The sequence below is a fragment of the Meriones unguiculatus genome, chromosome 2 (genome assembly GCF_030254825.1).
Source record: "Meriones unguiculatus strain TT.TT164.6M chromosome 2, Bangor_MerUng_6.1, whole genome shotgun sequence".
NCBI lineage: Eukaryota > Metazoa > Chordata > Mammalia > Rodentia > Muridae > Meriones > Meriones unguiculatus.
The window spans coordinates 188,586,439-188,658,328 of NC_083350.1; the positions used below are offsets into that span (position 1 = coordinate 188,586,439).

At 47.1% G+C, this 71,890-nt stretch overlaps 2 long non-coding RNA genes and 1 pseudogene across 2 annotated transcripts; 1 reads left to right on the forward strand and 2 right to left on the reverse strand.

Moving 5' to 3' along the window:
- Positions 1–22,757: 22,757 nt before the first annotated feature.
- On the reverse strand, positions 22,758–36,479 carry LOC110552504 (glyceraldehyde-3-phosphate dehydrogenase-like; annotated as a pseudogene).
- A 4,190-nt stretch (positions 36,480–40,669) lies between these two features.
- Positions 40,670–43,402, forward strand: LOC132652236 (uncharacterized). Its single transcript, XR_009589718.1, has 3 exons — positions 40,670–41,142; positions 41,778–41,988; positions 42,628–43,402. It is a non-coding gene; the product is annotated as an uncharacterized LOC132652236 (long non-coding RNA).
- A 9,608-nt stretch (positions 43,403–53,010) lies between these two features.
- On the reverse strand, positions 53,011–55,381 carry LOC132652237 (uncharacterized). The gene is made up of 3 exons (XR_009589719.1): positions 54,899–55,381; positions 54,372–54,541; positions 53,011–53,125 (listed from the first exon to the last, which is right to left on the reverse strand). It is a non-coding gene; the product is annotated as an uncharacterized LOC132652237 (long non-coding RNA).
- Between the last annotated feature and the right edge of the window lie 16,509 nt (positions 55,382–71,890).

Genomic DNA, 71,890 nt, shown 5'->3' on the forward strand with positions numbered 1-71,890 from the left:
GGCCCAGCCACTGTAGGCAGTGCCGCCTGTGGGGACGAGGTTTCCAGGTGTGTAAGAAAGCAGAGCAGCCTCAAAGAGTGAGCAGTGAGCAGCACCCCTCCATGATCTTTGCTTCAGTTTGCTCCAGTTTCTTCCCCTGCTTGAGTTCCTACCTTGGGTTCCCTAAATGATGAACTGTGATCTGGGCACGTGAGCTCCCCGGGTTGCTTCTGGTATGGCCTTTTATCAGAGCCAAAAAGTGCAGGGAAAGAATAAGGCACACCCGGGATTCTGAGTGTGGCCTCCTCAAAGAAGTGCTCTTCAATGTGTCAAACGTGCCATTTTGAGGGATCTCACGTTACAGCCGAGAGTACCCAAGACATTTCCCTCCCTCTTTTTGACAAGAGAGAGCATTGTATGGGATTACAGTTGGGCCAGATAAAACTGGGGGCCACCAGGCTTGCACAAGAGGGGACTGCCCTGTTATCCACAACACAGGTTGTTAGTGACAGTCCTGGAAAGGTAATAGGGCCACTACTGGGAAAGGAAGAGGCCCAATCAAGTGTTAGCTGTGATAGAATTCGATTCTCAGCTGGCACGAGCCTTCAGTCAGACTCACTGACAGTAAGGGGGTCCATTCCTCTCCTTTGGCCCCATGAGTTTCTGTCTTTCTGTTTTGCCTCATTTATTGTGAAGTGTGTAGTATTTATTTTGGGACCTGTATGATCGATTCACATGGTATTATCAATGTTAGTATTGGTCAATATACTATTATTAACTATCATCTTTAGTGTGTCTAGAACATCTTATTTAAAAATGAAGGAGCTTGGTGGGGAGAACTTGGACTTGGTGTGGGAGAACAGTTTCTTGAGGATGAGTTGAAGATGGTAGGAAAGTCTTAGGACAGGATTGTGCAGGCGTTGGGGTTGAAGGTGTCTTCTAGAGGCTTTGCTGTTGACGGTGGCATGTTGGGGCGATGGTGAATGTTAAGAGATGGGGCCTCATGGAAGAAAGTCGGGTCTCTTTTATTTCTAGTCACAGGGTTGCAGCTTGTGCTAGGTGTGCTGCCTTCCACGAGTGTTCCTCATTGCCTTGAACCCCCAAACCAGCTGTGCCTGACCATCGTGGGCTGCTATCTCTGAAACCTGTGAATCACACTCCCTCCAAAGCCTTTCCTCTTTTTAAGCCGACACCTCAAGCATGCAGCTACAGTAGGCAAGAGTGGACTGATACAGGAGCCTGTGCCTTTTGTCCTGACTCGGTGAGTGCAGCTTTGGGTCCCTGAGGAAATGCTGGATGGGCCCCGCAGTCCGAAGTCCAGCTGGTACCAGCGGGAAATTCAGCAGGAACCTCTGCCGCTGGCTTACAGCTCAGTGCATCCTCCATCACCAGGCTCTGATCTCAGCACTTTCAGTTGCCTGGGTGAGGAAAGATGTCTATTTCCTTCACACGCTCTCTCACTCTGAGTAAGAACCCCATCTGAAAAGCTCCTTCACAGCAGCCTCCTGTCTGCTGTTTGACCAACTGGCCAGGCACTGCAGCCTAACGGCCGAGCACAAACTGTATTATTAGTAACTCAAATAACACATCTAAAATATGGACAACAAACAACATAGAAGTGTACAAAACCTTGAAAAACAAAATTAATTAACTGATTTAAAATAAAAGGATTATTTTTCAAACAACTTTAACATTGTCACACTTAGCAAATTAATGTTTATCCTTGATATAACCATTTATCAAGTAAAATTAACACTTAATATTTTGTTTCTCTCATATGTTACAATTTTACAATCTGTTAATTTTAGTTGGGCTCTAACTGTGGTCCATACCTTGTAATTAGTTAAATAAATGTTTTCTATGTTTTAATGCACAGATTTCGCCTAATATTTCTCTCTGTCATTCTTCTACAGTTGATTTTAGGACCATCATAGGTCCTCTGGATGGCCTGACACTGGGTTATACTGGCTACATTCCTTTGGTGCCATCCATTGTGTTGCTCTGTCCTGTTTCCCGCAAATTCACTGTTTGGTGTAGAGGCCCAGCTGATAGTTTACACACGTGAGAGCGCCTAGGGTGTGGGGCCTTGTGGCTGCCCTCCCCACCCGTCACTGGAGGACTCTCTTGAGAGGGCTGACTGCAGCTGGAAGAGGGCCTGGATCCTGGTCTGGAAGAAAGGACAAAGGAAGCTGAGCGGTACTCAGTGGTGTCCGCTGCCTCGCTGCTCCTTAGTATGACTAGCCACGTGCGCTTGCACGCTCCCGTGTCCCCCACCGTGATGGACTGTGCCCTCAACTGTAAGCCAAAATAAATCTTTCCTCCTGTAGTTACACGCCACACCCCCCCTCTCTCACACACACATACATACGTTACAGCAAACAATCAACTAATAAACCCAGCTAGTCATTTTAAAAAGAAAATAACTCGTATTTGTACGATTTTAAGGCCCACTGAAGGATTCCTTGTTGGCAAATAAACAAAACAAACAAAATCCACACGCCTCCCTTATTAGCTGAGCAAAACCTAAAATTGCACTGCTGGAGTCATTTTGTTTGAATTCCCAATTAAAATGCAAATACCTCTAGGAAAGGAAAGACTTAGGCACCCATTCCTCAGTATGAAAGCTTCAGTAGGGGAGAAAGCCACGTCTTTTCCTCACACATCACAAAGGCGGTGCTGGCACTCTGATAGCACAGACTGACACGTTTGTTTAGTGCAGTTTTAGGAGACAGTGGGCCTTCGAGGTGAAGATCAAAGAGCCAAGGGAAGTGGGACAACAGAATGCCTCCCGCTTAGACATCACTCCTCTGTCACACACGTGTTGGGAGACCTAGGTTCAGGGGCCATAGTCAAGAGGTGGCAAATGGTCAGAAAGCGACCTTCAGGGTGCCACACTTTAGGCCTCACGACCTTTACCTTGCCCCTTCTGTCCTAGAGAGGGCTTCTATTGCTGTGATGAGACAGCATGGCCAGAAGCAAGCTGGAGAGGAAGGGGCTTATCTGGCTCACGCTTCCACATTGCTGTCCACCATTAAAGACAGTCAGGGCAGGAGCTCAAGCAGGGTGGGAACCTGGAGGCAGGAGCTGTGGCAGAGGCCATGGAGGGGGCTGCTGACTGGCCTGCTCTCTATGATTTGCTCAGCCTCCTTTCTTACAGAACCCAAGAGGAACCCAGGACTACCAGCCCAGGGATGTCCATGCCGCCATGACCTGGGCCCTCCCCCACCAGTCACTAATTAAGAAGATGCTCCACAGGCTTGCTTGCAGCCCAGTCTTCTGGAGGCATGTTCTTAGCTGCAGTTCCCTCCTCAGATGACCCTAGCCTGTGTCAAGTTGACATAAAACTATCCAGTGTTGCAGAAGTGGAGGAAGGCAAAGAAATGATGGGGAGAGTGCAGAGGTGATTGATGGGCGGCCGTGACACCAGAAGGCACCAACAGAGCATCATGGGAAGAGCAGACTCATTGGGCTGGCTTGCTGGAGAGCCTCTTAGTGATGGGCCTTTAGTGCATGCTGACTGCAGTAACCCATTTAGTTGTCTAAGATGAGACAGGTGCATTCATTTGAGGTATCACGGCTGTGGACCCAAACATCTAATAACCCTAGAAAAAATCATATTTACAGGCTTTTAAAAGGTGGGACACAGAGGCTCAGCCAGGCTGACGTCATCATTACCGGTACCAATAAGCAGCTGTGCCATTTCTCAATCTAGTCTCTCGATCATTCCACCAACAGCTGCCACTTCCCACACTGCTCTGTGACCTTTGCTTGGCAGGGGTGATGAGGGGTGACACCCTCTGTGGGTGATTTCCAACTGTCAATGTAGCTGCATCCTGGGCACATTCTAGTGCCCCAAATCTGGCTTCTCAGGGCCAGCTGGAATCTCTCTGTGCCCACAGGGTAGCAAGTCCTCTCTGCTCAGTTTTATTTTTCTCTTTGCCCTTTTCTGGGAAAGATGGGAACGTTATCTTTGGGAACTCTGCCTGCTGATTAAATGAAAATGCTTCGATAACCTCTATTGAACTCCCCACAATCAGCAGTCTCTCTCTCCCTCTCTCTCTCTCTCTCTCTCTCTCTCTCTCTCTCTCTCTCTCTATATATATATATATATATATATATATATATATATATATATATAAACTATGTATTTGTTTCACAGCTGTAAACTGAAGGATGTGGGGTGTCATCTTTCCCAAGAATCCTGCCGTCTCAACTCTTTGGTCATTGACTCATCCCTTTCTGTGTTATTTGGCTGAAGCCTTCCAGAGTTTTCCACAGCAGAGTCAGGTGTTTCCATTTCTCATTGTTCTTTGCCCTTCTGGCGGGATACATTAACCATCTCAGTTCTATCCGTTTCTCCCCTGAGCTGCTGAAGCAGGGAAGGACTCTGCTCCTTGAATTCCAGGCCATTTTGAAGTTGTTCCATTTGAATGTTTATCCAGCAGGACCCCACAACTCGGAGCCTACAAGAGGGGCACCATTTTCTTCTGCTGGCTTCTTAGAGAACTCGGCCACAGACTGAGAAATCAGGGGGTTGCAAACTGGCAAGGATAACAGTGAGAGGAAAGCATGTCAGCAATTCTGAGTCTGATGGAGACCACACCCAAACACTGCTACTTAACCCTCTCTGGCTCTTAACTCTGGGTAACTAAAGCCTCAGTATTTAGGGGAAAAAACATACTTTGTAGTCAATTTCAACATAGAAGACAATTTCTAAGAAAAAATGCATGAAACTCGTTGTACCATGGTTAATCAGGAGCTGTTTATTCTCTGTCCATCTGCTCAATGCACACCAGACCTGGGGCACTGCTTACCTTAAGCAATCTCATGCAGAATTAAGGGGTTAAGTTAAGCCAGGCACCAGCCCCAGCAATAGCAGCCCAAGAGAAAGGTGGAGTGCACTTGCTGCTGCTACTTACAATAAAACCTTTGAGGCGTTCCTTAAGAAGAATTCAACAAGGAAGAAAAGGGTAGGCCTTAGAAGGAAGTCATTTGTCTTTAGCCGAATTCATTGGTGTATGATACAGATTGCTGCAGACATAAAACTGTCTGGAGTCTGGCTTCAGGGTTTAGGGTGGTAAAATATTCATGAGGTATAATTTTGCATAATTTGTTTAGCTACCAAGTTATAATTTAGTTATTTGGTGCATGAATCCTTCAGAAGGTCTAAAGAAGAGAAAAACAGACTTCACAAAGCTAACTCCAGCTTAGATGCAGATCCAGGTTGAAAGAAGGACATCTGGAGTGCCTTGGATAGTCACTGCACAGAAACACATCCTGGAGAACACACACACACATCTCTTTGCATACAATTAATTTGCAATTGTAACTTAATTAATACTGTAATTAATTTATTATAAGAGCATTATTTCCATTTCCTACTGCCCCCTTGTGCTGGGCGTTTTATATAGACTAGATACCTAGTTTTGCTTGGCATGTGAGGTCACAGAAGCCCGAAGGAATGAACTCAAGACAGTCTTGATTTCAGCAAGATGTGTTTAGATTATAGAACTCCTTGATATGAGGGGTTTGGAAGGGAGCGAATGTGTTCACTTTTTCATTCAGAGCACAGGCATAGCTCATCTGTGTTCAGTACCAAGGACTAACAGGTACATTTGTCAAAAGGATTCTTGCCCCCAAAGGAGAGCCAGTCTAGTTGAGAGGAAGATCAGCTAGCAGACAAAACGCCCTGAGGTGTCGTGAAGGTAGGACAAGCTGGCATGGCGGAGCTCTTGCCAAGCTGCAGACAAATTACAAGCAGGAGAAACTGGGCCCAGCCTGGTGCAGCTGCCCCATGACACTGCATCACTGTGACATAGGATGCCCACAGTTCTTCTGAGTATCTGTAGGTGCGACTCTTCCTCTTCTGACCCATTGTCCACACAGACACAGTAGAGGGTGGTCAGAAAGTCATCATTCCTCTGGGTTACTCTGGGGTTCTTTTTTTTTTTTTTTTTTTTTTTTTTCAATGCAGTTTATTCAGGAACATTGAACAATCCTCGGACCCCGGGGAAAGCCAGCCCACAGCTTAAATAGCCTCTGGGTAGCCAACCCCAGCATGCCACGTGGGCAATGCAGATAGGTCCACATACATGGAAGCAAGCCAGATCCTCGGCCTTAGCCAAATGTGGAGTTGTTCCTGACAGAGAGCACTCACCATCGGGAAGGTGGAAGGCGGAAACCAGCTCCATCTTTAAGGCATAGCATTCCGCAGTTCTCTACAGTTCCCCCTTTTTGTTTTAGACGCATCAGGCAAGAGTAGAGGTCTGATCTCTGATATTAGAAATAAATTGGGACTTTGTACAGATGTTCATTTAGGTGTCATCCACCCAAAGAGCATCGGACCCGTCCGATACCTTTTTCTCAGAGGCGGGACCTGGGGCATCAACCCGCATGCAATCAGACATGCTCTTCTCTGGGTCCAAAGCGGCTGACCCTGAGTGCAGTGCTTAGCCTCGCATCCTGAGCGTATCATTTTAGCTTTTTATGGTATCCAACCATGCTTGGGGAGAATGTCTTGCTTCAATGGCTGTAAAGGCCTGAATGATCATGGCTGCATCACACTGTTGTGAGACTCTAATCTTGCATATATACCACAGGCAAACCAAGGAGACCAACACCAGAAGGCCTGCTAACACTCCCATGCCCGCCCATTCCTTCAGATGATTCATGGCTGCAGCAATCCATGTTGATAATCCTGTGGCTAGTCCTGCGTCCACTCCGGTAGAATTTACTGTGACAATGGTCACTCTCAGCTGCTCCATCGTAGTATCGAATTCTCCAGTCCAATTACCTATAATATAGCTCGACAATTGTTTAGACAGATTTGCAGTGCAGGAAAAATTCTCATGTTGTATGCTAGTGACACAAAGTCCAACATACTTTCATTGACAGCCAGGTTGAGTGATTTGCCATAGGGTATCAATTTGCTCCTGCAAGAGGTCAATCCTCTGATTGAACACCATCAAGCTTCCTTTTAGTTGAGCATTAATTCCTTTATGTACAACTAAGGCATGAGCTACATTGGCTAAATGATTATTCAGGGTCTGAGCAGTCTGCCCAGTATGACTCATGGCTAATGCCCTGGTGGTAGCTCCAACAGCCGTCAATGAGATGGTAGTAACAATGGTGGCTGTAGTTCCAAGATCCCTTTTCTGTCTGAAGAGAGTCATAGCGTGAGGGGCATCAATGGGCATAGGCACCCAGTGAGGCATGCGAGTAACCAGGGCATACCTAACTTTACTAGCATTGGGGTTTAAAAAAAAAGCGAGTATCATTACCACAATTACTTGGCTCTATCTGGCTAATAATGAATAAAAATGGGGGATATAGACAAACAGGCGTGGGCTTATAGGAAATATTATTACTCTGGGGTTCTTAAGAGCACTGAAAGCAGCGAGGTTGGTTGTGTGCTCAGTGCTCCAGCTTGTGCCTCAGAAGAAAAAGCAAAGCCTTCAGCAGCTTCCCATTGACCTCAACAAAAGGCCCATTAGTGTCACAGAAGACAAGGCCTTTGCTCTCACAGCAAGAGCAAGGCTCTTGCTCTTTCCCCAAGGTTCTGCTTCTCAGATCCCTACAGCTGGATTTCACTCCAAGCAACACATTCTCATCGCCTTTCAGCTTCACCCACTCTAGTCCTCTGACTCCCGGGGGCCAGGCCAGTGCCCCATGCACCCCTGTTGCTGTGGAACTTTCTTCTCTCACCCTCATTTAAGGCAGAACCTTCTCAGTGTGAATGAGTAGTCAGGAGCCCACAGTTAGTACTGCTCTAAACCGGGTGAGTTTTGAAACACAGTCCCATCATTTGCTGGTTCTCTGGCCTCAAGGAAAATTCATAACTGTCACTGTGTCACTATTTTTCTCATCTGTAACAGGAGGATAATGGCAGAACCAATGAATGACCTTGGACCTCTGTGAGGAATGAATGCGATTAAATGCGGAAAAGCATTTAGACTGAGGTGGAGCACATTCTCAGTGAATGTTAGCTACTGTTGGGATAATGCTTGCCTGTGATATAATCAGAACAATTTATCATCCACACGCACACACACATGCACACACACACTAGGTAACCCTAGCAGCATGCCAGTGTTAGCTACTGCTGTCACAGCTGCTGGCTAACATCATCCTGAAACACCCTGTTCCCCTGATCAAGCCCAGGTCACGGGCCCCCAAAGGGTGGAGATCTGGTGGTATGCAAGTGGAGTGCACTGTTGCTGGTCCCAGGCTGGCATGTGAGGAGGGGCAGGGCAGCAGCCTGTTCCTGCTGTGATCAGAACTCAGTGTGAAGATGATGTTAAGCAGATACTGTGTAAGCTTCCTGACAGGAATGGAAGGCTGCACAGAGCATGGGAGGAAAGGCTGGGTGAGTCAGTGACAAGAGACGGAAGGAGGACACCTGGGGACAGGGACAAGCACTGGCTTGAGGCCTGTGCACCTCTAACTGGTAAGAATGGCCTCCTGCAAACACTGGTCACCCATATGTCCAACAGCCCCTGGCTGGAGGGGACAGCTGGCCTAGCGAGCCATTACGCCAGAGCTGTAAAAATAGCGATGGGGACGAACAGGAAGGAATTCTTGTTCATAAACATAAGAATCCTACATGTAAGCAAAATAGATTTGATTGCAAAATGACTACCCTAAAACTGTAATTTTGTATGAATTTTAAAACCAACCTTTTACAGATTACAACGGCAATGCATATTCATTGAGATATGCAGAAAAGCAGACAAAACATGAAAAGCACCAGAATAACTACACTGATGTGTCTCTGCCTGTCCTGCTTTTCCGACTGTGCACGTGCACACCACGGAAGCCGAACCTGAACCTTGCTATCCCTCCCTTGTCTGGGCAGCCCAGTCCAAGCTCCACCAGGCCTGGAGTCCCCGTCAGATTATTACACGAGAGGCCAGAGATAGGAGTTGTATTTTGTTCAGTGCCTTTAGTGCCTGGCAACGGGCATGTCCCTGCCAGGGCTATCTGAGACCTGACTCTAAGCCAGAGCCTATTGGCTACCACCAGCCTCACAACTATTTCTTGGCAGCTCCTGGCTGGCCTCTTCCATGGTCCCAGATGACATTGCTCCTACAGCCGAGCCATCCTGGGACTCTGATGGCTGATTGGTGTTTCTGTGTCCTAGCCTTTTGGTCACTGGGCTCAATGGTTTTTCTGGGACTTGCAGGCCCTCCTCTAGATGTTGGAAATCCAGAGCCTAGATATGGAGGTATAAGCGCACACGCGCGAGTGTGTGTGTGTGCACATGTGGGCCCAGTTTTAGCTCTTAAGTCTTGGCTGGTTTCTGGGGATGGGTGGGCCCTCGCCTCGCCTCCATAGCTCTACTGCAGAAGATCTAATAGGAATGAGACCAGGATCCTAGGCCTGGGACAGGAGTTTATAAGGTGACATGATTTTAGAAACACGGGGGCATCCCAGGTGACACAGCTGGGTCGTAAAGTCTGCCCCAGGCTCCCTTGATCTCCCTTGGCTGAAGTCATCATCCATCTAGAGCCTGGGTGACGACCAAGCCCGGAGTGGAAGCCACAGCCTGAGTCAGACTGCAGAACTGAGAGGACAGGGTGGAGGGCTTGGGAACAGAAGCCCGTCATCCTTAGGAAGAAAAGGTTTCTAAGTCTGGGGTGTAGCTGGGTGGCTGCTTGTCTCCATCGCACAAAGCCCCATGTTCAATACCCGGTACCTCCTAAACTGAGTATGGTGGCATAAGCCTGTGAGCCCAGCATCCAGGAGGTGGGGGAAGGAGGTCATCCTTGACTACATAGTAAGTGCTCGGGCAGCCTGGGCTACATGGGATCCTGTTTCAAAACAACTACCATATCTGTTTTCTCATCCCAAGCAAGAACAGCACATGCAAATCTCTTGGCAGACGAGCGGGCAGCTGCCACTGGACATGGCCAGGGATGAGCGCTCACCCACCCCCCTCAGCACTTGGCAGCTCAGCGTGCTAGCGGAGAGGTGTTTCCTAGCTGTGTCGCCAAGGTGCTCCATGGCAGAGGCAGGGCTGTGCGCTGCAGCCCCTGCTAGCACACACCTGTCTTCATGCAGGGCCCCTTCTCTCTTCTCCCCCACTTTCCCTCCTCAGCCCCCAGGCAGCTTTATGGCAGCTTGGTAGAGGGAGGAAGGCCTGAGAAGCGAGACTGAGACGGGTTCTAGCAGTGGTCTATCATTTGAGGACCCCAGGGACTAAGCCTCTCTTAGCAAATTCCTGCAGCAGTAGGGCTGGGGTGAGGTGGAGTGGTGGGAAACAGGAGGCTGCTGTGGAATAAGGCCTGAGCTGAGACTCAGGCTGGCCGGCGAGACGGCGTGTGCTGTCTGCCTGGTCTGCTGCAGTCCTGCGGGATTAGGTAGTTGCTAAACCCAGGAGTGATTTTGTCTCTGCATCAGGCCTAGTAATTGGTGCTTTTTCTACTAAGTCATAATTATGAAATTTTAAGACTTCAGGAGACCTGTATAGGCAGACTCTGTCCCTTTATCTTCTAGCAAAACAAAATGATAACATTATTTAAATATTAGCATATTTGTCTCAACCTTCTATTTGTAAGTCAAAAAATTTCAACCAACTCTCAGCAAATTTTAACCCTTCTTTTTCTTTTGGGGATGTGGTCACAGTGGGAACTCGGCCCAAAGCATGTGACACCCCGCCTAACCTCTCATCTTTAAGGGCAAAATAATTGGCAGGTGTGGTATTCAATCAAAAGCCATTACCTCAGTTAAGGGTCTCCTGGGAAGACAGCTTTCGGATCTTTTGTAGCAAACACAGTAAACACAGGGCAATTTTCACACCGTGACTCTTCACATCCTCTTCCTAAGGCCTTATCTGCACTGTTCATTGCAGGAACACAGACTTAGAGCATCCACGAGGCTCGCACGGGATCAAGCCAGACAATAACTCCATGGATAGACAGATGTGGATGGGAGGGGCTCGTGAGGTGCCACCGGTAGCCTAGGGAGGAAAGGTCAGCCTTCTTCACGGCTATGGCTGCTCCTAGGTTGCCCATGCTCCTGCAGGTAGTGCTGACAGCTTCAGTGGGGGAAAAGGAGGAGGAGATGACAATGAGATGGATGAGAGGCGGGATAGACACATGTGCCTGGAGCCCGGAGGGAGTTGAGGGTACCTATGATCAAGACATGTGATCTACATGTGTGGAATTGTCAATCATACATTGAAATATTACATATAAAAATAGATGTATACAGATTTTGGTATGACTTCTGGGCAACTGATGAAAGCATCAGCAGTTACTTCAGTCGCCTTTTACATTTTACTGAGAGAGACTAAAAATGCCTGGTGTTAAAGACACTTGCTTTGGCCTGCACAAAACTGGATCTGGGTCCCTACCAGACCCTGACTGTGAGGGGACGGTCAGAAGCCACCACTCCTGCGTAAAGAAAGGCAGTTCTCACTAGGACAGAAAAGGAATGCACGAATGAAGAGTCCGGTGAGGGCAGTGAGGGGAAGGCTTCGGCCTTCAGCAGGACTGCAGATCACCCATCCTAACTGATGAGGAAGGTCTCAGAGGATTCACAGGGCTGGAGGCAGAGGGGCCAGCATGAGGCATGTTAGGTTTACAGGTTAAAATATGGTAACAAACAGCCCCCTACACACATCGGCTTGTGTGAAATTGGAGAGCCTTCTTTCCATTCCTTGTTTGGTGTGAGCGCTTGCCTTACGATTGTCAAGAATGCAACTGTCAAAACAGTGAAGGAAACATATAAGCTCTGTGCATTTGGGGGTGTTAATTACACCTTAAAACAGACAGTCATTGTTTTCCTTCTCACAAAATACTCCAAAGATGGGTCCATAGGTGACTCGGCTTCATGACCTGTCTGTTCATCAACTCCATCTCTGATGCCTGGGAGAGAGAAGAAGAGGAAGAGGATCCTGGAACCCCAGGAAAGAGGCCTGCTTGCAGGTTAAGGCTAAGTTGGATTTGACACCTCTCTTCCACTCTGTTGCTGCAGGCTGGCTGAGTCACAAAGCTACAGGTACACTGAGAAATACAAATCAGATCTGGAAGCCACGTGACCAGCTGGAGCTCTGTGGGTCTACTGTGGAAGTAAACAGAGGAGGAGGAATCTGGAGTGAGCTGCGGAGTCTCGCTGCCTGAGGTCGCCATGATGGCTCCTGATTCCTCAGAGCTTCGGAACTGCAGGGAAGGCCTGCAGAGTCATCAGGGGCAGGACGGGCCTGGCTGCATTGATGTTTGCTCCGAGGGAGGCAGATGGAGAGGGATGCAGTTTGGAGAGGGGTGGGAGGGTCAGAGGTGGTAAGATCACAGTAATGTTGGGGAACCTGGGAGAGACAGCTGGCATGCGGGTGGGGTGGAGGCAAAAGTGGCCCAGGAAGCCTCCAAGCCTCCAACCGGGGAGATGTTTAATAGAGGAGGCAGCTGTTGCTGTTGGTTAGGGCGTGGCTGTCTGCAGCCAGGGCCTTAGGAAACAGTTCTTCCTGAGTGGAAGGTGGATGAAGGTAAAACTGAACAAGAGTTGGAGGCTGAGAGTGATGAGAAGCAATCCAGCTTCTCTTGGTCCTAACAAATTGTGCCTACAACTCCCTCCACCGGACCCTGACACCTGTAGTGTCTGCTGCAGGCTTCTCCCTACCCCCCTTTTCAGTAGAACCTCCTCCCTTTCCCTTTCCTAAATTTCAACTGCTGGGCACACCCACTTTGTGACCTCTATTGACTTCTATCTTGCATTATAAAACATCTGCAAAACAGCAGATGGGAAGATCGGGAAGGTGTGGCTGACTTCTAGGCACGAGAGGAATGAGGGAGGAATGGACTATCTGAAGCCGAGCCCCTAGCAGTGTGGTAAGAGAGGAAGCTATGGTGGCTGTGGCTTGTGAATTCTGACCTGCCAACAGGTTCCTGCTGAGAGCAGTGCCCTAGCCATGAAGAGGGCCGGGACCTCTGAGCACAGTGTCAGTGCCACCCAGGTCAGGTTGCCCCAGCTGCCCACGTGACAGACACTTGTTTTGATTCTCCTCCCCTCCCCCTTGGCCCTAGAGATGGCACCCAAGGCCTTGCCCACACTAGGCAAGCGGTTTTCCACTAAGCCACACCCCAAGCCTGATACATGTTAAATTCTTAGACATCTAGGCCTAGTGCAATGAGCGTGAGTTGCATATTCATCCCTCAAGTGCAAAGGGGCCTTTATTATGCCCTTCAAGCATCTCCACACCCTGCCCCCCATCCATCAGGGTTCTTTCTGTAAGTCAAGATGGTAGGCTGGTGGTAGGCTGATGCAGAGGGTTGATTTGTCAAGGTGCAGGGCCTCCTTTGAGCCCTTTTAACTTCTTTGAGACTTAGTTTCATCATCTGACCATGGATGGAGTTGAACTACAAGATATTCAACATCTCATCACATGATGGCTCACGATGTTCACACAGGTCAAGGAGCTCATTCCCTAAAGCATCTGTCTGTCTTTCTATCATCTATTACCTATCTATCATCTGTCTATTACCTATCTATCTTCTATCTATCTATCTTCTCTCTGAGACATTTGAGTGTGCAATTTCTCTCTTCCTTCCTTTTGAGGCAGCAGCGGGTCATAGTTCTTGCTACTATAACAAAAGATGGGGTTTATAATTTCTGCATACCAGAAGGTGTTGTGTCCAAGATCAAGTAACCAGCAGACTGGTCTGGTGAAGGCTTCCTTTCTGGTTCACAGAGGGTAGCTATAGTTGAGTCCTCTGATAATGGAAAGTGTAAACCAGCTTCCTCAGGCCCCACCAGATGACAGTCAGTAGATCGTAGACTTCCCAGGCTCTGAGCAAGAAGTTCCTATTTATAAATCCCCGATGTAAGCTGTTCAGTAAAATGTATGGGTGCCCATTGTATGCAGGTTGGGCCCTTGCCCCAACAGATCACACCAGACCATAATGAGCCATTCGTGTGAAGTATGGGTGGAAATCAACCAGCCCCCAACAGATCAGACCAAACCATAATGAGCCATTCGTGTGAAGTGTAGGTAGAAATCAAACAAAACTTTAAAACACAAGAAAACTTCCCGACACTGTTTCCTCAGCTCAGCTCCAGGGACCCAACACTGCCCAATTGTGAATCACCAGAAACACCAGTCCTCGCAACCCAATCTGCTGGAGTTCTGTTCTTTGACAAGGTGGTTTGTTTTGGCAGCAGGAACAGGCTCCACCATCTCTGAGAGCTGGGCTGTGGCTCCAGCTTTCTGTCTGGCCTCAGGCTGTGGTCCCTCTCTTCAGAGTGCCCTCAGGTCCTAGCAAACGGCCCTTTCCTAGCAGGCAGCCTGCATCCTCCAGAGGCGGAGCACCTGCTGCTACTTCTGTCTCCTTCAGCGTCCCTGTGCTCAGGTCAGACTCAACAGAACAAAGTCAATTAACTCAGTGTCCATTGACTTGGAACCTTGATGACATCTGCCATAAATCAGAAAGAGACTCTTCTATTCACAGCTCTGGTCTGCTCCCAAGAGTAGAAGATATATAAGTGTGTATATCAGATAAAAGGAGCCTTGGGGTCGGGGTTTTAGGAGCCAACTCACCTTTGAAGGCAGGGGTCACACTCTCAATGCTCGAAATGATCAACAGACATAAAGACCCAGAAAAGGTCCAGACAGTGAACAGTAGGGAGCAGGGGACTTACGGTGACCTGTGGCAGATATCTGGTCTCTGATAGGGACAACCTTGACTGGGCACAGACTCAGTCAAGCTGGAGAACTGCCAATACAATCTGGAAGTTCTGGTTTTCACATGAGGGTAGCAGTTTCAATTTCCATAATTAAAACAGTGAATGCGGAGGATGCTTAGGACAGCGAAACTGTACCACGACAGTAAATACAGTGCCCCATGTGCCATGAGTGAATCTAAGGTAAGCTGTGGACCTTAGGTGGGAATGTTTGTTGAGTGTAGATGGGAGCCATATACAGCGCTCGAGCGAGGTTCTGCTATCGAGGGAAGCTGTGTACCTGCTGTGGCCGGGGTGCTGGCAACTATCTTCAACTCGTATCTGTTCTAAACCTGAAGTTTCTCTAGAGAAATTAGTGTTTTGACTTTGTCTTATTTAAACAATTAAGCCCCTACAATTATAGGTCAGAAACTAAATGAGCTTTGACCACCAGTGTGTGTGTGTGTGTGTGTGTGTGTGTGTGTGTGTGTGTGTGTGTGTGTTTAGATTTAGGGAAAGACAATCCAATTGGCTGCAGTAGTACACAAGTCCTTGCCTGAGGATCCCAGCTCCAAGGGCAAAGAAACTTCATTAAGAGTGTGACTCGATTACCAGACCAGGCCTCGTGTGTGGTGACACATCTGAGGAAGCAGCAGTCGGACATAAAGAGCAGACAGCAGAGAGGGGTGAGGCCAGCTGCAGGTGGGAAGGGGGATGGGTGATACCTCCTGAGGTCGCTGGGCTACACAGCACTTGCCCCTGAAGAAGGCCCTCAGCCCTCTCCTGTGCCTCTGTGAGCAGCGAGGGACCTCACCTCACACTTCCACCTCAGCACCCCCAATTATACATGCTTCTGCAGGGGTCCACGGTCGCAGGGCAGGGGCGTGTACTGCGAAGGGATAACTGACTAATGTACTGTTTCATGAATACCAGGATGAATGTTGTATTATTAAAACTCCAGTCACTTCAAAGAGTGACACTAAAATCACCATGAGCAGGCATTAAGATCTGAGAATAACAAATATTGAGTTTTTCCTCCAAGCTATGGCAGAGCGAAAAATCCTTCAATCTGTTTAAACTTTCAGAGAATAGACAGGCTTTTATAGGCAAGGCTGACTGGAGTGGGAAAGAAATCGCTTTGGCTCTCATTCAACACCGGAATGGTGAAAACATGGGTGTTCACCATCTCTGTAAGCAAGCTATGCAGGCTTAGCGAAGCGGGTTGCTGAGCAACTACCCAAGTAGTGGGATTGGTGCTGAGTGCCAGCCCGGGGTACTTGTGCTTTGAAATGCCCACCTCTTCTTGGCAGAGGCAGGCACGGGGCTAAAATGACAAAGCTCTCAGCTCCCTTAATGATGTTCCTTTGCTGGGGATCTGACTGGCGTCTGGGCGCCTTGAGAACTGCACAGGTCAAACCTGATTGCTTCAAATCTTCCCCCACCACCTCCACATCCCAGACCATTCTCATAGACTGATCTTTAGACTACTTTCCTTTCTTAGAAACAGTACTACCTATATCTTACCCGTGTTTTGGGTGTTAGCTAGCCAACCTGGTGCTTTCCTGGCCTACTAACAAAACTTCCTTGGTGTCCTTGCTAAAGCCGTTTGATGATTGAGGGCAAAGATAGCTACGAATGCTAGTTCAAAAAAAAGAGAGAAAATAAATGGAATGTCTTTGGGAGAGACATGAACAGTTGGGATTCATCTGTCCCTGAAACAGAGTAGGACCACTCCCCCCAAAGACACTAACTCTCATTCTCCCACCCTGCCACTTCTGGGCTGTTCTAGAGTGTTTGTGTTTAGCTGCAGGAAATGGGCAGGGTTTCATAAACATGTATTTGCTTTAGGCTCCTTTCTGCCATAGCAGAAAATGGCTGACGAAGCAGAGCACAGCTGTTGAGATGGGAAATGGGAACCCTAAGAGTATTTCTGCAAAACCCTTCAGCAACATGCCCCAATCCATGAGAGATCTAGATTCCAGTGCCATGAAAGACTCTAGTCTCCAAGTTCCAAGCTGCAGTGAAGTAAAGTAGGCTCAGCCAGTTCCAGTCCCAGCTGAAATCTTTATCCATGGCTCCTTTCCCTGTCAATCTCTTATTCATTAAACTTTTCACTGTCTCAATGCCGTGACCCCAGAGGGTGCAGTGGTAGAAGGGTTGGGAGCTGGCGCCAACTGAAACTGAAGACTCGAAGCCTCCGCATCTCCTGTATGACATCAGCCATCTGCTGCAGAGACAACTTGAAGTCGACTGCGGATAAGCTTAGGGAGTCTCCGCAGACTCACCACAAAGACCTCGCCTGAGCACAGTTTAATCTAAAGTAAATAGTAATCACTGAAACAGCATCAGATTTATCATAGAAATGAGTTTGTGCTCAACCTGGGATGTTAACATAAAAATGAGAAGTGTGTGTTGAGCAGTCATCTCTGGTCCTGTCTGAATGGGTGGGTATGTTGGCTGACTCCAGGGGTCCTCTGGCCTATTTGGCAGGGGCCACTCAGCAGGGCAGAGAATTGTTAAGGCTTGATGACACCAGCCATTAAAAATGTTCCTATGCCCTGCTCTGTGACCTTGCCTGGAGTCAGTAATTTGGCTTTTCAAAAAGACTTTGTGCTTTAGCAAAGAAATTTTGTTCAGCAGCTGCCAGTGTCTCAGGAGTTTGATTAGTCTGAACCAGTCACCCAGAACCTGGATGAGTTCACAAAAGTGAGCTCCCAGTGCCTGAGATCCGAAGACCTTGGTGCTCCTGTCGAGATGCCAGCCAGCCAGCTCTGGTCTCTCCCGAGGTATTCACAGCAAAGTCCTCTAGCCTAGCAGAAGCGTGGGAAGATGCTCATCCACCTCAGAGGGCATTCCTTCTCCAGTTCAACGGGAAGACTTCACCTTCAGCTAAGGGAGAAGTGGTCCTGACTCAACAGTGGAAGACAATGTATGATGGGCAGAATTCTCAGAGCCCTTTATGCGCCCAAGCAAAGGCGGCCACGTCTGTCTGTAGCTATGGCAAGCCTTTCCTGAAGAGGTGTTCCATGAAGGAGATCCCAGACCTTCACCACTGCCTGCGTCACGGGGCACAGCCCCTTCCCTCCATTCGTCATGTCTCTCTGGTTCTATATCCATCTTTTCAGGTGCCTATAAGACAATTCCGGAGACTGAGTCACCCACCACAAGGAGCGAATAATTTCAGCTCAAGACGTTGCTGAGTCTACAGTCAAGGTGCCAGGAGTTTGGGAGGATTTGTGAGGCTTTCCTGATGTGCAGATAGCTGCCTTCTCTCTGCCTTCTCACAGGAAGCAAGGGGTGGGGGGAAATGAACTCTGCTGTCTCTTCTCTTAGGACACCAATTCCATCAGACAAGGGTGTCCCGTCCAGTGGGAGTTCAACGAATTCCTAAGGAGGGGCGAAAAGAATGAAATAGAGACAAGGAGACACAAAGAATGAGAGCAAGTCTATAATCTGATCTTGCTCTCGTTTATTTGAAAAATTTCACACAACTTTATAGGGAGAAGGCAGGAAGGGAAAATGTGTCATCAATATAGTTTACAAAACATAACAGGGTGATTAATGATGATGCAGAACACCGCAAGAATGTTTACTAAAAGAGATACACAAGAATGTCAGCCAAGATATCTCAAAACGTCTAGCCTGATGCACAGATGTCTCATAGGTTCCAGAGATGTAACTCTCTCACCTACGACCTTGTTGCAGCTGTCTGTGACTTTCCACCAGCTGGCCTTGGCTCCCGGCACAAGGGCTGTATAATCATGATCTAATTCACCTCCGAAGCCCTGTCTCCTGGTGCTGTCACTCTAGGAAAGATGGGCATTTGGTCCCTAGAAGGTTCTTTTTTCTCCCCTGTTAGTAGCTTTTCCTCAAGCACCCAAGTCTCTTACCAGGTCCCAGGAGTTGCAAGAAGAACCCAGGTGGAGGCTCCATCTTCTCTTAGAGGCATAACAGGACAGTTTACGTACGCATGTTAGGTAGAGCTGGTCTCTTTGTCCCACGTCTGTCCCCAAAATGAAGAGGAGGTCAAGAGAGATGGCGCAGTGGTTCTGAGTGTCCAATTGTGAGGACCAGGGTTTGGAGCATGCGCACAACAAGCCACAAACATGCATAAATCTGGCTTCTAGGGATCTTGTCCTGTCTTCTGGCCTCCATGCTTGCACAAGTATGTGTACCCCCAGCACACAAATAAATTCTCAGTAAATAAATCTGTTGAAGGATTGAAAGCTCACAGCCATGACTGAAATTGAGAAGCCCCAGTCATTTGTGTGTGCAGAACCCTCCAGCTCCTCATAATCAGGGGTGGCCAGGGAGGGTCAATAGAAGCACCACTTTGCATTTACAGTCTATACTAGAGAACAGAGCCTGGGGCTGTTTCAGGGACACCTTCAGCACTGCCTCCTTCAATGCTATGCTCGCTGGATGTGGTCCTTCTAGGGAAGAAGGATCGTGCTAGTCAGTTCTCTGTTACGGCAAGTAGACAGCAGCCTGAGGCAGTCAGCTTATAAAGCTGGAAGGTTCCCCTACAGCCCACTTTCCTCATTCCTGTCAGGCTTGTGGTAAGGAAGGAGAGTGTGTGCTGAGCAAAGCAGTTTACCTCAGGAACTGAGAGAGTGAAGAAGTGGGGTTCCACTGCTCCCCTTCAAGAGCACACTCCCATGATTAGAAGACCTTCTACCAAGCTCCACCTTTTAAAGCCCTACCATCCTCCAATAGCCCAGGCTGGTGATCAGTCCTTTAACATTTGGATTTTGAGGAGATATTGCAGAGCCAAACTATAGCAAGAATGAGATTGTTTCTCTATCTGGAGTGAGACAACATTCCTTTCAGTGGGCCATTTAAGATTGGAAGCAGCAGCCAAGAGTATAGCTACAGACGTCATTGGGCTTTTAAGCCATTCACGTAAGGGTAGGGAAATGCTCCCAAGCATTTTGTCTGATGAGCATGCTTCTCCAGCTTTGGCATTGAATCTCTTTTCTCTCCTCTCTGGCTTTAGCATCCATTCCTTGTTCTTCATAGCTGCACTATAGTCAGGAATCCTCCAATGTCATTTCCTTTGCATCCATCCTGGCCCACTGCCCAGCCAACTCTGTCAGTTCTCTCTGTCCTTAAGTGGTGTCAAGAGGTGATGCTAGACTGGGCAGTGAAGAAATAGTCAAGGGAGGCAAAGCCACACAAACATGGCTGTGAGAGGTTCATCCTACTCTCTGATGACTTTGGAGAAGACACTTAACCCTTCTGTTTTCTCCACGGTAACATCTGCAAAGTCTCCAAGGCATCGAAATAAACACTAGCCTTCCCTTCTGTCGTTTCATGTGATTGGGGAGCAAAATGCAGCAACGGTAGCTCCAAGGCCTGGCAGGCAGCCTGTTTTCTTAGGGTACTCAGAGCTGAGCTCCAGGGTTCAGGAGGAGATGTTAGTCTCAGAAAGCAGGAAGGCAGAGTTGGAGCACTGGAGAAAAAGCAAGCTTAGCAGAAAGGATCCAAGATCAACTGAAACTTCTCAGAAACCCTTTTCAAATATTAGGCTGCAGGACCCTAGGTCTTGGCCCTCAGAAGCCTGTCTCTGACACAGACAGGCACAGTCTGGTCCACATGGACAGTCCTGGAACCCAGGACAATAGTTACCCTCAGGGTCAGGGTTGGTCACAGGGAGGACAAGTGTGAAGGAACCCGAGATGAGCCCCAACCACAGCAGCTCAGTGTGAGAAGCAACCTAGGATTTGCACCTTTGCTGAGGGTCATACGCAGCACGGTGTTCCCTTGGCTGAAGCCTGAGCAAACGTCCTTGGCCTCTGTCCCCAAGAGGAAACTCCCTCTGCACCCCAAATCGCTTGTTTATTAGCAAATGTGACTAATGTACAAACTGGGCCACCTGCTCCTGTTGAATTACTCTCGAGTACGCTGGGCTGGGCTGGAGTGGCTGATGGTTAGTTAACACAATCATGCAAATTAACACACGGCTGACTTCTAGGCAGATCCCCACTGTCCACAGCAGGGGCCCTAAGGGAAATCAGGCAGCAGACCTTAAAGAAAGCAATAATCGTTGCCTTATCTGTGCTGACAGTTTCTTGCTGCTTTCTGCCGCAGCCTTTGGGGGAGAATATCCAGCATCTGTATTTATTTATTCATTCATTTATTTATTTATATTTTTTATTGCCCGGTGATGCAGGAAACCACCACCACAACAACAACAAAAACAAAAACAAAAAACAAAAAATTGTGGAAAGGTTAACTTGAGGGCTGACGTCCAGCGCCAGCGTCCCTCTTCTGAGCAGATGCTTACTCGTGTCCCCTGGGACACCTCTCTGAGTGATTGAGCCACTCAGAATCAACAGAGTTATTCAGCGCTCCCAAGAACGCACCTGCCCAGATTCCCTTGGTGAACGGCTTTTTCCACATGCCAGGGACGGGGCAACTGGAATGTCGAATCTCAGATTCATAGCACTCAGCTCAGTCACAGCAGATGAGTGGAGAGAGGTAGAGTTGTGTGGGACACAGCTTGAACCGACATGCTAACACACACATGTGCAAGGATGGGCACCGGATGGAATCTGCTTTTCACTAGGCAGTGTTAGAGGGCTCTGTGGGGTGATCAGGTGCCAAAGTGGCTGGCTACCTCTGTATTATTGGTAGTGCAGCAATACTGAGTGTGATATGCTGTCACCCCATAGCCTGAAGACCCAATTAAATTGAGTCACAGATTGGAGACACAGACTATTTTGTTAGCAGTCTTCAGTAGCAGTCTGAAACATGGTAGCTCCTTGCTGTGTCATGAACATACATGTGCTCTTGTGACCACCAGGTGTTAGGGTGGGCAGGCTCTGTGAACACGTTCTTCTGACTGAGGGATGTCTAGCCTGTGTCTCCACTCCTCATACTCTGTGACTCTAAGTGACACGAGGGGGAGGGGTGCCTGACCCAGCAGACCTTGACGATGCCTCTGCATTCTTTTATGGACTAAAGACCATAAGGCCACTATGCTGTCAGCAGAAATAGGGGAAAGAATAAGGTAGGTCAAAGAATAAGATCCTATTACAGACAAAAAAATAAACTAAACAAAACCGAAAACCAGAGGTATAAAGATAACTACAAAATGTTAATCTCTTGGTTAAATATTCATTTGCAAAATTAAAAGTAATTCCTCACAAAACTATCATACAGAAAACATTACAGTAATAACAATTTTGTTTTAAAGTTTGCATCATATCTGGGCTTAGCGTCATATGCCTATAACCTCATCTTCTTGGAAGACTGAGACGTGAGGATCCCCAATTCAAAAGCAGTTGAGCAACTTGGTGAGATCTTGTTACAAAATTAAACTTTAGAAGGACAGGGAACATGCATGGCGAGATGGCTCAGGGGGTGAAGGCACTGGCTGCTGAGCCCAATGACCTGCAACTCCCCAGAACCCACATGGAAGAAGGTAAGAGGTGATTCTACAAGATGACCTCTGTCCTTCACGCCTATACAATAAACAAACAAACAAATGAAATTAACAAAAGAGGCCTGGAGATGTAGTTCAGTGGAATAGAGCTTATGTAGCATGCATGAGGCCCTAGGCTTGATTCTCAGCCACACACACGCATGTACACAGCCATACAACCACACACACAAACACACACACACACAGTTTACACATCCATCCTCTAGGTTTTTAATGTCACATCGCACATATAGGAGGCTGCGTGCAGTATTAATTAATTTTTGCTAAACACCTTGAAGAGAGCCGACTATACGTACAGCTGCTAAGTTGGTGAATTCTGTCCATGAGTGGCTCTACTCGGCGTGTGTACACAAACAAACAGATCTAATTTAAAGTTGACATCCCCCAACTGGTAATGGATGTCACTCCATCGTATCTGTGGAGGCAGAACGATTTTTTAAACAGTTTTTCTGAAACATTCTGTCCTTCCTCATGGGTAATTTGTCTGTCACTTTCTGACGTTCCTTTGCCCTGCTGGCTCTGTGAGCAGCTTCAAAGCCTGAATTTCCCTGCAGGCTAAGGCACAGAACAATAATTCTGCACAGAAACAGCTGCTTTGTTATGCTTGAGGAAGGAATTGTGAAGATGGGCAATGTAAACTAAACTCTCCCGCTGCATTTGAAGAGATCTTGACAGCTCAAGTCTCACAGGTCTCTGTTTTGTTCCTTGAAGAATCCACACTGCGAAGAACCCGTCCTGTGAACATATTGGTTCCCTGGGAAGGCGTCCGGGTCTGGGGACTGATGCAGTGGAAACATACTGCATCCTCGTTCTGAAGGCGAGGACGCCAAGATCATGGAGTCAGCAGGGCTGGACTCTTCAGGGGCCTCTCTCCAGGTGCTTCTCCAGATGCCTCTTATGGTTGTCCCTTGGCATGTGGCGGTGCATCTCCATCTCCTTTTACGGCCACAGAGTCACTCACGATTGGAGCTTACCTTGATGACCTTGTTCTACTCAATGGAACAAGTTTCAAAAACGCATCTTCAAATATAGTCACAGTCCGAAGTTCTGAGAATTAGGACCCCAAGATATGACTTTATGTTTGGATCTGAAATGTCCACGAAAGGCTTTTGTACTTGGTATTGTTTAAAAATGGAGAGATTTTTATTACTTGAAGTAATGATCTCTCTCTCTCTCTCTCTCTCTCTCTCTCTCTCTGTGTCTCACTAGGAGGCAAACAGCTTACTTTATCACAATCTTCCACTATAATAGGCTGATTTGCACTAAGCCTAAAATCCATGACCTCCTAACTAAACCTTGTGTGTGTGTGAGAGAGAAACACACACAGAGAGAGAGAGAGACAGACAGACAGACAGACAGACAGACAGACAGACAGAGAGACAGAGAATGTGCATGTGCCATATCGGGCCTTAAGCATGCCAAGCATGCCAATCACATGCCCCATATTAAGTTATATTAGTTCCCTTTTGCTTTATAACTTTATTTATCTCAGGTATTTTGTTACAATACCAATATGGTAACATACAAATTGGGAGACATAATTCAGTCCATAACAGTGGGGTTTGCTCTTGGCATAAGCCAGTGTAGTTTCCAAAACATGCCCTTTATCCTGAACCTTATATTTTTCTTCTAAACATATTTTGGCTGGCGTTTTGAGCCAGGGTTTCTCTTTGTAGCCTTGGCTGTCCTGGACTCACTTTGTAGAGTAGGCTGGCCTTGAACTCACAGAGATTCGCTTTCCTGTGCCTCCCCGAGTGTTGGGATTACAGGTGTGCACCACCATGCCCAGCTCTGAACCTTATATTTTTCATTCCCACCTAATTTTCAGAGCCAGTTCTCAGCTTTCCCTGGGGCTGGCTCTGGTGGAAAAGAAGAGAGCTACTCTGACCAACAGACATGAAGTGGTCATGTCTAGCTCATGCTGGTGATGGAGGACTTAGAAAATGGTTCACTGAACAGTGGGTAAAGAACTCCAGCCTGAACCTAGCTGTCATGTCAGTGTGGTGGCTCCCTGGTCCTTAGGACAAGATGGCGACCCAAATTGTCACATGGCTACTTCTGATAGAACACTGGGTGGTGCTGAGAGTGTTCTGTATCTTTCCTGGACTGCTCACCCTGTACTACTCGTGAACCCATGGGACTGAGTTTTTAATTTTAAGTCATTGCAGCATTAATGGCTGCACATGGACAGATGCTATCCTCTCCGACAGTATAGTCCTGGAGCAAATGAGCGGACACAGCCCTGGCACATGTGGATCCTGTAGAACCGGAGCCCCATAGCACCCCCACTCTGTATACCCGCTCTGCAGTCTTTGCTATTAGCTTGAAGTGGTCTTTTGAGAAGGCAGCTATCACAAAAGTTGGCTCTAGTATGCAGTCCCTGCCACTAGCTTCAAGTTGGGGTGCCCATAAAGAGCTGCCTTGGTTTATTGCTTTGCATACAAAAGTCTCCAAGAGACCAGATGAGCATAGCCAGGAATGTTCTTAGCCACAGTGGAAAAGTTCTTGGCTACAGAATTGTATGTCTGTGGAAATATCAGCCTGGGAGATTGGTTGAAAGCAATTTTGAACCCACCATGGACCCCTTTTTAGGTGCTTTTACTGAAAGTGCAAGATACAAAATTCAGGGCTTGGGATACAATAGACAGTCTCCACACTGCTTATTCATTTTTTAGCATTGGTTAGTAATGTCTCCTACTGGAAATCATTAAGTTCTTTGGAGAATCAAGTCACTTCTGCTCACTTTCATCATGCCCCAGGCTCCGTGAGGCTCAGGTAGGCACCAATTTGGAGCGCTACCATTTTTATTTGTTATTTCACAGAGGTAAGCAGGGTGGGAGTTACCCAAGACAATGAAAGTAGCCATTACCCTGCATCAGGCTAAGTATATAATTTCCCCAGTGATCCTCTGAGTAATAACAAAAACTTATGTGAGGTACATGTAGTGTTATATTCCCTGGGGCTTAATATGGCTCTCAGTAAAATTGATTTTCTGAAATCTTGCAATATACCCCATCACACTAAATGAAACCTGCACTGCTTTTATAAGAAGTGATTGGATTTCGTGTGATAAATTAACCCTCACCATCAGAGAGGTGTCGGGTAATAGGATGGTTCATTTCAGCCCCCATAGAGGCCATCCTGGATTTTAATTTTTCTACAGGACTTGATTTAATTCCCTCTGGGATTAGAAGGAGGTCTCACCCCACCGATAGTCTCCGAGGACTTAGCTGGCATGGCCGAGAGGAGTTTCTGTCTTTGCAGTAAGGGGCATTGCTGCCCTCCACGGTCAGAGGACAGAGGTGACGCCAGCAGTGAACTCCAGAGACCCTTCAGGAAGTAGATCTTGTGGAAAGGCAGAGGGGCTTTCTCTTTATCTAAGAGAAGGATTGCTTCTCCCATCTCTGAGGTGTGCAGCCCCTCCTTGCCTGCTTTTCAAGCTTTATATATTGTGTTTGTATTCATATTCACATTTCTTGGGTGGCTGAAATCAGCTTTGCAACTCTGAGAGCAAACGACTGGCTATCTGAAACAGAGCGTTCCCTCTGTAAATAAGCCTGGGAACCACGTTTTAAGCCACCCAAGGGGGACATCTTCCTTAGGAAGGGAAAAGTAAAAAGTGTGATTGGGCTTTGATTCAATCCATCCCTAGGAGACAGTTCCTAAGGTAATGTAGCCTGAGAGAAAGCACTCCAGCAAAGCCAAAGGAAGGGCAGGTACTCCTCTGTGGGGGTGGGGTGGCCCAGAATCTGTTAGGACAGGAGCCCAGCTCTCTCTGACAACATTGAAATCCAAGGACCATTGTGTACCACAAGCCTGGGCAATCCATAGCAGCCCTGCTTACTGGGCAATAGTCTACATTCAGGCAACATGCTGCCCAGAATCAGCTCCCCTCAGTGTGGTGGGTTTGGCAAGAGCAACAGACCCTCTGAGGGCAGAAACAGATGAAGCTCGGTCTGACCGAGAGCCATTTCCTCTGTCCATGGCATATCGAGTCCAGGTCTGCACGTACTCATGCTGTAAGTATGTGCATGAATGCTGGAGGACAACTTTATGGAGTTGCTTCTCTCCTTCCACCTCTATATGAGTCCTGGGACTTGAACTCAGGTCACCAGCCCCTCCAAGTGGCTTTACCACTGAGACATCTTGGAGGTCCTGATATTTTCTGTATTACAGATGATGGCATGCAGCTGTCCTGGGTTGACTCCCTTCCTGTTTACCTGCATTCTTGGTGCACAGCCTGGGTGCCAAGCATATGGGGTGCTCAGTAAAGGCTGGTTGAGAGAGAAGGATGACAAGAGTTCACTGAGCCAGAAGCAGTGGCTGCCCTGAGCAGTTTAGGTGGAAACCCTAGGAGGGCAGGTGGGACAGATTCCTCCCCGGGTTGTGAGGCCACGTCACCATGACCTTTCTGCAGAGCATCTCCTCATGCACCAGCGAGTCTTGTTTGGTTTTATATTACTGTGCCGAGACCTGGAACATGAACCTTGCCCCTGAGCCCTGGCAGGTTTGATACAGATCCTAGATTCACCTGAGCTCTAGCTCTCGTTTCATCTTTAGACAGAGAAAATGAAGCCGGGCAGTAGCTCGGTCCATTAAGTTCTTGTCCTCAACAGTGAGGACCTGGTGACCTCCGACCGCCCTCCTTAGAAGAGGCAGAGTAGAGACACACTTGTGACTGCAGTGCAGTCACAGGGAAGCAATGGCTGCCAGAGCCCTGGGCCTGCTGGCCAGCTAGGCTACTGTTTACTGAGCCCCAGACCAAGGAGAGTCTCAAAAAATAAAGGGGGTAACACCTGAAGAATGATACCTGAGGTCAAATGTTAGCTTCCCCACCCCCCGCCCCGTGCACACATGTGCATGGTTTCTGTATACACCGGTGCATGCATGCAACTCCCCTCGCATACTACAAAATGGAGAAGATTGGACCTGAGATCTGTTTATTGTTTTTCTTTGGCCTCAGGAGGGATATGATGGGCGCTTGTGTGTATGTGTGTGTGTGTGTGTGTGTGTGTGTGTGTGTGTGTGTGTGTGAAAGAGAGAAAGAAGAGGGAAAGGGAGAGTAAACCAGAACACAACCCCTTTCTCTGAGGTTGCAAAGGGCACCTTCCCAGAGAGCCTGGCCCTTCCATAACATGCTAAATGATCATTTTTAATTAGCTCTTACTTTCTTCGTGCTGCAGCAAGTAATCCTGGTTTCCACCTTTCGTGTCTATAAATAAGGGCATTTAACAGAATTGCAGGGTATTTATATCCTCTGCCTTCTGTTCTAGCTCACAGGAGCGTGTTATTCCAGGAGAGGCCCGTGTTCCCACGCTATTCCCGAAGGTGAAAACAGAGGCAGGCTTCCTAGCACAGGCTTCCCAGAGTTAAGTGCCCGCTTGTGAGACACTGCTTGGCCCAGATGTGGCCAGATGGGCTGAGCATTAGGTCCTTCTGCCTGCTGAGCTGATTTCAGAGATGCACTCTGTGGGCTGTCAGTGTGGCTGCCGGGCTCTGGCAAAGGCCCTCAAGTACCTGTTTCTCAGATCTGCTGTTGCATTCATAGAATTAAGTCCCCCGGGAACCTTACCAGGGAGGCAGCGGATAAATGCCTTGAGTTTTACAGCCCTGTCCCTGATTTGGAGGTGGTCTTTTCTGGTTAAAAGCAACGAAGACAGAACACCAGTAGGAAAGCAATTCCTCTTGCAAGCTCAGCCCTGCTTTGGTTTTTGAAGGAACCACAGGGTCTGTGATTCTCCTGCCAGCACAGGTCACGTGTCTAAAATATTAGTGGGAGGGAAAGAGCGTGAGCAGAGCGGCAGCGCAGGAGCCACTGTCCTTGGTCCTGAACACAAGCATCAGGTCGGATGGGAGGCTGCTGCCAGCAGCCTCTTCCAGAACCAGCATGCACAGGAAGGAAGAACAGAGATGAGACCCATCTCAAGGGATACTGCTGGAGAAGACGTTTTTTATTTTTAACAATAGAAAGACTTTATTTGACAGAAGTTCAGTTTTTCTTTCTGAAGAGCTAACTTTAAAAGGAAACTAGTTTCTGCTTTGCTGCTGAAGAAATGTGGCTGTGACGCACACGTTACAGCGTGGCTTATGCTGTATAATGTTTACCGAGCTTGTGTAGGTTTGGCAGGTACAAATGGCTTTCCTTTCCCATGTGAGGGTGTCATGGGTCATTGTGCCCTACCCCTTCATCGGGCTCTGTCAGCCCGTGTTGGCAATGGCTGAACCTTCCCCTTACACTGGTTAGTGAGACTTGCACACACAATATTTACCAACCAGGGTCAATTCTTGGCCAATATTAAAAATTTCAGCCATCCGATCTATGTCTTCTGAGACGCACACACTCTCTGTTCCCTTCTGTCCTGTAAAGCCTCCTCCTAAGTTTCTAGAAGTGTCTTTCATCTCACCACAATCTCTTGTCCTTGGAAAGGGCTCCTCACGGGGGAGAGCAGACAAGAGCAGCACCCAGAAGTCTTCATGCCACAGCTGACAACCTGAAGCATTTCTGAGAACAGTGTTTTCCTCAAATGGAAACCGAAATCAAGGCGTGTGCAGTTCACCAGCCACCTGTCTCCAGCAAGGAAGTGTAAGGAGCCCGCACAACTGTTGTAGAATGTAAAGGCAGACAACTGTGTTGCTCTGTCTATTTCTGGTTAATTGAGAAAATTATTCTATTTAGCCAGGAGTAAAACGTTTCAGACTTTTCTTCTTAGATCTCTGCATGTCTGGGGAAGCAGGCAGCAGTAAACAGTCATGCCCCATTTTGTTCTAGTTAAATGAATTGTCATAATAGTAATTACCAGTGAAAACCTCTGATTTTGGCACAGCCCGACAGGATTTTTCTCAGGGCAAAATGTGAGCTTTCCTCTGATTTCTCACCCTTGCTTGGTCTTCCATCTCCCCGGACTGACCTCCACAGCGGTTGAGCACTTACCCTCGGAGGTTGGTATTGTATTTCTTTCAAGTTTGGATGTGCTATCTTAAGAGACAGTTACACACTGTGCTGTTTTTGTGTGTCTTACTGCTTGATTAGTTTTCTGGCGAAACCATATTTATGAAACCAGACCCACCCATGCACTACAGCATTCGTCAGGGTGCTAAGTGAGGCGTCTTGTCTGGGGTGTGGTAGGATGACTCCATGATATAATAGTTTTCCTCAAGTCTGAACACCTTTATGTCTTAACAGATGCACACACATCCCTGAAAAAACAGACAAAGGAACCATTCCCAGATCATACTCTAGGCCTATTGCATTTGACTCTCTGGCACTTGTCTTTGTAGGAAATCCCCCAAAGCACACTGAAGCTGGAGAACATCTCGGTTAGGCTATATGGATAATTGTCAAAGCTCATCCCGTAGCCCCAGGGCTTTTGGCCTGATACCTGGACCTGACTTAAAATGCTGGGATTTGCTTCACATAGCTAATGCTGACAAGTGTGTTCTGACATCACTTCTCTTCCTGGCCTCGTGCACTGAGAGCTGGTTAAGCATGAGGCTGTGTTGAAGCTCAGTTTGTCAGCTAGCAAAAAGTCCATATGGCCCACTCGGTGACACCGACCGAGCTTATAGGTCACAAATCAGGAGATTTGGTTATGTCGTTATCAAAGGCTCAACCTTGACTGTGGCAGTTTTTCAGAGCATCAGACAAATCTGTGAAATGAAATTACTGGGGCGGCTGATGGGTTTTATTCTAGGTTTCCTCAGAACCCCAGGTTCCCTGGAGGAGGCCAGGAGAGTGGTTCAAGGCCTGCTTGCCCACTTCAATCAAAGAGGCCCAGCTTACATCTCTTGCTAACGCAAACCTCACTAAAGGTTGCTTTTTAAAACCTAGGTCTGTTGTTAAAAGTGGAGAGAAAACATAGACAAACATCGGGCTGGATGATCTGTAAGAATGCTCTTGGCACTGTGATTTCAAGATCATTTTTTAAAAGTGGCTTACCAAGGAAAACACATTTTCCACCTTTTAAAGACAGGTTTGTATAAGACTATGTTAACTCTTTTGTATGTCAGAGCCATCTTACAAAATGCTAATTTAACATTTGCAGTTTAAAAATAAGTCAAGGATGGAGAAGTTCCCTTTGTCCCAAAAGAAGCATATATAAACTTTAGAACGCTTCTATCAAACAGAAGGTTAGGTTTTCCCAGACTGAGATGCTTTAGGAATAGTTGGTAGTGATAGATGGAATCCTAACACTGTTAGGATTTTGCCCTAAAGAAAAGCAGCAGGGGTGGATGAGGTCTAAGGTGTCTGAGAAAGCTCATGGATGCTGTTATTGAGGTCTGGGATCTATGCAGTCCTAATGTCCTGCCTGGGCTCTCTGTGTTAATGAAGGACAGTTAAGAGTTCATTGCTCATTGAGAATGAACTGCTTTTCTCTCTTATCACACAGACTGAGGTCAGATCCAGTAGCAGAGGGAGAGGACTGCTCTAGTGCTCATCCATTCAGGCCTGAGTTGAGACAGCTGGGCAAACTCAGTCTCCTCACCTGAGAAGCAAAGGACTCTGACCAAGTGAACCCCCCGATAGGAAGTGTTTTGAGAGCCTGTGAGCTGCCATGGGAAAGTACTACTGACCATGTGGGAGTAATGGAGGCTCTCTCTTTGAAGACCTCTGCACCAGAGGCTGCTGTTTCTTCCGTGTTTTCAGGTAGTGCCTATGTGTCTGTATCTGCCTTGTCTCTGTCTCTCTGCCTGTTTGTCCCAGTCACCTCTTCTTATAAGGACAACGATCAAATTAGATTAGGATACAGCCCGCTGACCTCATTTTAACTTAATTAAATACAGTCACACTCTGAGGTCCTGGGTATTAAGACTTTCCCATGTGGATTTGTGGGAGGGCACAATTTAGCTCATAATTGTGCTAATAAAGATAGGAGATTTTGAGGTGGACTTAATAGCACTATTATTATCATTAGGCTCTGACCACTCGGCACACATTTCTGCCCTCATGATTAATTTCTGGTCAGGCCATTGGAAAGGCCTCTCTTTAGTTTCCTGCACAAAACTGGCCAGGTTAAGGGTGTCTCAGGGCATCAGGTTGTGGGGACGGTTCTGACACAGCCTTCTTGGGAACAGTTTGTACATTCCCCGTGTGCTCCTCGATTCCAGTCATTTTGGCATAGGTTGTTTAATGATGAGACCATTTCTGATTTTGTTTTGAGGTAACGAGGCACTTATTTATTTATTTATTTATCTATCGATTTATTTATTTATTTATTTATTGCTACCAAATAAGCAGCCATGGATGTGCAGGAACAGGGGTTTAACAGTGGGACAGTGTGTCACATTGGAGTTGTATGGGAAGGATAAAGGTAGCTCGACAGCAATGGGGATTATGAAGAGTGCCCATTGAGCGGCTACTGAGACCCTGTAGAGCCATAAAGGGAAGTGAATGTTCATCTAGAGACCGCCCTCCGCACTCCTAAGTGAAGCGCTTCCTGGATGGCAGCTCCTGGGGCTCCGTAAACACCGAGTGATTAACAGGAAAAAGAGAAGCTGAACCTAGAACTGCCACCCAGACTTTTGCCTTTCATATTTGAAGAAGTTAAACCCTCCAGCGCTGCAGCGGCTTACCTCTGGGGCAGGAAGAGGAGACTTCCTGCCACTTGGCAAGGGATGCAGAATGAACGCGTTTTAAGGACCTGTGTGCAGTCTGCTGAGGAAACTTGCTGACTATGGACTGATGGGACCATCAGAGTTTGGAGCAAAGGGTCCAGGCACTCTGGCATCTGCTTTTGGAGGTATATGGCCTGGAAGACGGCAAAAATCTGAAAACTAGGACCCAGTAATCAGGAAGCAACAGGTCCTTTCTTTCTTTGCCTGCCTCCAGTCTCCTTTTATACCCTCACTGGAGCCCTCTCAGGCAGGTCGTCTGTAGAAAGAGAAAGGTCCGAGAGGCTTCCTAACACTGGCCTCAGAGGGTAGAAGGTGGGCTTTCATTGTGGTGCCATACACAACTAGCTGGCACTCAAAATTGTCAGCCCAAGGTGCCTTCTGCTAGTGTTGGGGCCAAGCTCATCCCCGCTACGGCCCCGAGGGTGCTGAGAGACATCACAACACCAGCTCACCTACAGCCTGTTATGGGCAGGTCTGTCAGGAAGTGTTGCTTTAGGACAGTCAGGGGGAGGTGAGCTAGTATTGTGGGGAAAGGATGGCAAAGGAGAGATGTGAGAACTCTCAGATCCTCACAGCAGCTCCAGAAGGTAAGAAGAGTGGCCTCGGGTTGGCGAGGGAACACAGAGACCCCAGGCACGGGCTCTGGAGGCAGACTACTAGGGATGAATGCCTGTTCTTTCCCTTCAGGCTACCCTGACCTGGGGGCCAGCTACTTAGCCTTCATGGAGCTGCTGTGAGGATTAAATAAGATAATCCTGGTAAGGGGCTTAGCCAGGTGTTTGCTGCAGGGTGATCGTTCAATAAGCGTTAGGCTCTACTATTGGAAAACATGTGGCACTCATTCACCCCCACTCCATCCTCCAGCGGTTCTTACAAAGGCACCTGACAGTTTACTTCCTCATCCTGGCATGTCTGCTACCAGCCTCTACACTGGCTGCAACTTGATCTTGACTGTTCGGCTGGCTCCTTCATCCTTCATTGCAGATCTGGAGTCGTGAGATGTCCTGGGTTGTTGTTTTGCCAACATGACATAAGCTTGAGTTGTTTGGAGAGAGTGCATCTCATTTGAGAAAATGTGCCCACCCGATTGGTCTGTGGGCAAGCCCGTGGGGCATTTTCTTGACTAATGGTTAATGTGAGAGGACCCAGTCCATTGTAGTTGGGCCCTGTTCTGTGCAGGTAGTTCTGGGAGGCATAAGAAGGGTGAGTGAGCAAGCCATAGGAGTAAGCCAGCAAGCAGCATTTGTCCATGGCCTCCTGCTTCAGTTCCTGCCTCCAGGTTCTGAGCTTGAGTTTCTGCACCGACTTCCCTGGATAACTGTAAGAGGAAATAAAACCTTTTGTTGGGGGTTGGCCTGATGCCTGTATTCTGATGCTAGTTACTGGCCCTCAGGATCTGGTTGCTGCTTGGACACACCTATCCTTGTTGTGTAAGCCTGCCTAAGACATTATTCCGATTGATTGATTAAAGGCCAAAAACCTGGGCAGGGCAGAATGGGGTAGGCGTGGCCAAGGTCTGGGGACAGGAGCATCATGGGAAAGGAGAGAGACAGGAGAAAGGAGGACATCATGGTGGGTTAGCATGGAGAGGAACCAGGTGGGCCAGGAAGAATGACTCCAAGGATGGCGTGGATGGAGAAAATATCATGATCAAAATATAAGCAAGTATTTATAAGATTATGGATGGAAGGCAGCTCAGATCGGAATGGTTAAAGCGGCCGGCACTGGATGGGCTGGGAAGTGCATGGTGAGGTTATCGAGATAGCCTAGATGGAAATATCTACCCAGGTAAATAAGGCAATTATAAAATCTAACAGGTGTCTGTGTCTTATTAATTGTGATAGCAGGCTAAATATCACCTCCATAATAATCCTAGGGCTAATAATAAACATTGTATAGCCTGGCACCTTCTATTTCCAACAACACCCTTTCCAAGTTGCTTTTGGTCCTGGAGTTTTAGCTGTGCCATCTCTTAGTCTGCTGGCCAGTGTGATCTGGGTCCCTGTGACAGTCACTGCCTTGTAATCTGGGAGTATTCTCTGTCATTGGAATCTGAACAACAGATCTTTATTATGAATGGCCATGTTAGAGAAGCTAGGCGCAGCTCTTATGCCTGGTGACTGTGGGTGCTCAGCCAAACATGGTGTTTACAAAAGCAGCTTCATGGTACCCTCAGGCCACAAAGGCCAAACATGCGCTTCTGTCCACAAACTTGTCTCACACTTCTGCACTGAGCCTGCTACTGTACCGACCCCTGCTGCTGAACTTGGACCTCAGGCCTTAGCTTTAGCCTGATAGCCAGCATTGCTATTTTAAAAATATATAGACATAATATTCTGGAATATTCTTAGGGGTCTGGGACGGAAGCTGTGAGGGGAGAGGCTCAGTGCTAAGGGCTGGATTGGCACAGAGACCCTCAGAAACTGAGGGCTTTTCTCTTTCTCTTGTGTTCTTACTGGGATGAGTGGTCCAGGGTGTCTTACTCTTGGAGGCCATGTAGCCATAAGGTTCACCACTTTGTTGCTATAGCCATATTTATTGTCACACCAGGAAATGAACTTTACAAAGCTGTCATTGAGAGCAATGCCTGCCTAGCCTCAAATGGTAGAACAGTGGGTGTCACTGTTAAAGTTGCGGGAAACAACCAGGTCCTCAGTATAGCCTAGGACAGCTCTTTAGTGGCCTTTCTGATGCTTTACCACATTCTTGGTGTCATCATACTTGACAGCTTTCTCCGGGCAGCATGTCAGATTCACGTTGGACACATTGGAGGCTGGAACATGGAAGGCCACACCAGTGAGCTTCCTGTTCAGCTCAGGATGACCTTGCCCACAGCCTTGGCAGCACAGTGGATGCAGGGACAATATTCTCAGAAGCCCCACGGCCATCACACCACAGCTTTCCAGAAGGGCCATCCACAGTTTTCTGGTGGTAGTGATGGCATGGATGGTGGTTATGAGTCCTTCCATGATGCCAAAGTTGTCATGGATGACTTTACCGGGGAGCTAAGCAGTTGATGGTGCAGAAAGCACTGCTGGCAATCCTGAATGAACTGTCTTACTTCTCCTTTTGGACCTACTCTTCAAGTGAGCCTGGCTTTCTCTAAGGTTATGAAGGCACCAGTAGACTCCACAACATACTTGGCACCAGCATCACACCATTTGACGTTGGCAGAATCTCACTTCTAGAAGATGGAGACGGTGTTCCCATTGTGACAGGTTTCCTGTTCTCAGTCTTGGTTGTGTTGTGGAACTCACCATGGGTAGAATCATCCTGGAACAAGCAGGCCATGTAGGTGAGGTCAGTGAAGGGGTCACTGAAGAGTTGAGGGCAGCCCTGATAACCAGGCACCTGCAAAAAGCCAAATCCATTCTCTGACCTTCATGAGAAGATACAGCTGCCTCTGGGTTGGACAGAAGCAAAGAGCCACCTTTAAACATTTTTGCTTTAATTAAATTTACTTTGTGTGTGTGTGTGGAGGGGGCCAGGCTGGGGCCGGGGAGTTCAAGCTGAGGTCAGAGGACAACATGCAGCAGTCAGTTCTCTCTAACCTCTGAGCCCTGGAGCTTGAACCCAGGGAGTCTGGCTTGGTGGCACGCGCATTAGTTACCGTGTGGGAAGGGAGGTGCCTACAGGGAGATGGTGTTCCTTGTTTCTTTGACACCTGAAATCTCTCCAGTGCCATACATCACCCCAGTGGCAACTCCCGGCACCCAGCAATCAACAACCAACAAAAATAATATTGTGTTCATTCCAGGAGCCAAGAAGCTTTAGAGCTTGGGAGGTTAACAGTTCCACTTGGAAAGGAGACAGAGTTTCTTGCAGGAAGCACCTGAGGAACAATGGGTTAATTAATGACGGTTTAAATTAGAATTTCTTAGTTTAGGCTCATGGCCCAGCTGTTAAGTTGCTGGTGTTAATTGGTGAACCTACAAAAAAGAGAGGATACAGCAGGTTTTCAAGGCTATGTAATTATCAGCTGGATTTTTGAAGGAAAAGTTTGAGGAAACTAGAAGAGATCTTGGTGTCTTCTTTTTAAATAAAACACTTCTAGAAGGAAATTGCTATCAATTCACTGTGGCTTTGGGGAAATAGTCCCATTGTTTCCAGCAGTGTGGAATGCTCCTTTGCAGGACTTGTTTCAGCCTCTGCCTCTGCCTTGTACTGACTGTCTGCCCAGGTGTGGCCTAGATGAGTGTGAAAAGAGCTGGAGCAAAAAGGACTGTAGGAGGAAGCCTGACTCCTGAGTCTTTAACCTCCTGTCATCTGCTTCATTCTGCTTCCTGGGCCTCCCAGTTCCTACCTTTGCTGCTCAAGTCTCACTGTGTTCTACAGCTCAGCAAACGGGGTGCAAAGGAGGAGTCTATTGGCTTCCCCCTTGCTCTGCCTCTTGTCATCCTCTGCCTTCCCAGGTCAGTTTAGACAGTTTAGGTTATATCAGTAGATGAGGATGAAGAGGCATTAGTGGGGCTCATTAGGATGGTTAGGATGGCTCTGATGGCTGATTCATTATTCTCAAGAAGGAATGACAGGTTAATGTCAGTGGTCCTAATTCCCCAGCCAGCACTCCATTCCCAACCCTCAGAATCATTTCTATGGACTTGGTCCCCAGATGGCCACCTGAAGAAACACAGGACCCCCCAAGTTTCCTGCAGACAGCACTAGGATGTGAGTAGTGCTTGAGAGGGCTCATCCGGGAGATGGATTTGACAAGTGCTCCCTGCTGCTCTTACCGCAAGCCTTACTGGGTCCGGTGAGCAAGGTTCACATCACTCCCATTCTCCATGATACTCAAAAGGGTCTAAAACTAAGGAAAATTTCAATGAATACACCATTAACCCACCAATCATGTAGGTGCCCAAAAACAATAATGAGAAGAGAGTGGGGACTAAAGAGGTCATCTCCCTGGCCGTGTGTCCTTCTGCTACCCTGAGTGGGGTGGGAGAAACTGTCTCTCACTGACAGGACCCCTTCTCAGCATGAGGACCTGGTCTCTCAGCATCCCGGACACCTGCCCCACTATTGATTTTTACATGTTCTAGCCTTCTTGCAACCCAGGTATCTATGGCCAGCCACCGCTCCTGTCCATTCTGAGGCCCTGATTCTTTGACTTTGCTTCTTGTTCTTTTGGAAGCCTGGGTCCTGTCTGCCTAAGTCTGGCCTGTGACCTTGGCTCTCTAGTCTAGGTCCAGGACTCTGTTGGCTTTGTGATGATAGTGAAGACAGTGTGCAGAAACAGGCTGTCAGGAGCTACTCACAGAGCTCTGTATTACACTAACAAATACTACCTCTCTGCTTAAAACGTGTTGCAAGTTTAGGGCTGAGAAAATAGCTCAGTGAGAACTTGCCTTGAGGGATCAAAGGGTTTGGGCTCAACCCTGTCAAAGAATAAAAATAACAAAATATAGGTTTATGAAGCACAAAGAGTGGAGAACCCAGAAAGAAAAATAAAATGGGCTATTGGAGTGGTGTGTATTTACAACTAGTTATAGCAACAGGTGCTTATTAAGCAACGGACATGGCTTGGGTGCTGAGGATTTATGGGTCTCTGTTTCGTGGTGCTGATAATGTGGTGGGAGGAACAGACAAAGAGTGTGACTAATGAACGGGTTGATTGGTGCACAGCAAGGAGAATGCAAAGGAACCAATAGAGCAGCAGGAGGTGACATTACCTGGCCGGCAAACAGACTACGTACTTAAAGAAGGAGGGGAGGAAAGAGCCTTGGAGATGAATCCATCCAAAAGACTCCAGGGAAATAAAGTAGTGATCTAATCAGAAGCAGAGAACAGGCAAGAGTGTTCTGGGCAGACAGGACATCCTTTTCAAAGGCCTTTAGGTGTTTAAGAGACAGAAAAGAAGCCAATTAGCCTGAAACTGAGCACCTGGAGGTAGAGCAGAGAGAAGGGAGGTCCCCAGCCATGGAAGGTCTTGTGGGCCTGTAGCATCTGAGGCTCTGAGAAAGCTAAGAAGCCAAAGGTTGGGTTTGCACAGACAAATGATGTGATTTGACATATGAGTACACTTAAAATTTATTTATTTATCCTCATTATTATTTTGTGTGTGTGTGTGTGTGTGTGTGTGTGTGTGTGTACACTCGCGCAAAGGCCATAGTATGCATGTATGAAGGTCAGAGGAGAACTTTGTTAAGTCAGTTTTCTCCCACCTTTCCATGGGCTCTGGGGAACAGGCTTGCACACAACAGCCTTTACCCACAGAGCCCCCTTGCTGGCTCTGGCATATTTACCTTAATTTGGTGAGCACTTGGGATGATGCCAGGAATTCTGCTAAGTAGCAAGCATAAACTGCCCTTTCAGATCTGTGCAGTAGCTTTTAGAGAGAGTCCATTATCATATTTAAATTGTAAGGAGTGAGGAAATGGAGGCTCGGAGAAGCCAGGGCACCACCTGTCCTTGGACAGTGAATGGGCCCAGAAGCTGGTGTGGGGCCCCAGCTGTCAGAGTGGAGGTCAGGGTCACAGCTCCCTCCTGGGCTTTAGGCTGGCTGTGCTGGCCTTGCTCCCTGTTGGACCTTGGAGACCAGTCCCAACCTCAGTGGCCAGGCATCTCTGCAGAGGCCTGGGCTGGCAGGAAATGTAGCCTTTGGTCTCACTTAGCTGTCTTTGCACAATGAACACTTTATCCCTGTCTTCTCTGAATTAGAATCTTTCTCCACATATGTCACCCTGGAGTTCGAAGTTCATACTCATAAGATCCAGCCCATTAAATCCAGCTCCAGGAAGGGCAGTTGAGCCTGACTCTTGGACACTGACGAGGCATCTCTCCACCCTCTGGCTGAAGTGGGGTTAGGCCTCTGATGCACAAAGTCAGCCCAAACAGAACAACACAGCTCTGGGTGGCCATGGGGCTCAAATATAGCACTGGCATCCCCAAAAGCTGGCAATCTAAAGCTCAGCCTGATCTCGGATGGTTTAGTCCGTCGTCCAAGCCATTTGTGTGTTTCTGAGAAGTGTGGGTGTCAGTAGAGAACATTTAATGCAAAGGCTTGGGATGAAATTTGAGAGCTCTGTTGGGAAAGAGATGTCTAGAAAGCTGTTTAGAGGCTGGAAAAACCTCCCTGGTGTGTGTGTATGTGTGTGTGTGTGTGTGTGTGTGTCACAGGGGGGAGGGAGGTGAATTTGGGACCTACTCTGCTGGGTTTTCTGATAGTTGGAGGCTTTTCAGCAGCAATAAGAGTCAAATCTCCAAATTCAGTTGTTTAAAGCATGCAGGCTCCTCACTAGAAGAAGGGACAAACAGGAGAACCTCCGTCTATGTCCTTTTGTGGCTACCCCAGGAAGGTGCGTTTCTGCCGTGGGTGGAGACGGGTGCCCCTCCAGAGACATGAGGCTGAGGACAGGTGCTCCAGCTGGCTTTCTGTCAGCTGTGTTCCCAGGCCCCGCTGTGAGTGCTGGAGGGGCAGCTGGGGCTTCTGCAGAAGTTTGTGTGGATCCTGACCTTTTCCTCAGCACAGCAAGCTGGGCCAAGCACACACTCTCACTCTGGAGGCAGGGGAGGGGGGGCAGGAAGCTGAGCCATGCTCATACCATCACCATGGGGAGTGGCATCGCCTGGCTTTCATGCTGAAGTGTGCTCACGTGAGGGACAAGTACGGGCTCTCTGTGACAAGCACTGCCCTGCGAGCCTCCGGCTGTGGCAGGCGAAGCTGGCCTCCTTCTAGCCTGTATGTGGGCAGCTCCTGCTTATATAAGACAGTCCACACTCACCCACAGTGCAGAGCAGATGTGGGCTCACATGGCTTTTTAGTTGTGCCAGTTACTTCAGGGGTGGGCAGATAAGCGCCGAGTGAGGAAACGTCAGGTTCTTGGACATGGTTGAAAGAGAAAGAGCCATGTGACAGGAGGTACATCGGGGATGAAAGCGATGGTGGGGTGCTGTCAGCATAGGTACTGTCGTGGGCCTGTGCTCCAGAGTCACGGCAACGGAGGGCACCACACCTGGCCAAAACTACGCAAGACCCAGGAGGCCAGTCTCTTCAGAAGAGGGAATGCTTAGGACATTTGGTCTTCGCTTTTTTTGTTGTTTGTTTGTCTCAGTGATCTCCTGGGAACCAGACATGGAGGTGGAAACTAGCAATCTGGTTTTGTCACAGAGGACTTCACGTTCTGGAGCGTGGCAGGTCCACGTGCTTGTTAAGGGCCAGGGTGCTCCGCAGTTCTGCACTGCGTGTGCTGCACAGTGGAGCGTGTGCTGCAGCAGAGGCTCGCCACGGGACTGTGGAGCCTGGGTTTCAGCAGTGGGCAGCACACTGAAGATGTATAAACATTAAATTATAGATGAGATGACAGAAGCCAAAACTGATTATCGTCTGAACAGCCCCGTGCTGTCACTGAATTAGACAATGCAGGCTTGTGGACGGGTTAGTTAATGTGCTGTGGGCCGAGAGCCTCAGAAGACACAATCCAGCATGCGTGTCCAGAGATGTGTGGTGCTGGGCTGGCCCAGCGGACCCTCAAGGATTCAGGTGTGCTCTATACACGTGTTGTTTGTCCTTCCTTACGCCCTTTCCTAGCCATAGGTAGGCACAGTCAAGGCATTCACACATTTCCTAGATGCCCACTGCCCCTTCCCTAGCATCCTTCCCATCTCCTGGATGCATTTATGCCACATAACACAAGTACATGCATTGTCTTCACAAGGCAAGCCGGCTCAGCCTCCGAGGTGGGAAGCGGAGCTCTCCCGAGGCACGGGGCTGACGCTGAACAGAGTTGGGTTGTGCTGCCAGAAGAAGGGAGCAGGGGTGTAAGTAGACAGCAGAAGAACCAGACCAGCAGGGGTTCCAACATGTATGCGGTTCTGACACATGGAAAACATAAGGCTAAAGCAGAGGTGTGAACACAGGGCTTGGAGGGTGCCGAGTAGGGAGTGAGAAAAATCTTCTTGGGAGAATAAGAAGTGTCAGAGAAAACACAGGCTTTGAGCAGAGCCTTGGAGAAAAGGATTAGGAAGAGACTCTTTCTCTCTCACACACACACACTTTGCTTTGCCTGTGAATGAGCATGTTTTACAGGCTTCTCTAGCACACATGGACTTATTCAGCTGCCGTGACTTCAGAGAGTGACTGCGCCATCTCCCTTGCTCTGCTCTCTCAGGCTGTCATTTCCCCCATCTCTCCTTTAAAGATGTAAAAGGGAAGAGAAGGCTGCTGAGGCACAGGCTCCTTTTCACTCTGTTTTGCCCCCACCTTTCAACCCAGCCATCCGCCCACACTCGCAGCCCTTCTCTGCATTATCTTCTCTTGGCCAGATGGAAAGGAGTCTGCAGGAGAGGCAGTTTATAGAATAAACAGGAAAACTGGGACACAAGGCTCAATGCCCTCCAAGGGTCCCTGAGAATCTATGACAGCTGATGGACATGACCCAACTAAGCCACCACTGGGCACGTCAGGAAGGCTATGGCAAAGGGACCCTAATATCAACGCTAAATGAACGGTAGGTACAGTTGTTCCCCCAGCTCCTGCCTGGGGAATATTCCACCCCAGGACTCGCTGGGGCCATTGCTGCTGGGCACGCTTAGGCCTCAGCCTCCCCGGAAGCCAGAAGCTGCTCCTATGAGCCTGTGTCTCTCCCTCATGGAAGGGGGAATGGCATGTGCCCCCTCAGCTGTGGCACCCCACAAGTTCCCCATTCTCCTGGGCCACAGGGATGGAGGTTCCACTGACTATCCACTGATATTTGGAGGTTCCAAATATCCACTGATATTTGGAAGTAAAAGGGGTTCAGAAAGGTCACTTACATAGTGTGAGACAATGCCCCACGCAAGTGCACACATATGCACAGTGACAAGTGTACACACACACACACACACACACACACACACACACACGCACACACGGTGCCTGGACTCGGTTTGGGAGGAGTGCCCCTCACAGCAGCTTTCACCCCATTCACTAAGTTTTGCTGAGAACATGCGTGTGACTGAGAAAGAGTTAAGAGCTCGGGGGGGGGGGGGGGGAAGCAGCTATTGTGCCAACACCGTGTTGAGTCTTCTAAGTTTTAGCCAATTGTTTAAAAGACGACAGACGGTAATGTTTATGAGATGTATAATTCAACGCAAATCTGTCCAGATAGAGAGGATAAGCGCCTTTAACTCGCCTAGCAAATATGGAGCGGCATCCAGATAAATAAAACCAACAGAACCCAAGGCACGTAACCGCGACTTCAGAGAGACAGGAAGACAATTTCTCCTTAAGAAAAAGAAAAAACCTGTGTGTGCCTGACTAAGGAGTTGAGCGTTTTCTGTCCTTCAGTGCCGGTCAAGTGTGTTGTCTGTCACAGGTGAGAGCAGGGTGGAGCCCACGTCTGGGGAGGCTGAGGCGGTGTGTGCTGTCCGGGTCATGCTGCCTGCCAGCTTTGCAGTTCCCCCAACTTTTGTTTTGAGCCAGATAATGTGATCTTTGTTTCATTAATATTTAAGAGTAATTTAGATTGTGCCAGATGATCTTAAAGCTCATTTAAATCAGCTTGAAGATAATATTAAGCTTTCTCCCGGCATAATCTACTGCCATAAGTGACGGCGTTTTCTGCATATAAATGACGGCTGGATATGATAATGAATGACAAAGATGATCAATATAGAATGACAACTGCTCTGAGTTCAGATGAATCCCCCAGAGACCCATTCTTTAGTTTGCAGAGCTCACGATGCATTGTCTTTTTGGTCCTAAATTTTCTAAAGAAAACACAAAAGGTTTTTTTATGAGACGAATTCTTTATTGTGCTAGAAAGAAGGGGGCCAGTCTACGAATTATACACACATTGTTTTGCAAATACAGTAATTAGAGTTTGCACAGATCGATGCTTTGTTGGATTGAACAACTGTCTCTTGGCAATGCCATTTTTACTTTATTTCTTCTTTTTCTCTTCCCCCTTTCTCCTCTTTCTCTTCCACTCCCTCCTCCCCTTTCTTCTCTTTAGACACCAACAAGCCATTTCACTTGGGACTTGGTTAAACTGCCACAGGCTTTTGAAATTCCTGAATACACTGCCTGGCAGATTATGTCTTTCTGTACTGAAGAAAACAAACAAACAAACAAACAAATAAACATGTGATTAATAAACCACATCTTCCTTGTTGATTAACTGTAGAAGAATTTTAATCCAGAAACATGGCTGCTGTGGTGAGGGATAACTTCTGTAGACCTGTCTATGGGATCCAGCAGGAATGCAGGCACACCACACACCTTTAATCCCTCTGGCTGAAATACACACCCTTAACACACACCTCTAATCCCAAACAGTGAAAGTAAAGTTAGTTTGTAGAAGGAAGCACCAATGTTTGAAAGTGATGTCTAGTTGAGAGGCAGACAAAGTGACTACTCAGAGAAAGAGGTGACAGAGTAGAAGATGCCAACTCTCACTAGAACAGGGAGGAATGGAGGTGACTTAAGAGAGCAGCACAGAGGGAGAGAGAGAAGAGGCGATTTTACCAGGAGCATTTTACAGAAACAGGTTAAAGAGAGAACAAGTCAGACACAGCAGAAGACAGAATGAGCCAGAGAATGAGAAGGAGCCAGAAGATTAGAGCATGTTGCCAAAGTTAGTATGCCAAAGCTATTCAGTCAGAGGTGAGAGAAGCCAGTTTGAATCAGTCACCTGGCAGTGGGGTTTGAGCCAGAACAGCTGAATTGAACTAGCCAGCCAGAGTTCAGAAAGCTAGAAAGGGTGAGTTTATTCAGCAGTAAGTCTCAAAGGCGGAAAACATTCTAGGCCTAGGTTAGATTGTATGGAGGCTAGAAGCTTCAAGGACTAGACCTAGGTTAGCAACAAGCCTCAGAAATGACAATTACATCAGGAAAATAAAACATATTTTTACAATTAACCCAAGGATTACTTTAGTCTCTTATTTGAATAAAATTAACTTTAGATAATTGTATTAAATGGGATTTTAAAGAACTAAATTAGGGACAACCTTTCCTTTCCTAAGATAGTCATCTCTCACAATCCAAAGGAAAAATAAAATGAGAAGAAATGAAGAAACAGATGAAAAGAAAAGTCAGGCTGGTAAGTAGGTATTGATCTGTGTGTGTGAAGGTGGAAGCATGTGCTGGCAAACAGCCATTTTCCATCGAATCAACAGGTTTTTGGCTCTTCTTGACTTTCCCTTCTCCCCTTTTCTCTAGAGCCTTGCCTGGACTCTCCTAACACATGGAGCTTCTGAGTCACGTTCAGAGTTATGAGATGTGGTCTCAAAGTTTGAAACTGTAAACAGAGTGAAGTCTTCTCTTGACCTGGGAGAAGTGGCTCCCTGCTTTTCACGTTCAATAGAATCACCTCACTGTCTAGGTCTAGAAGGAGGGACCCTTGCAGAGTGCCATGTGCTGTGGTTTCGGTGTAGCTAGTCCTTCATAGGCCCGCGTACTGGCGAATGGCGTCCTGGCAGAATATAGAAAAAGCAGAGCCTTTGCAGCAGTTCTCAGCCGGTGGGTCGCAACTCCTTCAGGTGTCGTATAGCAGATATTTATATTATGAGTCAAAACAGTAGCAAAATTATGGTTATGGGGTAACAATGAAATAATCTTAAGGTTGGGGGTCACCACAATATGAGGAACTGTGTTAAAGGGTCACAGCATCAGGAAGCTTGAGAACCACTGAGTTAGAGGTAGGTGATAGGTCATTGCCCTAAGGACCTGGACCTGTCTTTGAGCCCTGGGGCAGGTCTCACCAGAGGCTGAACAAATGGGGTTACCTGATCTTGGACTTTTGAATTCTCAGACTGGTAGCTATATAAACTGTGTTTCTTCATAAAAAGTGTCTACTCTCAGGAATTTTATCAAAGCAAGACAAGGTAAGCCCGTGTGCCGTGGAACAGGCCGTGAGCAACAGGGGTGTGCGTCAGCTGTTTGATCTGCTGACACCTCTCTCACAGCAGAACTCAGAAAGCTGGATGTGTGCTGAGCTCACTGCTCATCTCCACCAGGGAAAGTGTTCCCCTGAGTGAATCAGTGTTCTCTTTGTGAGGACCCCTCACCCCCAGGGTGTCTGTGCCTGGGGAAAGTCTTCTTGACCTTCCAGGCCATTGAGATAAAAAAAAAAAAAAGCCTCGGGAGATGGAGGCTTCCTGAGAGGTTGTGGGGAAAGAACTAAGAGGGCTTCCAGTGCAGTGGGGAGATCTAGGGGAAAGTGAAGCTACATTACTTTGCAAAAACCACTCTACCTGGTGTCTCCACGTCTTGACCTGGGTCTCCACATCTTGACCTGGGTCTCCACATCTTGACCACGTCTTGACCTGGGTCTCCATGTCTTGACCTTGGTCTCCACGTCTTGACCATGTCTTGACCTGGGTCTCCACATCTTGACCTGGGTCTCCACATCTTGACCTGGGTCTCCACGTCTTGACCTGGGTCTCCACGTCTTGACCACGTCTTGACCTGGGTCTCCACGTCTTGACCACGTCTTGACCACGTCTTGACCTGGGTCTCCACGTCTTGACCTGGGTCTCCACATCTTGACCTGGGGTCTCTATGTCTTGACCTGGGTCTCCACATTTTGACCTGGGTCTCCACATTTTGACCTGGGGTCTCTATGTCTTGACCTGGGTCTCCACATTTTGACCTGGGTCTCCACATTTTGACCTGGGGTCTCTATGTCTTGACCTGGGGTCTCTACGTCTTCATCCTACCTACCTAGAAGATGTCTGCACTCCTTCCTTAAAGACTCTTCCCCACATGCCACCTTCTCTTTGAGGTTTCCGGTCCTCTCTGGCATCCTGAGCTGCTTCCCTGACAGCGGTTTGTATGCCGTTTCATTAGGACTGGACATTTTTCTGTAGGTGTCTGTCTTGCCACAGTGCTGCACGGTCTAGAAAGTGATCTTCCATCTTGATTTGTCCTATGCCTTGCACAGTGCCTGGCACATGGTTGTCATCTTAAAAGCATTTGCTAAATGAGAATGAATGCTCAGAGCATGGAGGGAGCTCGCAGTCTCCCTGTGTGCACGTCTGCCTGCATCCTTCACATATGGATTCTCCCCCAGGAAATAAATATCTTTGAGCATTTTTGTGTTTTAGTTAAAAAATAATTTGGGTCCAAGATACTTTTCTGGTGGGATCATTTGAACAGACTAGAGAGCTGTACAGCATTGTGCCTGTGGGGTGGGAAGTGGTAGTCGGGGGAGGAAGGTTGCACAGGGGATAATCTGAAGACCCAGAAGACCTGCTTGCTGTGCACCTGCCCTGCTAGCTAGTGGGAAGGGAGCAGATACACACAGGTAACTGAGGAGCAGTTTCTAGCCAGGCAGTGATGCTGGCTGGGGTGAGGCACATTTCTGTATCCCTGCTAATGTGCTCACCTGTACCCACACAGCTTCCTAGACGCTGAGTGCCCTCTCTTAGCAATCGTTAGAGCCACACGTCCCCTTAAGACCTTTTATGTTCTTAGGTAGAGAGGATGGAAAGGCAGCCATTTTTGCAGAACACTCTTAGAGGTTGTCACAGCCCTGATGACCCATGACATGCTCATGTGGCATTTGCTGAGCAGCTCTGGGAATTTGAAGTTCGTGAAAGACCACTGTCCTCCTGGTGTCCAGGGAACTTTTGAAAGTGATGGAAGACTTCTCAGGGAGATGGGCTTCAGTGTGGTAAACCATATTTTCAGTGGCCCTGTCTAAAACCAGACCTTTCCTGTCTAGATTGGAAGTCTAGGCACCAGTACCCCTCAACAGGCAGAGTCAGAATGCCACTGGGTCACCTCCTGGTGCTGGTATGTGAGGCCACGTGGACACTCGACCCCAGTGCTTTATGTGCTCACTGTCTTCGGCCATACCAAGGAAGAGGGCTCTAGCCACAGCCATGAAGCATCTGCAGCGTGTTGGGTCCTGGAAGCTGGTGACTGTTCTATGCTCTCCACAGGTTCTATGCCCACCACAGCTCTCCACAAAGGATGTATCAGGCTCTGCCTACCACCCGTGCTGGACATGGTCCTCACACCTTGCCGTGGTGGAAAAATGACCTTTGATTTTCTCGCAGTCTCTGGTTATTATCCTAGGGTAAAGGTAAGGAAACTGAGGCAGAGATGAAATGTCCTATAGAAGAAGAATAGGGATTCGAACCCAAGAAGCTGGACTCTTGCTGGTCACAGTATTGGCTTCCATGGTTCTTGAGTAATCCTGCTTGATTACGCCACAAACCCCAGAGATCAGACACTTCTCCCCTGGGGATCTGGCTTCTCACTAGTCCTCAGAGCTCAGCCCACAAGCTCTTACCTAGAGAGCAAGGGGGCATTTCAGATCAACTGTCTGGAGATTGTGCTGTTGATGGGAACACTCTCGCCTTTGTAGCTAAGTGCAGCTCCTGCTTTTCCCTCCTTTTCCTCGTCTCCTAACCCCAGGGGTCAGGTGCCCTTTGCACACCAAACATCTGCAGATTACAGGAGATACAGAGCCCAGTGCTGAGGGGACTCCTGGGCTTCCAATTGCTTCTTCCTTTTTTCCTCCTATTTTTATTTCTTTGTCTCTGTTCTTACTTTATTGATAAACACTTGTGCCACTTCGGAAATGCACAGGTGTTTTCATCCCTTATGAACCTCTGTAAAAGGAGCTCATCAGGTTCCTCCTCAGCCCTGTGGGGTGGCCCACCTGAGGGGAGGGCCTGCTTGAGCGGGATCTGTGCATCAGATGGGAAGCAGTGGTGGGCGAGCCTGGCTGGGGCAGAGGTTCTTACTCTGAGGTAGTGCAAGGCATGCATGCCTGAGAGATGGCTGAACATCTCTATGCCCAGACTGCTTCCAGGACGGTGGAAGCAGAATGGGAGAGAGGCCCTGGAAGTGTGCCTCTTAAAGACTCTCACATGTCACTCCATGTTGAACTTCTGATGTCCACAACGTGTTTGTGATGGATGCAATAGACTGGTGGCTGGCGCAACCCCAGTCCAACTCTTCTTATGGAGCGAGATGTGGCCCCACAGTAAGACACAGTGTGTCAGAATCTCTCACGGGAATTCTCAGGAAGGGGTTTAGCTCCTTCCAGTCCTTCCCTTATGGTCTTGGAGTATCTGATAGCCTGGGTGATTAGTCGTCTATCATGACATGACAAACGGCCCCTACTTAGTGACTTAGTCAGCATCTTTTTCTTATTTCACAGAGTGTGTGGGCGCTGCATTGCTGGTAGGTTCTGCTTCAGAGCCTGTCTGGTTGGATTACTGGGAGGCCTTGAGTTTCTTCTGGTCTCAGCCCAGCAGCAGCCTTGGCTCCTGAAAGAGAATTCAAACAGAACATAGTAACAGATCCAGCAGTTAAGAGATTAATCAGAGCAGTCAGGAAGCAAGAAAGCCTTTTCAGGATAAGTAGGCTGAGCCAGGCAGCTACATCCCTGATCCTGGCAGGTGGGGGGTTTCCTTGCCTTGTTATCTCCCTCTCTATCTCCCCCAGGGTGGGCACTTTGGCAAAAGAACATGCTTTCTTAGAGGCCTGTTTTATTCAGAATTCAGTGGTAAGTCATATAATGCAGGAATATGTATAGACTTCAAGTACCCCTAAAGTTCAAAAGTTTACTAGGGGATGGGTAAAAGTGCTGCGTTTATGTCCCCTGACCTAGAAGTCCCCATGCCTGATCCAACTCACAAGCTACCTTCTGTTCCGTCCATCTGGGGAGACTACCACTCAACTGTCTTTGGCCCAACTAGACACCCTAACAATAGGGAGGCGCTTTGGTCAGTCCCTCTTAGAGCTAACTTCCTCCCTCCCTCCCTTCCTTACTTTCGTTCTTTCTATTTTTGCAATTTACTCATTTTATATCCTTATTGTAACCCCCTCCCTCAGCTCCTCCTGGTCCCACCCTCTCTCCCTCTTTCCCCTTACCCCCCTCACCTAGTCCACTGAAACAGGGAGTCCTCCTCCCCTACTATCTGAGCATAGCCTCTCAAGTCTCATCAGGACTGCCTGGATCCTATTCTTCTGTGGGCTAGCAAGGTTATCCCTCTAGGAAGAAGTGATCAAAGAGCAGGCAACCAACTTCATATCAGATACAGACCCTGCTCCCTTTACTAGGGCACCCACATGGAGACAGCACATACCGGAGAGGATGTGGAGAAAGGAGAACCCTCCTCCATTGCTGGTGGGAATGTAAACTTGTACAACTACTTTGGAAATCAATCTGGTGCTTTCTTAGAATAGTGTTAACTCAAGACTCAGCTATACTACTCCTGGGCATATACCCGAAAAATGCTCCACCATCCAACAAGGATATATGCTCAGCTATGTTCACAGCAGCTTTAGTCATAATTGCCAGCATCTGGAAACAACCCAGAAGTCCCTCCACTGAGGAATGGATACAGACATTGTGGTACTTCCTCACAGTGGAATACTACTCAGCTAGTAAAAGCAAGGAGCTGACTTTCTGCCTAACAGCTGCTGCCCAGTTTTTTCCCAGACTGAAGACATGAGTAGGCATGGTTAGGCAGGACTCTGAGGGTATATTTTCTTGCACTTGGCTCTGGCAGGAAGATTTGGTTCCACCCCTTCATCGGCTGCCTGAGCATCCTCATGACATGGCAGCTGCCTTCTCTGGAGGGGGTGGTGGGAGAGAGAACTGCAGGATGCCGCATTGCGCTCGCTGTTCTAATTCCCAGCGTCTTTGCAGCATCACCTGCATCGCATTGACTGCTTTAGAAACAAGTCACTGAACACAGCTCATGAAGTGGGAGGAGAAGCAGACCCTACCTTTCAAAGGGAGAGATAAGCAAAGAATTCGGACCTATGTTAAAATGATCACAAAGGGTATCAGAGAATCATTGCTTTCTTAGTGGCCTTTGTGCTATATTCAAAGGTGTACCATGAAACCAAAGGCAAAGCCAGTACACAGTGACTTCTGGGCCAGTGTCTATCTCAACTTCCTCTTCTTCATTCTGAGTCTTAATTCTTTTGCTATAGTCCACTGCTGACTGGCTTGTTCCTCCTGCTTTGTTAAACTTGCTTTCTTATACCAACCAGGACCTCCAACCCAGGTGGCATCACCAGCAATGGACTGGGCCTCCCACAGACCCGCCTGTAGGCCAGTGTAATGGTGACATGGTCTCAACTGAGACCCCTCTTCTCAAATGACTCTAGCCTCTATCAAGTTGGCAGAAAACTGAGTGGACAGCAAAAGGCTTGGTGTCCAGCTAGCAGTATTGAGGAGCGATGGGACCCTTAATAAGTTGGGCCTAATGGAAGGTCTTCAGGTCACTGAGGCTATGTCCTTGGAGAACGTTATGACATTCTGGGTCCCCTCATCTTTTGACCCTGGCCACGAGATGATGGGTAGTTTGGCTCCCTATGAGCTCCTGTCACTCGAAACCAACAACCATGTCACAGACTGACACACCCCCAAGCCTAGCCAAGCGAGCATTTCTGTGTGGGGGCCAGTCATTTAGAGAGCTGGGAATCGTGGCGGGGCTGACTGGCATGTGCTACCACTTACCTCAGTTCTCTCAAGAGACACACCCACGTGGATGCTGCCATACGCTGTTCTGTTTATCACCAGTCATTATTGTTAATCCCTTACTCCGCCTAACTCACAAACTGAATTCTGGCATAGGCGTGTCTGCAGAAGAAAATGCTCAGTATACTCGTGTCTCAGCAGTATCTGCTGCTCCTCAGTCCTTGGTGGCTCCGGGGTCATGCCTCCTGGACCAGGGAGCACTACTTTAGGGGAGAGAATATCTTTCTTTTTGCCAGATTCAATGATATCATATAGAGTCTAGATTTGTGTTCTTGGAAATCAAAGTTACAGTGGGAGAGAAAGACCTTGTTTGTCACATTTTAAACTTGGATTTTAAATTAATTAGATGCAATTAGCATAAGTTAATTACACATAAGGCAGAGGTCTTAGAAGTGTGTTCTGAGGAACCTACAAGTCTATGGAGATCTTTCGGGTATTTTGCAAATCCTTGATTTAAAATGCTATATGCTATTAAATGTAAATGAATAATGTATATTTAATAATCAGTGTGTTGCTTTGCCTGTCACTCTAGCTTTGTGTGTGTGCCAGGGTACTGGAGTAAGGTTGTCTCTGCTCTCACTAGTAAGGGAAAACTATCCTGAGTTTGAAAAGCAAAAACATGAAAACCTACACTGTTACATCTGCAGGTGCTCATCAGTGGGACTGGGGTGTCCATTAGCATTGCACAATCAAAGCTAAATATAAAGCAAATTGGATATTTGGGCTTGATACAGCTGTGATTTACATCTAAATCCCATTTCAAATTGTGCGTCTCCATGATTCTCTATCATTACCTGCTTTGGTGCCTTATAAATGAAAGTTATGAATTAAAGCTTATAAAATAAATGTTTAAGAATAATTCATCAGTGTTAGTCCATTTTATGTGTCACTATATCACAACGCTGACTGCTTCAAAGAAACCCGTCTCAAACGGCTGAGGAAGAGTCTGCCATGACTCATGAAAAGAAAGGTCAGAGCTGGTAAACTTGCTAGTTCGGCAGCAGACTCCCTGCAACCTTGTTTTACCTTTCTTGGTTGTTATCTTTTGGTTAACTGCTGATAAGCTGGCACAATGGTTACCACAATTCCCAGCATCCAAAGAGAGAAAGCGTAAACTATCTCTTCTTAATAGCAAAGGGGTTTCCCCAAGAAGTGCTTGAGCAAGGGTCCCAGGCAGCTCACTCTCCAGAACCGTGGCCCACATGTGCCTGCAGAGAACCACCTTCCCTTAACCCTGCCTTCCCTAAATTATTGGCTGTGGAAGACAGACCATGGATAAAATCTGGGAGTATAGTGGGGAAAGACCGACGCCCCGCTCACATTGCTTCCTAGAATTTGGGCTCCTTGTATGAATCAGCTGAAGCCATTTTGCATCTTTTGTTTGTTTTTTTGAGACAGGGTTTCTATGTTTAGCCTGGCTGTCCTGGAACTTGCTTTGTAGATCAAGCTGGCCTTGAACTCACTTCCATCCACTTGCCTCTGTTTCCCAAAAGCTGGGACTAGAGGCATGTGTTACCATGCCCAGTGACCATTTTGCTTCTAATAAAATAAATAAATAAATAAATAAATATAGAGTTGGAAGGCTGGAAAGATGGCTCGGAGGTTTAGAGCTTTTCCGGAGAAGGCCAGTTCCTAGCACCCATGTCAGGCAGCTCTGACATGACCTAGCTTACACAGTCACCCAGACACAGGTGCACACAGTCCCCATGCACATGTAAGTTAGACACAAACTAACTCTTTAAAGAATAATTGACGTTTTGTTGCTGGCCCCACAGGCTAGTGAAACTGTGGGGAAGCATGTGTGGGGTCTTTGAGAATTGACAGAGGGTTTGCTTTATTTATTTGTTTATTTATTTTTGCCTCAAGCGTGTATACCTCAAAGGGCTAAGGGGCAGGGCAAATCAGCAGCCACCAGTACCCCAAGCCAGTGGCTTCAAGTCTTGAGAATTTGAAGAATGAATTCCTCAGACAACAGAGGAGCTTTTAGAAAGGGGTTTATTACAGGATTCCAGATGGGAGCTCAAGATGGAGAAAGCAGGCAGGAGCAGGTCCCAGGAAACGGGACCACAGGCTCATGATAAAGGCCGGGATGTGTCCTGGGGGCGCTCAGTCCAGTTGGCTCACCTCTGAAGCGTCCATGCGCCCCTTTCATTTCAGTCACACCTTCACTGCAGCTTCTGGACCGTGTAGCTCACGTAGGCGGTAAAAATGGAGAAGAAAGCCTGCAGGGAGCAGAGCCCCCTCCCCACCCCCACCCCGGGATTTCTGGACTTTGGTGAGGATGGACAAAGGGAGTTTGCACTAAGGATACCCATCAAGGCTTGCTTTTGTATCCACAAACCCATCCAGTCCTCAAACTATGGGAGAATCACGGGCTGCAATATCTCCTTGCTCGTTGGTCTTCCAGGAAAAATCTTAGAAAAAAGTCAGTCTTAGGTGTTGCTCTGGACTCACCGACCTAGAGTCTCCTGAAGTAGGTAAAAAGTTTCAAGTGTGGGGTTCAAGATGGACATGAGATAGGTTGTCCTTTTGGGTGAGAAATTTATGAGGAGAGTTACTAACGCCTCAGATGGACAGACAGTGGTGTGGTGTGGGCTCTGAGGAGAGACCAGGCCAGTGTGGCAGGATGAGGGTCCCTTCTTCTAGGCTTCAGAGGAAGAGGGTATCATTTGACCCAGGGTTGTCTGATGCTAGGAGTGACCAGGAGATGAAGGCTCCGGGTAATGGATGGGCCTCTCTCCTGCTTGGCCTTACGGGCATTGCACCGCAGGGAGGCAAGAATCTAGAGTTAGAAAGTAATTTTAGTTCCACAAACCATTTCATTTCAGGTTTCAGTATTGCCGTAGTTCCATACAGCACAGCTGCTGGTAGTGTCTGGGCACTTACCTTTTCAAAAAGTAACTTGATATTCTTGCTGCTTCAGGAGGCTGTGAGTTTTCTGTCAGGGCTGCAATTGGGGGCAGGGGGCAGGTTGCCCAGGGGTGCACGGTTAGGACCTGGGCTTTGTACGGAAGAGAAACCACCGCTGTTATAATTGCTCTCAATGCTGGGAAGTGGTGATGGACAAGCGATGGGCATTAATCTGAGCAGCTGGATAGAAGACAGGACTGAGCAGAAGAGAGAAGCAATGAACAGGACCAGGTTCCTAATTAAAGTGAAGGGCGGGTCTGAAGGGATTCCTAGGTGTCTACCTTGGCTGACTGCCCCTCGGCAGGCCGCTTTTCCGTCATGGTGTTCTGACTTGAGAAAGGTGGCTTGCGGATTTGAAACACCTCCACCTGTCCAGCCAAGCTGCTTCTTAACTAACCTCTTCTCCCACCCGTCCTGGTGCCCTCTGAGCTTGAACTTTCCAGATTGCCCGCTCTCATCATTTCCCAGCCTGCCTTCCCACCGCCGCTGTTGAGCCTAGCAGTTCAGGTTCCATCAGAGAAGCCTTGTCACAAATAACCAAGCCTCCCCTCTAACGTGGTCTGGCAGCTTCTGTCTGCAGGAGAGAGGAATAAACCAAGTCAGTGGATCTGGGGAGGAACGTCCCGGGCAAGGAGAGGGCTCCGGACAGCCTGGTAGGGTTTGAAAAAAATGGGAATGATTAAATGAAGAAAACAAAGAGAAATAAGGACTAGGATGGGCCCAGATGACAGGTGAATTCTCCAGTTGCTTTCTTGCCTGCTCAAATTTGTTCCATTACGTTTGTTATATGTAAAATAAATTCTGATGTTTTGGTAAGACAGGATTGGGGACCGAGTGATCAGTAGGAGGGGTTTCAAATGGAAATCCTTGAATATTGGCGATTTAAGGAACAGTCTTTTTAAAAACTACCCAGGAAACTCTCAGATAAAATTACCTTTCCCCTCCCCATCCCCAGAAGTATTTTGACTACTTCCATTCTTTACAAGATGGCTAGGTCAACACCAGCTCTCTTCACCTTGTGAACACCTATGTATACCCCTTCACTGCTCTACTCCTGAAAATCTGGCATGTAATTATTCTATCCGAGGTGAGCCCAGGTACCCACTGAGAAGATGTGTGTGTTTAAAAATTGGGGGGCAGGTTTTGTTTTGTGAAGTGGCCTGTTTAATGCTGTTTTGTTTTGATTCAACAATAGCAGAAATAAGCTACTCTATGAAGGCACCACAACGCATGAGTGACTTTTGAAGCAATTTTGAGGAAAAGAAGCCAGATCCCCAAAACGAGGGTATGTGGGGAATGCTTCCATTTTTATAGAAGTTTGTGGGATGCAAACTAACCTGTTGGACCAAACAGAAGCAGAGTGGGTAGGCGAACGAGTGGGCTGGAAGAACCAGGAGAACAGAGAGCCGGTGTGTGGCCCCGGGGAAGCTCACTGCAGTGAAAGTTTCACCGGTGTATACGTATGTCACGTTTCACCTTCTTGGGCGACTTGCTGTGGACTTTGATTCTGTGTAAATACAAAGGAACAGGAGAGGAAAAGAGATCAACTCATTTCGATGGGAACTCTGAACGCATAGTACTGGTTACCTCGGGAGCGAGGTTTTCTGTCGTTCTCCAGCTCTCTTGCAGGTCCCTCTTTCCATTCTAACCCTCCAAGTCATGTCAGCAGGTTCTGTTTACCGGGCATTTGGGCATAACGAGGCCTCCAGAGGCACTGGCAGAAAAGGCTGTGGAATTCATCTTTTCTGTGTGGCTCGCTTCTCGTTGGAGCTGCTCCGGCGGGTGAGCCAGCCTTTAAGGCAGAGGGGCCTCTGCGCCTGCGCCACCACGTCTCGCTGCCCTTTCTGCTGCCCCTTCTCCTTACCTCAGTGCTTGAAGCTCTGCCGAGTAGAGCTGACAGCAGCTCTGGGGCAGACTCAGCAAGAGTTCAGACGATGGGGAGGAGACCGACTCCTCAGCAGAGAGCGCTGCAAGCAGACCGAGGCCAGCTGAAGGGACTCACATCAGGGAGAAGATGACGGTGAGGGCAGGCGGGGTGCCCAGGGCCGCCCTCCTCGTCTCTGCCCGCCTTCCTCCGGCAGACATCAGTAATGGCGCTTCCGGTACCGGGAGCGGTTCCGCTCAGGGCCGATTGCAGGCCTCACCGCAGCTCCCCAGTTTCCACGGTTTTCTTTCTGTAGTTGGGTTACCAGAGACCAACAGATCAGAAATACCAAATGCAAAACTCCCAGATATAATTCCTAAGTTTTAAACTGCATCCTGTTTTGAGTGGCGTGGGGAAGTATTTTGTTTGTTGTTGAGACAGGACCTTCCTTACTCTGTAGGGCAGGCTGGCTAGAACTCACCATCCTCCTGCCGTAGCTGCTGAGCGCTGGGACTGTGTGGGTGCACCAGCACACCTACCCTGCGCTCGCTGAGATCCACAGTTCCCATCCTAGGACGTGAGTCACCTATGTCCAGGTGTCCGTCCGCATCGCACGCTACCTGTTAGCCGCTTAGCAGCTCCGTCAGTGATCAACTCGGCTGACCTGTAGTCAGTCAACGCTGCCCGACTTTTGACAGCTATTCTCTTACGATGAGCTGCTGTCGTCAAGCTCCTGCCAGGAGCTTGTACGTTAGACACCACCGTACGGGGAGTATGTATAGGGAAGACAGCATATGTTTGGTTCGGTATTGCTTGCAGTCTCAGGATCCAGTGGGAGCTGCAGAGTTCATACCCTTAGAAAAGGGGAGACTGTTACTTAGGGCTAGGAGCAAGACATCAGTTAGTATATTTGAAGAGTAGGCAGACATTTGTGCCCGGGAGACGAGATGTCCCAGCTGGGATCCCTCGGCCTTGCTTCTGTAGAGCTGCAGAAGGAGGAAGGCAAGGGCGCCAGAACAGAAAGGAAGGCTGACTTTGCAATGGAAGCCTGACCGCGACCCTCTGGCCATGGCTCCAGTAGTGCTGTATGCATCGAAAATACTGCAGGGCCTCGTGGGGGATGGTGGGAGAGCAGGTGTTGGTGGCTCTAACAGTCTTAATCCGACACTAGGCATCCCCGACACATTTGAATCCCCGCTGTACCCCATAAGAAAGTGTGAGCGACATTCTAGGAAGCTCTTAGGAGCAGAGTGACTGCTTCAAAACCCAGTAGCCGTTAAGTCCAGCTCGTAAGATTTGAACCCAGGTATCTCAACCTTCTCCCTCTTCTGCAGCAGCTCCTGCCCCACCCCCACTCCCTGGGTAAGGCTGTGTCCTACTTGTGCCTTTGTGTGCTCCGGGCCGAGGCTGTACACCCCCAGGTTTACAATGGGTTGTCAGAACCATGACGGCTGTATTTAGATACACCACTACCATCTTCAGAACAGAAACAGAGTGGAAAAAAATGTGTATGTGTCTCGGCAAGTGACTCGGGAAGGCTTGTGAGGGGCTGCATGTTCTTGCCCCTCTGAATCTCCCTTTGTTCCTAGCGGAAACAGCTGCCCTCCCTAAGCAATCTCATGATCAAGGGCACACACTAATGAAGAACAGACAGGTGAGCTCAGAGCAGGGCGCCTCAAGGGTTACAAGGATCCTCAATACTGCTACGGCACCCTTTTCTGTGTACGGTGCCAGCCGGGCCTGGCCTGACCTTGCTGGACCCTGCCATTGATTTGTAAACCTTCTCCAATCTTTCAGGGGATGTTGGTGCCCTCTCTCAAAAAGCAAGGAGGGAGGGTGTGCAGGATGGACAAACAAGAGGAAATGAAAGCTCTTTGGGGAAAGACAGCTGTGACAAATTGAAAGGCAGAAAGGAAATATTAGCACGCAGCAGAGAAGCAGAGTGGACCAGGGGACAGTGAGCGAGGCTGTGTGCAGCCCCTGGGCCAGCTGATTTGTTCTCTCTAAAGAGAGACGTGTTATTCCCCACCCCCACCCCCGCCAAATGATGACAAAGAAGAACGGTTGTGGCGCCTGTGGAAATGGAATGGTCCGCAGGGGCATTTGTAGCGAATGAAATGTGCTCTCAGACAGCTTCTCGGGTTCCCCACCAACTTGTTTTTATTGCAAATTGCCTACAACAGGTGCCTGGAGTCTGGGCGAAGCATAATACTGTACCTTGCAGCAGCTGGGTGCAGAAGGTAAAGAAAGGTTACAGCTCGAGCATTTAAAACATCTCCTTGCCCTCCAGTGGAATTGGGCCCCCTGGTGTGTGTTCTGTAACTCAGTATGAATGGCCGCTGATGGATGTGTTGATACCGTGGCCACCAAAGCTGGTGGCAGGCCCCTGCAGGGACACGTGCACCCCGGGGACGGAGCTCTGCCAAACAGCCCCCCCCCAATGCAAGGTTGTCTTGGTGTGCGCCAGCAATTCTCGTCCCCTCCCAACATGGAAAGGTTCCGAAAGCACTGACGTGAGTGCTCACCACACCACAACCGACCTGCCTCCAGCTAGTGCCCAAGAGAATAAGCCCTAGGCCCGAGGCTCTGCTCAGCGACCTTGTGCTACCCCTACTCCTGTCCAGAGAACACATATGAACGCAAACGATACGATGAGCTTTATCTGCTCAGAACGGAGAGAAAGAGCAAAACTACACTTCTGCTCTTTCCACGTGGAGGCTACGTGAACCTGCCCTACAGCTGAGCACCAACGGCCAACAGGACTTTATTTATCACTTTGTTCTACGTGTGCATGAGTGCCTGCAGGTGTATCTGTGCATTGCATGCATGTCTGGTGTCCGAGGTCAGAAGAGGGCGTGGGGTCTGCCAGGAACTGGAGTCACACTTGGCTGTGAGTTACCCATGCAGGTGCTAGGAATCAAGCCAGGGTCCCCTGGAAGAGAAACAGTTGCTCTCAACCACAAACCATCTCTGCAGCCTCTAACCGGGCTGTCTTAATTGGACGCCATGCCTCCCCCACTCCCTTCCATCTATGAATCAGGACGGCACAACATGCTCTCAGTGGGCAGAAGTCTAACTGCGCCTCAGTCAGGACTCTGATCTGTCAGCAACAAAAGGTGATTTTAGCAGAAAGAGATGTATTAAACAGGTAAAGCTTGAGTCACGTTCCTGTGGGGGCCTCACAGGGCCGCACCTCTGGAACAGCAGCCCACTGCATGGTTATCTGTAGAGCTGGCCTAGGGAGAGAACCTGTCTGTCCCTGAGGAGGGACAGGGAAGAGACAAGGCTGTCTCTGAGCTTCCGAGGCTGTAACTGGCCATGTCAACCACAGGGGATAAAAGACAATTCTGCCGGCCCAGAAACAGCATTTCTCTAGAAACCCTGTCATAGCTCAGGGTACACATCATGGCCCCTGGGTCTCATTGCACAGCCTGAGATAACTGGCCAAGCGGAAGGCGTTGGTTGGGACATCAGAACATGTCTGACGGGTGACATTTAATGAGGGACGTCAGGAGGTAATCTGCGTTTTTGCTATGTTGTGGAGGACCACCATGCTTCCTGGGCAAACCTCTGTCCCCAGACCCTAGCATAATGCCTGGCACTCAGAAGGGCTCAATAAGCATTTGTTGAAATGAATTAAAATTGAATTTCAAATTTAGAAGCACCCTTACCAGGGGCAGATTGCCAGTCACCATTGCAAATTAGTTCTAGTAAATCAAAGTAAATTAGAAATGCAATCAGACTCAGCCTCTTTAGGTCTAGCGGTACAGTGTCATTCATATCTGCCACAGCATTTGCCCTTAGGCCTCTGAGTTGGCGGCTTTGTTTTCTAAGCTCAATGACAACTGTGTACGCCTGTGTCTATGTGTCTGTGTGCATCGTTGCCTGTGCACTGTTGTGAGCCTCGAGCCTGAAGAGCTCGCATGTGCCTCCATGAGGCCCGGGAAGAGTGACGGCCTGGATCACTGACTCTGACCTGGAACTCTGGATGTAGCCCATGCTTGCCTTGCCCTTACCACAACCTCCTCCCGCCTTACTCCCAAGTGCGTGCTGCGAGGGCAGGGGTGGGCCACCACACCTCCCTCTGAAGATCACTTTTTGACCAAGAAAGGAAAGCACCATTAGCTTTCATTTGGAGGTCAGTTTCCAGAGTATTTGCTTTTGCTTCGTGAGCCTTCTCCTTGACAGGGGATAGGGAGGTTCTTTCCCTATGTGATGAGGAGTTTTAAAGGCTGATTTGCAACAGGAGGATCATTACAAAAATGAAATCTTCACACCTTATTCCTACAGAATGGATGTTTCACCCAGATCATTTCCCCCTAGATGTTTGCGGATTCCCAAGGTCAAGGATGGAGAATCCAGAGTACTGTAGATCAGCAGATTCAGCAAGCTAGTCCCTGCTCACAAGTAATTACCCAGCGGATGTGGGAATTCACTAGAAGTCTTCAGTATGGATTATGTTCCGAAACATCTATGCCAAAAGCTTTTAACTGATACTGCTTGAGTCATAAATGTGCATTCCTTTAATATTTAGAAGTCTGAAATGTCAAGACACTCAGATTTGGAAAACTCTCTTCGTGAGTTTAGATGTCCACAGTCTCCTGCCTTCCAGCATGAGAGGTGAGGAATCTGGGCCTTCTGGCATTGTACCAGTGGCCCCTTTCTTTCTGCAGCCTGGTTCTGAGGTCCTGCACTCAGTCAGAACTACTGGACTTCTCATTTTCACCAGCTTGCAAATGGCGCCTCTCAGCCTCTATAACTGCCTGAGCCACTTCGCACACCAAATCCCCTCTGTCTCTATCTGTGCCGACATCTGCAGACATCCTACGGGCTACGTGTCTCTGGACATTCCTAGTTAACACAGATTATGGTGTTTTAAAGCAAGCATGAATTAGTGTCTTTAAGTTTGTAAGTTCAGTTAGATTGCAGTCTGAGCGCGCTCTGTTGTACAGAGGAACACCCACAGGGTAACGGCTGGTTTTGGTGTGGATTTGCACGGAAATTTCCATAAGTATTTGTTTCCCTCACTGGAGAAGAAACTGTTCTGAAAAATAGTTTTCACTTTTTAACTTTGAAGAGTGTGGCATCTTGACACTCATGTTTAAACTAAGGATATGTAAAGTGAAAAAAAAAAGACTCGGTGATATTTTAAAAATTATCTCTGAGTTGGATAATTACTGGCTGCTTATTACTTCCTGTGGTTTTCAGTTTTTCAATAATGAACATGCCATGCTTTTATAATCAGAAGAAAATGTATGTTACTGGAACTTTTGTCTATAGTGGCATTTGTGAGTTATGAAAAGTGTAACAAAAGTCACAGTTCTTATGGAGAAAATGGAATTTGAACAAATTAGTCAGACCTATGGAAGTTTGAAATCAGACTATTGATAAGAAGTCACAAGCAATACTAACAAAACATTAGCATAAGTAGGCAGAGACCTGGGGCTTATATTTTCTCTTCTGAAATAAATCTTGCAGGAGACCTGTCTGGGTAGAGACTTGTCCTTAGTATTAAAATATGTGCCTTTTTTTCATGAGATTGTTGTTTAGTGCAGGGAGCATTGTCTTCTTTTTCTGGACTCTTAGTCTGTCTTGTAGCTTTAGGTTTTGTTTGTTTTGTGTGAGCTTGGTACAAGTTAGGGTCATGTGGGAAGAGGGGATCTCAAGGGAGAAAAGGTGTCCTTCAGGTTGGCTGTCAGTAAGTCTTTGGAGCATCTTCTTGATTAATGACTAATGCCAGGAAGAGACACTACATCTTCTGACCTTCTACCGCCAGACTATCAGGTAACAAGATGTCTGGAGTCCGGGCTGAGGAACACTGAAGGAGACCTCTTTCCGTGCTGCTGAGGAAGACAAGCAGGGAGAAGAGTTTGGCAATCGGGTTCCACTTGTCTTGGGACACATATACTCCTCTCATCTAATGCACTTGGCAACCTAAGACCTGCCCCCCACTTTTATGTACTATACAGGGGCACGACTTGCCTGATAATATGCCAAGAAGCCTACGATCTGTCCGCTATGCCTGTGTGAGTCTCATGTACATCCCATTCTTCAGAGCAGAGTAGGTTTACGTCCCTAACCACCATTGATGGCTTCTGTTTACAGACAGTTATGTTCAAATATGTTCCCAGATACACAGGCTGAGAAATGATGGAGGGCCGTGATCATGGGGAAACAACCTGTAGAGTCCTGTTAGCCTGTCTCACCACCTGGACCCCTGTAATCCAAAGTCAGACCATGACTTCTCAACCTTGTCATGCCAATGCTTTGGACCGTGTGATTGTTTGCTATTGGGTACCCAGTACATTACAGTATGAGCGACAGTAAGCTTAACAGCATCTACTGTCACTTCTCACTAGATTCTAGTTCACTTTCTTCTCTCTAGTCCCTAGTCCCCAAGTCACTGTCAAATGTCCAGTTAGGTTGAACACTTCTGTGTTATAGGAAGTTGAAGATAGTTGTGAACTGCATGAGGCTGTAAGAATAGTAAAAACAACCAATTGGTGCTGGCACACACCTGTAATACCACGATTGGGAGGCAGAGGCAGGTGGATCTCTGAGTTCAAGGCCAGCCAGATCTACAGAGTTCCAGTACAGCCAAAGCTACACTGAGAAACTCTGTCTCAAAAAAATAAAAAATAAAAAAGGAAAAACAAGCTAGACTTCTAATCTGATCAAATAATTTCTACACGAAAGACCTGGCATGCTTGCATCCAGTCATAAGCAATATTTGCTGTTGACTCTCCTACTGTCCACAAATGCTCACTGCTCCAGTAAATGATAAATAAATACAGAAATAAGTAAATGCTCCAAGATGACGGAACCCAGCTTTCACGGTGTCTGAGTAGCAGGAACTCAGAGAATGTGGACCAAGTGAGTGCCCAGGCTGTGAACTTTAAAACATCTGATTTTCCCGGATGAGAGGAAGCATCCCAGGAGCCAGAGATACCCAGTTCCAGGCCCCTGTGGTGGGTGGCTCCTGGCTTTAAGGCCACATGGTCCCAGGATCCAGTCATCTCGACCTTCCACCTACTTGAATACAATTTCTAAGTTCCAGGAATAAACAGCTCCAGCCTCCCGACACCAGACTCCTTTTGCCTCCCTGAGGACAGCTCCCAGACACCAAGAACAAAGCCCCTGCCTCTGGCCCATGGTTCTATCCTGTCTCCCTGCAGAGACCTGATGGACAATAGAAGCATACCGGGTCTCATTCCAAGATGGCAGGCCCAGGTCTCATGGAGTCTGAGTCCCAGGAGCTCAGTGACTTCTGAGCAAGCGAGTGGCCATGCTGCTGACTCTGAATCGTCAGCGTCCACTCATGTTTCTCCTGAGTGAGGAGGGATCCACACTGCCAGAGACATAAGGTCCCAGCCTCAGCCCTCTCGGACGGCTCCAGAGACTTCAGATCCAGCCCACCCTTCAGGGCTCTGCTAGCATCTTGAGGAGACCTGCCAGACCTCAGGATCACACAGGTTAGACCTCCCAACCCAATCCACTGCCCATAGGTCCAACTGGGACACAACCATGAGAGAAGAGCTGCGGCTGCTCGCTCAGATCCAGCCTCCAGCCTGCTCCCCAGAGCTCCCCTGCATGCCCGAGAAGGCCAGGAGGTTCCAGGAACAGCCAGCCAATGCCAGGGACAACCAGATGGCTAAAGGCCAGCGCAAAAACTCAGTCAACAAAAACCATGGCAACATAGGACCACCAGAACCAAACTATCCTAATAGAGCAAGCTCTGGATGTCCCAACACAGCTGAAACAGGAAAATGACCTTACAGCTATGCTTATGAAGATAACAGAGGCCTTGAAAGAGGAAACAAATAAATCCCTTATTTGTTTTGATTAATAAAGGAAAATACAATCAAACATATAGAGGCCTTTACAAAGAAAATGAATAAATAAAGAAACACAAGAAAATACAATCAAACAGGTGAAGGAAATGAATAAAATGCTTCAAGACCTGAAAACAGAAATACAATCAATAAAGAAAACACAAACTGAGGAAATCCTGGAGATAAAAAGCTTAGAAAAGAGAACAGGAACTACAGAGGTAAGTATCACCAACAAAATACAAGGGATGGAAGAGAGACACTCAGGCAAAGAAGATACAATTGAAGAAATTGATATATCTGTCAAGGAAAATGTTAAATTGAAAAAAAAATCTTGTTACAAAACATCGAAGAAATCAAGAACACAATGAAAAGACAAACCCAAGAACAATAGGAATAGAAGAAAGAGAAGAGTCCCAGCTCCAAGGACAAGAACACATTTTCAGCAATATGATAGAAGAAAATTCCCCAAACTAAAGAAAGGGATTCCTTTAAACACAGAACAGGCCTACAGAACACCAAATAGATTAGACTAGCAAAAAAATTCCTCCTGTCACATGATAATCAAAACACTAAATGTACAGAACAAAGAAAACATATTAAAAGCTGCAAGGGAAAAAGGCCAAGTAACATATAAAGGCAGACCTATCAGAATCACACATGACTTCTCAACAGACTCTAAAAGCCAGAAGGGGCTAGGCAGATGTCTTGCAGAGCCCACTAGACCACAGATGTCAGCCTAGACTACTATATCCAACAAAACTTTCAATCACCATAGATGGAAAAAAACAAAATATTCCACAAAAAATAAAAACAACAGATTTAAATAATATTTATGCACAAACCCAGCCCTACAGAAGATCCTAGAAGGAAAACTCCAACCCAAGGAGATTAACTACATCCAAGAAAACATAGGAGATAAATAACTTCACTACAGAAAAAACAAAAGAAGAAAAGAACACAAACACACTACCAAGACCAACATCAAAAATAAAAGGAACTAACAGTCACTGGTCATTAATCTCTCTCAACATCAATGGACTCAATTCCCCAATAAAAAGACACAGACTAACAGAATGGATTAATAAACAGAACCCAACATTATGCTGCATACAAGAAACACACCTCAGCAACAAAGATAGATTTTACCTCAGAATAACGGGATAGAAAAAGGTTTTCCAAGTAAACAGACCCAAGAAGCAAGCTGGAGTAGCCATCCTAATATCTAATAAAATAGACTTTCAACCAAAATTAATCAAAAGAGGTAGAAAGAACACTTCATTCTCATCAATGGAAAATTCCACCAAAAGGACATTATGAATTCTAAACTTGTATGCCCCAAATACAAGGACACCCACATTTGTAAAAGAAAGATTATTAAAGCTTAAATCATACATCAATCCTCACACATTAATAGTGGGAAACTTCAATACTCCACTCTCATCAATGGACAGATCATCGAGACAGAAACTAAATAGTGAAATAATGAAACTAACAGATGGCATGAATCAAACAGACCTAATAGATGTCTACAGAACTTTTCATTTAAACACGAAAGAATATATCTTCTTCTCATCTTCTCAGCACCACATGGAACCTTCTCCAAAACTGACCACCTAGTTGGTCACAAAGCAAGCCTCAACCAATACAAAAAAAAAAAAAGAAAAAGGAAAAAAAAAATTAACTCATTGTATTTGATCAGATCACCATTAAAGCTGGATTTCAACAACAACAGAAATAAATAAATAAATAAATAAATAAATAAATAAATAGTTTCCACACTCATGGAAACTAAACAACTCTCTACTCAATGACCACTGGACCAAGGAAGAAAGAAAGAAAGAAATTAAAGACTTCCTAAAAATCAATGAAAATGAAGGCACAACTTACCCAAACTTATGGGATACAATAAAAGCTGTGCTAGGAGAAAAGTTTATTTCACTAAGGGCCTTCATAAAGAAATTTGAGAAATCACATACTAGCAAGTTAACAGCACCCCTGAAAGCTCTAGAAAAAAGCAGACACACCCAAGAGGATGGCAGGAAATAAACAAACTCTGGGCTGAAATCAATAAACTAGAAACAAATGAAATAATACAAAGAATCAACGAAACCAGGAGCTGGTTCTTTGAGAAAATCAACAAGATAGACAAACCCCTAATTAAACTAACTAAAAGCCAGAGAGACAATATCCAAATCAACAAAATCAGAAATGAAAAGGGGGAATAACAACACATACTGGGGAAATCCAAAGAATCATTAGGTCTTAGTTTAAAATCCTGTACTCCACAAAATTAGAACATCTAAATGAAATGGGCAATTTTCATGATAGATTCCACTTACCAAAGTTAAATCAAGATCAGGTAAACAAGATTAAATAGTTCTATAAACCCTAAAGAAAGAGAAGCAGTCATTAAAATCTCCCGTCCAAAAACAAAACAACCAAACCAAACCAAAGCAAAACAAAGCAAAGCAAAACAAAACAAAACTAGAGCCAGATGGCTTCAGCACAGAATTCTACCACACTTTCAAAAAGAAGAACTAATACCAATATACAAGCTATTCCACAAGCTCATTCTATGAGGCCACAGTCACTCTGATATGTAAGCCACACAAAGACCCAACAAAGAAAGAGAATTTCAGACCAATTTCCCTTATGAACATTGATGCAAAAATACTCAGTCAAATACTTGCGAACTGAATCGAAGAACACAGCAAAAATATCATCCACCATGACCAAGTAAGCTTCATCCTGTGCATGCAGCAGTGGTTCAACATATGAAAATCTATCAATGTGATCCACCTTATAAACAAACTAAAAGAAAAAAGACAATGTGATTATCTTATTAGATGCTAAAAAAAGCATTTTGACAAAATCCAACACCCCTTCATGTTAAAAGGCTTGGCGAGATTAGGGATACTTGGCACATACTTAAACACAGTAAAGGCAATGTACAGCAAGCCTAGAGCCAACATCAAACTAAATGGAGAGAAAGTTAAAGTAACTGCACTTAAATAGGGGACAAGACTAGGCTGCCCACTCTCTCTGCATCTCTTCAGTATAGTGCTTGAAATCCTAGCCAGAGCAATAGGACAGCTAAAGGAGATCAAGGGGATACAAATTGGAAAGGCAGAAGTCAAAATATCTTTATTTGAAGATGATATAATAGTATACATAAGTGACCCCAAAAATTCTACAAGAGAACTCCTACAGCTGATAAACACCTTCAGCAAAGTAGCTGGATACAAAAATAACTAAAAAACAAACAAACAAACAAACAAACAAAAAAGTATCCCTCCTGTATGAAAAAGATAAACAGGCTGAGAAAGAATTTCGGGAAACAACACCCTTCACAATAGCCATGAATAATATAAAGTAACCAATAGAAAGTCAAAAGATCTGGTTGACAAGAACTTCAAGTCTCTGAAGAAAGAAATTGGAGAAAATATCAAAGATGGAAAGATCTCCTATGCTCATGGATTGGTAGGCTTAACATAGAAAAAAATGGCCACTTTACCAAATGAAATCTACAAAGTCAATGCAATTCCCATTAAAATTCCAACACAATTATTTACAGACCGCTAAAGAACAATTCTAAACTTCATATGGAAAAACTAAAAACCCAGAATAGCTAAAACATCTCATACAATAAAAGAACTTCTGGAAGTATCTGCATTCCTGATGGAAAAAAGACAGCATCTTCAACAAATGGTGCTGGTCTAACTGGATGTCCATGTGTAGAAAAATGCAAATAGATCCATATTTATCATCCTGCACAAAACTCAAGTTCAAGTGAATCAAAGACCTTAAGTGATAAATCCAGAAACACCAAATTTATCAGAAGAGAAAGTGGAAAATTAGCCTTCAACTCAGTGGCACAAGTGACAACTTTCTGAACAGAATACCAACAGCTCAGGCTCTAAGATCAACAATTAATAAATGGGACCTCATGAAACTGAAAAGCTTCTGTAAGGCAAAGGACACTGTCAACAGAACAAAACAGCAACCTACAAACTGGGAAAAGATCTTCACCAACCCTACAGCTGACAGAGGGCTAATATCAAAAAAGTATTTAAATAACTCAAGAAATTAAACACCAACAAACCAAATATTCTAATAAAAAATGGGGTACAGAGCTAAAAAGAGAATTCTAAACAAAGAAATCTCTAGTGTCTGAGAAGCACTTGAAAAGCTCAATGTCCTTACTCATCAGGGAAATGCAAATCAAAATGACCCTGACATTCCATCTTACACCCACCAGAATGGCTAAGATGAAAAACTCAGGTGACAGCACATGCTGGTGAGGATGTGGAGAAAGAGGAACCCTCCTCCATTGCTGGTGAGAGTGCAAACTTGCATAACCACTTTGGAAATCGATCTGGTGCTTTCTCAGAAAATTGGGAATAGCTCTACATCAAGACCCAGCTATACCACTCCTGGCCATATACCCCCCAAAAAATGCTCCACCATACGACAAGGACACTTGCTCAACTATGTTCATAGCATCTTTATTCATAATAACCAGAAACTAGAAACAAGCCAGATGTCCCTCAAACAAAGACTGGATAAAGAAACTGTGGTACCTTTACACAATGGAATACTACACAGCTATTAAAAACAAGGAAATAATGAAATCTGCAGACAAGTGGATGGAACTAGAAAATATCATCCTGAGTGAGGCACCAGATCCAGAAAGGCACACATGGTATGTGCTCCCTTGTAAGTGGATTTTAGCCACATAGTACAGGATAACCATACTTCAGTCTGTGGTCCCAAAGAAGACAAGTAACAAGGAGGACCCAAAGGAGGATGATTAACTCTCACTCAGAAGTGGAAATAGAATGGATGGAAGAAGAATTGAAGAGAGGGAACAGGGTAGGAGAGGGAGTGCAGAGAGAGATGAGGGTGGAGATCAGACCTGGGGCAGGAGGACAGGGGACTTGCAGAGAGAAGAGAACCCATGGTCAGGGGCATTTCTGCGACAAGCTGGAGACCTACTGCAGGGTAGGCTGCTGGGAGGATATGGGGGTGACTCCAGCTACTGCTAGTAGTAGGGGTCATGGAGATTGAAGAGGACACTCTCTGACAAGACAGAACTCCTAGTGGAGGGAGGGGAACACGAACTCACCCACAAAATTTACTCTACCTAAAACATGTGCAGGGATAAAGACAGAGCAGAGACTGGGGGACTATCCAACCAATGCCTGGCCCAACCTGAGACCCACCACATGGGAAAGAGCCCTGACACTATTAATGATACTCTGCTCTGCTTGCAGAAGGGAGCCTAGCATAGCTGTTCTCTGAGAGGCTCCACCCAACAGTGGGTTGAAACAGATGCTGAAACTCACAGCCAAACTCTGTGTGAAGTGTAGAAAGTCTTATGGAAAAGAGGGGGAGGAGGATAGAAAGACCCAAAGAGGACAGGCGCTCCACAAGAAGACCAATGTAGCCAATTAACCCAGGGGGGCTTGCGGAGACTGAAACACCAATGAAGGACAATGTATGAACTGGGCCTTGGCCCCCTACATAGATATAGCCAATGGGCAGCTCAGGCCTCATGTGGTATCCCTAGTAAGGGGAGCGGGGACTGTCTCCTACATGGACTCTGTTGCTCGCTTTTGGGTCACTTACCCCTGGCGGGACTGCCTCACCATGCCACTGTGGAAGAGGGTGTGCTCATTCGCTCAGTCCTGATGTGTCTTGACGAGCTGGGGTGGGTTGGTGTGTGGGACAGCTCCCCTTTTCTGAGGAGTAGAGGAGGAGGGAAGAGGGAAAGAAGATCCTATGATTGGGATTTAAAGTGAACACACACACACACACACACACACACACACACACACCAAAGCGAGGGAAGCAAACTGGTGTTAAAGGGGGGAATAGCAGCCGAGCCTGGTGGTGCTGGGCCTTAACCTCAACCACTTGAGAGACCAAGGAAGGAGGGTTGCAAGTTCAAGGCTAGCAATCCTTAGCACTAGGAGAAAAAAAGGAAGGAAACGGGGGAGCAACAATAATTCTGTTAGGAATAGAACATAATTCAGAGAGGACGTGGAAATGAGTAGAAAAACAGTAAGTGACTGTTGGGAGCGACAGAGCTTTCGAGAGTCAGGGCACGAGGTGTGTGAATAGATGGGAAACCTGATCAGAGAGATGGAAACCAGAAGTAAAACACAAACAAAACCACCAGACAACAGGGACAAAAGCATAGTGGTAATGCTGGTTCTCAGGAAGTGGAGGAGAGATAATCAAGCCTGAGGACAGCCTGACCTATATGGTGAGTGAGATTCTGTGTCAAAAATGAAAAAGTGGGGAGAGAAGAGGAGGAATAGGAAGAGGAGAATGGAGAGGAATGGAGGGGAGGAGAGGGGAGGGGAGAGGAAGGAAGAGGAGGGGAGGAGAGGACAGGAGAGAAGAGGGAAAAGGAGAGGGGAAGGGAGGAGAGGACAGAAGAGGAAGGGAAAGAAGGAGAGGGGAAGGAAAAGGAGAGAATTGGAGAGGAGAAGGGAGGGGAGAGGAAGGAAAAGGAGAGAAGGGAAGGGGAGGGGAGGGAGAGGAGAAAGAGGAGGGAAGGGGAAGGGAGGGTAGAGGAGAAGAGAGGGGAGGGGAAGGGAGGGGAGGACAGAAGAGGAGAGGAAGGAAGGGGAGGGGAGGGTAAGGGAGGAGAAGGAAGAAGAGAAGGCTGTGAGGGCTCACAAATATTGAATTAACACTACTGAGAATCAGTGAAGTTGGAAACAAGTCAATACAGATTATTCAAACCCTGGGGCTGAGGCTGTTAAAGGGGGGATTATCAGCTGGACCTGAACCTCAACTACTTGAGAGGCCACAGAAGGGGTGTAAAGCGCTTGCCTACTGTGTGTAAGGCTCTGATGTTTTTCACCAACATAAAAAAAAAGTACTACAAACGAAATACTAAGAAACAAAAGAATAAAAAAAGAATCCAGGGGAGTGTATTGCTATCAAATTGAACTGAAATCCATAAGGTAGAAGATAATGTCCTAGAGACAAGACAAGGAGACAGGGCAAGAGCAGCACACAGCTCACACTTCTATAAACAAAAGAGAAGGAGACACGGAAAATGACAAAAGGTGTAACTGATTTCCATTCTGAATCTGCACCATCTAGAAGACAGTGAAGTGAAAATGTGAAAACAAAACTGTCAACTCAGCCAGAACATATTTTCAAACGGCGTTAAAACAAATGCAGTTGGAGATAAGCAAAGGTGGAGAGAATTCACGATCACAACCATATACCCGGAGAAGTGCTAGCTCCCTGGCAGAGGGGCGAGATGTCCACAGAAAGTTAGAGCTACACACAAAAATCAAGGCTCTCTGGAAATGTTTAAAATGGAGGTCAAGATACCTAAAAAGTAATTTTTAGTCATTCTGTAAAACAAAAGGTATTTACCTAAACCAAATAGTGTGAGTGTGTTGTGTTTAATATATTCAAAACAAACAAACAAAAACAATCGACACCATCTTGAATCTCAAAAACAACAACAGCAAAAGAACAGTACATATGACAATGGGCCAAAGGTCTGCAGGGACTGAAAATTTACTGTTGTGACACTTACATGTAAAGACATATTATTTGAGGGTAAACTGTAATTAATTATGACATATACTATAAAATTTAAGAGCAAAATAATAAGTCAGTACTAGGGAAAAATAGAATTAAAACAATTCACTGTCAGGAAAATGAAGGGAACAAAGACACAATATGTTAGTATTTTGGAACACAACCTGCTCCTGTGTTACCCAGCAACCTATGATGTCATCATGAGTCACCGGCCAGGTGGCCACACCTGGAAGGCGTGGTTACTTTGCCCCTTAAGGGACCTACCCCGACACATGGTCTCTCTCTTACACTCTTACTTTCTCTTTTTCTCTCTCTTACATTTCTCTCTCTCTCTCTCTCCCTCTCTCTGCGCCCCTTCCCCTTCCCTTTTCTCTCTCCCCACCATGTCCTGCTTCCCATTCCTTCCTTACCCTCCTAATAAACTTGCAGAGAATATCAGTTGATACCAGCCTCATTGCTTTTTAATTTTTAACACAATAGACATAAGAAGAGGAAAAGATACAAGACAGCAGCTTTAAGTTCAACAAGATCAATAACTGCATTAAATGTAAACAATTAAGCATAGCAACTGGATGACAGAAATTACTGGATTGGCTGAAAAAGTAAGATCCAACTTGACAGTTTGATAAAATCCATTTAACATAAGAAAAAAAATACAGGGCAATAAAGTTAAGCTAAAGTAAGTAAAATAAATGTGCTGCACAGATGTGGACTGGAAGACCAAGCTCCAGCTGCAGCAGACTTTAGAGTAAGGACTAGCAGCGGGGAAGGTGATGTTGCAGGAGCGGGTGACCTTTGACTGTGATCTTAAGTTTCAAGACACTGAGGCAGGAGGATGGTGAATTTTACACCCACCTCAGCTACAGAGCAAAATCTTGAGTCAAGAAGAAGGAGGTGAGAAGACAACCCTAAGGAAATTTATACTTAGTAACAACACTTCAAAACAGAAAAAGCAAAACCTAACAAAGTTGAAAAGAGAGATGAATAGTTGTAATCAGAGGTTTCAACACCCCTGTCTCAGCAGTAACTAGGTCAGACAAGGAAGTACACAGCAGACAGGACGGACTCTGTCAGCCAGCGACCTCCACAGCTGCTCCACCGCCGCCAGCGTTCTCACCAAGCTCACTCAGGCTGCAAACTAGATGGACCAGTCTGTACTCTGTCAATACAGTGTTGACTAAGCATTTAAGGACTCCTCAGTGTGATTCTCCACATAAACAGACGGAAGAAGGGAGATTCTGTGATCCTCGCAGCAGACACAGAACATTTAAAATCCATTCATGACAAAAACAGAAGAACAAGTGAACTTGTAAGCAGACTAGGATTCTCCATCAGTAAAGGCATCTTGGAAAAGCCTGCAGCCGACAGGATGCTCAGGGTGAGCTGCTGAGCAAGCTCCCCAAAGACGCAGAACGGGGTGGTAAGCTCCTGTCTTGTTCTGTTTGAGTCCCCAGTGGCTGTGGACGTTCCAGACAGTGACCAATAAGATGAGAAAAAAAAAAAATTACATGTAGTTTCGAAAGTCTCTTCTTGGGACATCATACCAGTCCATGCAGAAAACCTCACACAGCCTATTCTCAGAGCTGCT